Source organism: Vicia villosa, unplaced genomic scaffold (assembly GCF_029867415.1).
Source record: "Vicia villosa cultivar HV-30 ecotype Madison, WI unplaced genomic scaffold, Vvil1.0 ctg.001844F_1_1_1, whole genome shotgun sequence".
Classification (NCBI taxonomy): domain Eukaryota; kingdom Viridiplantae; phylum Streptophyta; class Magnoliopsida; order Fabales; family Fabaceae; genus Vicia; species Vicia villosa.
In genome coordinates, this window is record NW_026705746.1 from 80,572 (window position 1) to 152,660 (window position 72,089).

The 72,089-nt window shown below is 33.5% G+C and overlaps 6 protein-coding genes across 6 annotated transcripts; 4 read left to right on the plus strand and 2 right to left on the minus strand.

Annotated features, from left to right (window-relative positions):
* The first annotated feature begins 4,563 nt into the window (after positions 1–4,563).
* Positions 4,564–6,462, plus strand: LOC131636851 (uncharacterized). The gene is made up of 3 exons (XM_058907440.1): positions 4,564–5,266; positions 5,370–5,675; positions 5,741–6,462. The coding sequence occupies exons 1-3, from the start codon at positions 4,564–4,566 to the stop codon at positions 6,460–6,462; spliced, it is 1,731 nt and encodes a 576-aa protein (XP_058763423.1).
* Positions 6,463–9,113: 2,651 nt separating this feature from the next.
* LOC131636852 (uncharacterized) lies at positions 9,114–10,532 on the plus strand. The gene is made up of 2 exons (XM_058907441.1): positions 9,114–10,212; positions 10,306–10,532. Exons 1-2 carry the CDS (start codon positions 9,114–9,116, stop codon positions 10,530–10,532), a joined length of 1,326 nt encoding a protein of 441 aa, XP_058763424.1.
* Positions 10,533–12,970: 2,438 nt separating this feature from the next.
* On the plus strand, positions 12,971–13,387 carry LOC131636853 (uncharacterized mitochondrial protein AtMg01250-like). Its single transcript, XM_058907442.1, has one exon. It carries the CDS (start codon positions 12,971–12,973, stop codon positions 13,385–13,387), a length of 417 nt encoding a protein of 138 aa, XP_058763425.1.
* A 4,912-nt stretch (positions 13,388–18,299) lies between these two features.
* LOC131636854 (protein neprosin-like) lies at positions 18,300–25,468 on the minus strand. The gene is made up of 8 exons (XM_058907443.1): positions 25,265–25,468; positions 25,028–25,114; positions 24,732–24,899; positions 22,271–22,310; positions 19,149–19,315; positions 18,981–19,034; positions 18,764–18,910; positions 18,300–18,677 (listed from the first exon to the last, which is right to left on the minus strand). The coding sequence occupies exons 1-8, from the start codon at positions 25,466–25,468 to the stop codon at positions 18,300–18,302; spliced, it is 1,245 nt and encodes a 414-aa protein (XP_058763426.1).
* Positions 25,469–34,049: 8,581 nt separating this feature from the next.
* On the plus strand, positions 34,050–34,559 carry LOC131636856 (uncharacterized). Its single transcript, XM_058907444.1, has one exon. It carries the CDS (start codon positions 34,050–34,052, stop codon positions 34,557–34,559), a length of 510 nt encoding a protein of 169 aa, XP_058763427.1.
* Positions 34,560–36,312: 1,753 nt separating this feature from the next.
* Positions 36,313–39,303, minus strand: LOC131636850 (protein neprosin-like). The gene is made up of 7 exons (XM_058907439.1): positions 39,093–39,303; positions 38,070–38,156; positions 37,754–37,942; positions 37,503–37,667; positions 37,076–37,129; positions 36,860–37,006; positions 36,313–36,779 (listed from the first exon to the last, which is right to left on the minus strand). Exons 1-7 carry the CDS (start codon positions 39,294–39,296, stop codon positions 36,402–36,404), a joined length of 1,224 nt encoding a protein of 407 aa, XP_058763422.1. The 5' UTR covers positions 39,297–39,303; the 3' UTR covers positions 36,313–36,401.
* Between the last annotated feature and the right edge of the window lie 32,786 nt (positions 39,304–72,089).

The window sequence follows — 72,089 nt, forward strand, 5'->3', positions numbered from 1 at the left end:
CCACAGTGTTCCGGGCTATGTAGACAGAAGAAAGACATGATCACCGTAGCAATGGTGATGACCATAAGAAAACACGTTTCCCACCGCTTCGCCATTTTGTCGGGGAAGAAGAAAGGATGGATTATGAAGTGGAAATTTGAGAGATGAATTAGAATTTGATGTGAGATTTTATGGAAGAAAATGGGAGGTATTTATAGAATGGAAAGAAGGATAGAGACGTTGGGGAATGATGTGATTCCGTACAAAAGGAAAATTTGAGTGGAAGTAAGATTTGAAAGAAAGTGTATGATAGTGTTGGGAAAAAGAGAGATGTGGAGAATAAAGTTAGGATTTGATTTTTGAAAAAGAGATTTGAAAAGATTTTTTGAAAATAATGGAATATAGTACAAAAATTAGTGGGAAACAAAAGATAATAATAATCTACTTGTTACCAGTACAGTCTGAGTTTCCTGATTCTGCGCCTGCAAAAAGATTTAACTCTGCACCAATTGTGTCAGTACTATTTATCTGTAAATAAATAAATAGCATGTGTGAAGTAATAAACAGCATTTGGCGTTTGCGTAAGAATAAATTCAACTACAAGCCAAATTACTGTATAAGAAAAATTCTAAAAACTAAGTATTTCATATGTCAGGATATTTGTTGAAATAAAAATCCATGATTATATGAGACTCTTAATTTTCAGATTGGAGTTTTTCTTGAAAAAAGATGCGGGCAAATTTTGGGGTATAACACACGTACTAGGGAATAAAACACTGAAAGCATTCAACTGTCACACAACTCAATTGACTCGACAACTTGGCCGAACAGACCGACCTGCTCTGATACCACTAATGTAACACCCCATTTCTACCCGACAAATATATATAAATCAGAGTTTTCAAAATTTCTCAATAGGGGACAATTCTGATATAGAATGGCTTCCAATTGGCTTAGGAGAAGATTCCTTGATGATTCACTAATATTCCATTTTGTAATGATTACTTAATCATATGGCATTGAATTTTTGAATATTCTTCAATCTCTTTTAAATGATGCATTTGATCCTCTCTTATCCTTCATAATGTTTCTGAAGTTTGGAGGTATCAAATGGTGTAGCCATTTGCATAAAATTGCAAGTTTCAAACTTTGGCATGACCTATAATTTTACTCCATGAGCCCAATTTTGAATCATCATAACTCCTAGCTCAAAATGAATTTGGAGAAGGTTGGGCACAATTTGGAAAGCCCTTAACATGTACTTCAATTCAATAGATTTGAGTTTCTTCAAAATCCTTTGGGAAATTTGTGAAAAACAGGCCCAAAGTTTGAAGAAAACTAGGTTAAAAATACTTCGAATTTTTTCTAAGTTTTTATGACCTATAACTTTAAAAGTCCAAATCTCTCAAATGATTGATCTCTTGAAAAAAGTTGCATTGTGAGAAGTTGTTTTATTTTGCAAGATCTACAACTTTCATGTTAGGAGATTTTTGAGTCCTTGACGGGCTCTAAACCCTAGTTTGGTGACCTGAGCAAACCTGAGCCTTGATGACTGGTGTCTAATCAATCATGGGTAAATAGAATGAAGCTCCTATGATTGAATTACAGACTAATCCTTCTATTGATTGATCCTTTGCCTGAGCTTGTTTATCCTTGAACATCCTTGATTAAGTACCAAATGAAAAAGTGACTACTCTGAGTACTTGCCTTGAGTTTGATGGAATGTATGAAGGTGTGACATCTCAGGAGGGGTCAAAATTAGGGCATGGCAGTGGGTATAATGATCGGACTCAACATGATGATGTCGTCTGGATGTCATACATTACTCATCGAGAAAGAATACCATTCAACCATATTTCCTTATGCTCAGGATGGTTGACATGTGGGACTAATATTTGATAAGTTCCAAAATGTAGTTATTTTGTGTATGTAATTTGTGGCACTTATCGATACTTTTTGTTAATACCGTTTGAATAATTCCCTGTTTTGTATAATTTCGTATACTTTGATTTTTGTTACGTTTTCGTATAAATATGCACCATTTGATAGTTTTGTTATATTTTTGTAAGTTTGTTGCGTTTTCGGAGCCTTGAAGAATAAAGTGTCAAAGACACGGCTGCAAACGCGTTTAGAAGAAATAAAGTTGTTGTTCGAGTGTAGCCCGCTAAGCACGCTGTACCGCACTTAGCGTGGTCTGGGAGCTGAAGAGCTTGGTCTGTCAGAGAGTAGCGCGCTTAGCGCGGGTTTAAGGGCGCTTATTGTAACACCTTTCTAAACCCTACGGCAAATTAAATACATATATCAGAGTGAAAACATAAAAACAAGGGTGCCACAATTATTTAAAATAAATAAACCATTCATGGTCAAGTCATGCTTCATTAGGAAATGATTCACCAAACATAATCATGTTCATCACAACGAAATAAGAAATATCATCAATATAACTAAGTGGAAATATAATCCAACACCAATAAAATAGAGCAATCTCATAAAACTCTAAAACTATTGTTCCCCAGTGTTACAAGATCAGAGCATGACCGACACGTCCCAACATAAACGGATAAACTCTACGAGTCATCCTCATCGAACACTAATGCCGCTACTCCTCAATCTGAAAATGACAACGTATAAGGGTGAGTCTCATTCTCAATTAGTAAATATTATACAATTCATAAGCAACAAGCATCATAATATATCGTTCACCCAATTAGACACATTTAGATCCACATCTATTATTCATCAAATCACACAATAATAGATTACAACACAAAACACAGAAATCCATACAATCATGTTATGACAAAATTCATATGACACAACTGACACTATGCATGTGGTACCAAAATTTGTGAATCACATTCACAGGATTTCTCTCTATGATACTGCCCTTTAAATCGCTCACACCCCACATGGGCACACGACTACCCTCATCGCTCACACCCTCATGGGCACACGATGACTGCTTACTAATCTCCGCATAATGGGAATTAGCCACCAATGATCCACTCATCAATGAGATCCATCATCAAATGCATATGAATGAATGAAACACACATAACATACTTAAAAACATCACCGAATCACGATGAACAACTCGTCCCAACACCACATCACCGAATAAGTATGTACATGTTTTCAATATCATTCAAATAGTCATGCATTCGTCATAATCACTTTGGTGAAAGACTTGGACTGTTATACAGATTGGAACAAGTTTTGTACTGATGTGCAGGTTTTTTGAGATAGCAGGGCAAGGATGCAGAGCAGTAACAGGGCATTTGGACTGTTGTAACTTGTAATTTTATGGAACAGAGAATCCGTGAAATGCAATTGGTGGTCCTAAATTACTGTTTTCTTTTCTTTTCTACTTTAGATATAAGACAAATATAAATATTATAATAATAGTTAAAAAAGAGAACTGAAACAATGATAATAATAACCATAATTAAAAAAAAAAAAAGGAATTGGAATGGTTAGTAAAAAGTTAGTAATAAATGAAATAAATAACGTAAAAAAGGGATGATAAAGAAATAAAAAAGAAAATTATCTTTTAATTTTAATCTCAACAATAATTCAACTTTAAAAATATTTTAATTTTGAATTGAAGTTAAAATTAAGATCAAAGGATAATATAAAATCATGGTGATTATATATTTTTTGGATTTTTGACTAAAACTTATATTAAAATATAAATCTAAATGAAACTAATTAAGACTAATATTTTTTTAGAATCTTCATAAAAAAAAGAATGATGAATGCACATGAAATATGAATGAAATATGCGAGTCAAAAATTGGGGTGCGACAACAGGGACTGGCCGCAAACCTTATAAGCATTAGCCAACTGTGTGATGAAGGATTTAATGCCAGGTTCACCAAAGAGGAGTGCATCATCACTAATGAAGCAAATAAGAAAATCATGAAAGGATTCAGGTCTAAGGATAATTGTTATCTATGGAAGCCTAACACACCTGTCCACCCCTCTTACTACTCCATGATCAAAGAAGAATTAAAAGATTACCGTCAAGAATTTGATGAATCTGATGAGTCTGATGAATCTGATGAAGAATCCTATGTTGGAGATCTCACCATAAGTGAATTGTCTACTGGTTTTAATAAGACCTGTTTAATGAATGATAAAGTGTGTGCAAAATTAAGGGAGTAAAGAAGTATCAATAGATTTCTGCTAGAAGAAAGAGTAAGCCTTGTGATGGACATTACAGACCAGGATAGAAAACTAGAAAAGTCAAAGGTGAGCAATGATCCTAAAAGTCTATCTATAAGTAATGTCAAAGAGAATGTTGCAATACCATCTAAAGACATTGTGAAGGAAAAGGGTATGTTGGGTATCTACTACCAAAACATATTATAGCAATTAACCCACGTGGGGGAATATTTTTTGGGCTTTGTAAAAATCCATGGTTTGAAATTTCTCTCACTCAGTGTGCATATAAAGCTCCCTCGATCTCCTAATATTCTAAAAACGACAAACTTCCCTACTAGTTCTGCTAGCTACTCTCTGAGGTTGAACTACTCAAATTGTTATCACAGGCGTGACACGGGTTTTGGCTCTGAAAGTTTCAGAATGTCTCAGCAATCGAGTGATGGATCTCCCATATCTGACTCGGAAACACCGGAAGAGTCCTCTAACCCTAATAGGATTCTTAAGGTTTTCCCTTTAAGGACGATTAGCAGTGACGAAGTAAAGGCCACAAAGCCTAAAATGATACGTGCAAAGCGGCCCAAGGAGGGTAGTCATAGCAAGGGCACCAAACCCTCTTCATCAGCTACCATGAAGGAACTTACTAAAGAAGGATCCAAATATGCCGATAGCGCAATTACCAGGATTGTTACTCACATTCTGAAGGAAAATCATCAAGTGCCTGGAATATCTATTCCTCTTCAAACCATAATGGCTTATCCCCTCAAAAACACCAGTAAGGGTGAAGCTGTTCACACCGTTGATAGTGACCCAGCTGAAGAGGAAATCAACAAGAATGAACAAGGGATTGCTAAGAATACCAATGTTACTGAGGATGTCAATGACATCGATGATAAAGAGCTCCCTAAGGCCAATACTGAGACTGATACTAATGTGGTAGACTTAGATGAGTACTCTGACGACGAATTACTTACCTCCTTGAATCCTAGTGTAGCCAACAAGCTAATGACAAGAAGAAAAGGCAAAGTTGTTGTCCAAAGATCACCTAAAAAGAGCACTCAAGTGAACAACCCTGCCAAAGACGCTGTCAGGAAGAAGAGTACTTCTGCAGGTCAAGAGCAAAGCTGTAACTAAGAGTAAAGGGGTTGGTCCATCAAAATCTTGGAGCAAGGTCATTCAATAGAAAAGAAAGGAGCGGGAAACTGTTGAACCCGAATCTGATGTTGAAGTGAATGTCCCTGACATTCCATCAAGGAAGAAGCCTAAAACCAGCAAGCTTGCTGCTAGTATTCCTAAAGTTCCCATTGATAATGTGTCATTCCACTATGCCTCTAGTGCCAGCAGATGGAAGTATGTACTCCAAAAGAGATTGGCTGTTGAAAGGGAATTGGCTCCAAATGCTCTTGAGAACAAGGATGCCTTAGAGAAAATTCAAGAATTTAGACTTCTGAAAATTGTCTGCAATCTGCCCAAGTGTTATGAGAAGCTGGTTAAAGAGTTCGTGGTGAAAGTAGAAGTGTGGACTTTAGAAAAGTGTTTGTGAGAGGTAAGTGTGTCTCATTCTCTCCGTCTGTGATTAATAATTTCTTGGAAAGAACAGATGAAGCTCAACCTGAGCTTGAAGTAACAGACAACAAAGTTTGTCAAGTGATCACAGCCAAGCAAGTAAATAGATGGCCTCTAAAACAGAAGCTAACTGCAAGTAAGATGAGCATCAAGTATGTAATGCTTCACAACATAGGAGCAGCTAATTGGGTGCCAACAAATCACAAGTCCACTATTTCAATTGTACTTGGGAGATTTATATATGTTTTAGGGACAAAGGAAAAGTTTGATTATGGAGCATATATTTTTTACCAAACCATGAAGCTTGCTGGAAGCTTCAGTATTAAGGGTCCAATTTCTTTTCCATCCCTCTTGTGTGGTGTAATTCTAGATCAATATCCAAACATTCTCAATGATCATGATGTAGTGTGCAAGAGAGAAAGTCCATTGGCCTTCCATTACAAACTGTTTCAGGGTAAGCATGTTCCAGACATTGTCATGACATCAGCTGAAACTTCCAAATCTGGAGCATCAGCTAGCAAAACAAAAGTCATAGCAATACTAAAAGAGACTTGCAAAGAATTGGAATCTAGAAAAATATCTCTTGAAAAAATGATACGTACGCTGGAAATGGATGAGAATGAGGAATTTGCAGATACTGAAGAGATGCAAAATAAAGATGAACAAGAATTGGAAGAAGAAAGTGCCAGTCCGGCTGATGATTCTGAGAAAGAAAGTTCTTCAGACACCTCAAGTGGGTCTGAATTTGGGCAGTAATTGCAGCGGGATTCTTGTTTGTTTTGTTTTGTTTTTTTTATTTGCTCTCTTTTATTTAGTTTCGTCTGTTTTATTTACTTTAGTTCAGTTTAAATTTTTGTTGAACTTATTTAAACTTGGTGGGGGAGAAGACATTTTTGTGGGTTTTGGCAACTTTTGTGACCAAACAGGGGGAGAAGTAATACATGTCACCCCAAAACAACAAGAATGGTGGATGTGTGTGATCAACAATTCTAATTTGCTTATTTTTGTGTAGATCTGTTTGTGCTTGTGCTACTCTTGTGGCTGTTTGCCTGGTTTGTCTAAGCATTGTGTGCATACTGGTGATGTATGTTGTCTGTTGTGTATTAGATTGTTTTTATTGTGTTTTGGTTATCTTGTGTCCGTTGAAAATATTTCTCTGGTATGGTGTGACAGGTTGTTTTAACCAAAAATTTGCCAAAGGGGGAGATTGAAGGTGTTTTCATGTTGGCTACATTAATGGTAAAACATACCTGGTTGATATTGTAGTATGCAGGTTGTATATGTGTGAAGCTAATACAGGTTTTTTAGTGAATTTCATGACATCCGTGTGTGACAGTAGGAGCTGTTATTATGTATTAAATGTGTTTCCTGATTTATCTCAATTATCAGTTTAGGAAACCTTTATGGAGTGCTGAATATTTCGTTCAGAAGATCCTGCTAACAGCACATTGTGTAACGGACAGATGGCGTGTGAATTAGGTTAACTTGGTTAACCATAATTTGTTTCTTAAAAAGCCCAAGGCCCAAGTCTGCATATAAAAGGACAGAAATCCTATTTTTCAACGCAGACAGAAGATTTTATATTGTGAATAACTTTTGTTCTGTAACCCTCTCGTGTGATCCAAGCAACTGTCCTTGATGATTGCGTTGGAATAATTTGTGTTTGTATAATTTCATTCTAAGCTTTTAAGCAGGAGTGTGTGTCTCTTGATTGAAGCTTTTAAGCAGATCAAGGTGTGTTTTTGAAGAGTGTCTTCTATCTATAGTTGTTATTTGTTTATGTGTAATCACTTCTATGATTGAGGGGGGGTGGAATGGAGATATTCCATATCTAGGGAGGACCTAGGTAGAAGGGTTGTAAATGGAGGAGTTTAGCTTTGAATTGATACTACTAATAGTGGAATTCATCCCTAGCTTGGTAACCCCCAGAGTAGGTTGTTTGAACCAAACTGGGTAAACAATTATGTGTGTTCTTTATTGTTTTTAGATGTTTTGTTATTACTATCTGTGCTGCATAATTGTGGATGTCATAACATCCAGTTTAACATCGAGCGTGTGTTACTAGAATTTTCAGAGGCCTTTCTTGGTAGCATTGGATGTGATTGCCTCCCCGGTCAACCTCAAGATAAAATAGCGGAATGATAAAATCAGGCTGGTCACCATCAGCACCGACTTGCACAATGCTCACCACATCCACAAACTAATACTTAAGGGACTAGGAACCACCTCAGTCTCCATGGAGACAGTCTTACAAGACGTTAATGTTGACGACCTCAATTTCTGGGGCAATGTTGCTTCACCATACAAATTCGATTTTATCACTAGGGAAAAAACTCTAAGGTCGGTACCTTATGGAAAACTTAAAGTTTTCTAGCTCGAAGAAAATCCTTCTAGGTCAATTAAAATATGAACCAATCTCCTAGATGAAGTAAGGGAAAGAGTCATCAAGTGACTAAATGCTAACATTGAACTTTTTTTTATTTCATCATACAAAATGTCTGACATTAACCCAAGCTTTGCTTTCCATAAGTTAAACTTCCATCTAGGAGCCCGATATGTCTCCTAACATAGGAAGCGCAAGTCCCATGAAAAGGCGGGCGTATCAACCATAATGGTTCGAGGATTGGAAGATTCCAGTTTCATTTCCAAATCAAGATACACAAAAATGGATCTCTAATATGGTATTAGTTAAAAAAGCTTTAGTAAAGTGTAAAGTATGCATAAAATACACATATCTCAATTGAATCTATCCTAGAGATTCTTACCCCTAACAAAACATAGACAAGCAGGTAGACAACTCAGTTAGCTATAAACTTCTATTATTCATGGATGCATATTATGGCTATAACCAAATACCCATGTATGAACATGAAAAAGGAAAAATGTCTTCATGATAAAATGGGCATACTACCAATACAACATGATGCTCTTAAGGCTGAAGAACACAATGACAACATACCACAAGACGACGAAAAAGATCTTCGAGAGAGAAATAGGGGAAACACTATAAGTTTACATAGGTAATATGATTGTGAAGTCCTGCGATGATGGCCTATATGGCCAACACCTCGACAAAGTGTTTTAGAGAATAAAACACTATAACAGTAGTGTCAAACCAAAAGTTTCACTTTTGGCGTTCAATCAGACAAGAAAGAGGGATCGAGGCTAACGCTGAAAGTGAAAATAAATCATCAAGATAAATACGCTATCTTCCGAGAAGAAGGTTATCAAACTTAATGAGATACAGACGACTTTGAGTTGATTCACCTTGTAGTCCTCTTAAGATGCATTACTATTTTACAAATTAATAAGAAATAAGGTGCATATTATAGATTAATCCGAAAAATTTTCTCTCTCCAAAATGTACGCTCTCTCCTCTCTCTAGTTAGGAAGGGATCTAGGTTTCTATGGCCGTCGACGGTAGTAGACCGGACGGCGGTTGGGAGACGGTCAAGATAAGGGACGGTAGGAGTTCTCCACCGCGGTGGGACGTGTTTCCGTGGGGTGGAGGTAGTGTCGGTAATCAGAAAGGGGCGCTGACTTCGGTTTATTTCTCGAAATTTCCAGATTCTTACTCTGCGAAGTCTTTTTTCGAGCTCTTTGCGTGTATTGGGAAGGTGGCGGAGGTGGCCATTTCTCCAAGGAAGAATCGTTTCGGCATAAAATTTGGTTTCGCTGGGTTCGAAGGGGTGGAGGATGGAAGGTTGCTTGCGGTTCGTTGTGACAACGTGATGATTTTGGGGGTCAAAATTCACGCCAATCTCCCCAGATTTGAATGCCCTCGGTTCGATTCGGGGAAGGGTGGAGGGTTCCAGGTATCTCATGAAGGGGGGGTTCCTCAGAAGAAGACTGAAACGAAGGGTGCAGGGGTTTTTGCAAGGAGTGATAGAAGGGATGGTAGATCCTACGCTAAGGTGGTGCACGAGGGTGAGGGGAGTAACTATCAGGTTTGCGCAGAGTCCCGACCAAAGCTTCGTTATTCCTCTAAAGCTGAAGACAGAAACAGATTGGAGAAAGCATATGTGGGTGTTGTGTCTATTCCCGGTTCGACCTACAACATTCAGTCTCATTTTGAAATGGAGGGGTTTTTTCAGGTTAAGGTGACCCCTATGGGGGGAAATTTGTGTCTATTGGAAGAGTCGGAGGAGGGTATTATTAAGGATCTCATTGGCGACGGTGAAACATGGTGGAAGCAGTGGTTTCAAGTAATAAGGAGGTGGAATGAGTTAGACATTGATGATGGTAGAGTCAGTTGGATTAGCGTGTACGGTGTGCCTATTCACGCGTGGAACGCAGAGTTTTTCACGGCTGTAGCTAACTCTTTGGGGACGTTCATTTGTCTTGACGAATCTACGGCAGAAGGATCTAATTTTGATACGGCAAGGATGATGGTGAGAGTTAAACTGAATCATGAGTTAGCATCAAGGATGGAGGTTCGTATCGACGAGAAGATTTTTGTACCGACAAAGAAGGAGGATGCTGTGGGATCGATGCACAACGTAACAGGTACGTAAAAAGTTTGTATTTCGGTTAGTTCTGAATACGATTCTTTGGCTTCTGAGGATAATCTGCCTGTAAACATGTTTGAGAATGAGTTAGGAAGCGATTGCAACGATGATATTTTGTTATCTAATCCTGTTAGTCTGGCCGGTCTGAATTCTGTTACTGTTTTAGATCCTTATTCTGTTCTGCCCAAGAATGCTGCGGGTGCGATTTCGAATCATAGGTCCGTTTCAGGGGAGATTCCAGGGGTACGAAGGAAGGAGGGAGTCATAGTTTTGGAGGGTGGGACAGTTTCCATTGGCTGCAACGTTGGTGAATTGTAGTTCTACCAAATTTTCTTTTGATGAATCACTGCAAGGAATTAGGAATCCATTGCTGTCTCTTTCGGTGCCGGTGAATACTAACAGGGAGGGTGTTTTTGATGAGGCAGTCTTGTCTAGCCAAGGTCGGGGGGTGGTTCAATGGGGGAAAGGCGGTTGGTTGTTGATGATGGTTCTTCTTCTGGTTTTGGGACTCAATTTGCTGCTGTTAGCGGGGCTGGTACCAAAATAATTAGGTACAAACAGCTTAGCAAATTGGGTAAACAGAAGGGAGTGGCTGTTATGAATAATGTGAGGAATAGGCGGACTGGTGGTAGGATAGGCATGAAGAAGAAGGGGAAATTTGCCAAGGTTGCATCTCTGTATGTTTCTAATTCCGATTCTATTTGCTCTTTTGGTAGGGAGGAACCGGATAGGTATGGTATACATGAAGAGGAATCGGACATCCAACGTAGCAACAATAGACAATGGAGTTTCTTGGATGGGGAAGGTGGGAAAAAGCTCGGTTCGGGTATAGCCGCCTTAGGGGTGGTAGTCTAGGGGGGAAACAAAATATTTTAGACAAAGTTGAAGATTTGAGGAAATGTGGGGAGGATGGTAAGAGGAGAAGGAATGAGTCATTAGCTTGTTTAAAATGATTATCGGAACCATGAATATTAGAGGAGGGAGCTCTTTGAAAAGAAAAAGAGTGAGATCCATCATCATGAAGGGTAAAGAGGACATCATTTTGATTCAAGAAACTAAATTTAAAGAATTCAAGGACCAATATGTCTCAAATTTGTGGAGTGGGTCGGACATTGGTTTTTCTTTTTCGAATTCTATTGGAGCTTCGGGAGGTTTACTTACGATGTGGAAGGGGGATAAAATGGAAGTGGTGAATAGTTTCAATGGGGAAGGTTATCTTGGCATTAAAGTGAAATGGGAGAATATGTGGTATTATGTAGTTAATGTGTATTCTTCTTGTGCGTTGGATAAGAAGAAAATGTTGTGGGCAAATTTGTTGAGATTGATTGAGAATTTTAAAGATGGAGAGTGGATTATTGGAGGGGATTTCAATGCGGTTAAAAATGTGAATGAAAGAAGAGGGAGGGGGATAGGGGATAATGTGTATAATAACGAATCAAGACTCTTTGCGGAATTCATTCATAATTCTTCTTTGGTGGACTTGCCGTGCAAAGGAAAAAAACTCACTTGGTATAGTGGAGATGGGAAATCTATGAGTAGAATTGATCGATTTCTTATCTCGGAGGAGTTAATGGATAGATGGGGTGCGGTAGGTCAATTTGTTGGTGATAGAGATATTTCGGATCATTGCCTGATTTGGTTGATGGCGGATAAGGTTAATTGGGGTCCTAAACCGTTCAAATTCAACAACGAATGATTTTCTCATAATTCTTTTTGTGCTTTTGTGGAAAAGGAATGGGAGAATTTGGTGGTGGAAGGGAGGGGGGATTATGTATTGAAAGAGAAGTTAAAATTACTAAAAGTTAAATTAAAAGGGTGGAATGAAGAGGATTTTGGTAGGTTTGATTTAAACGTGGAGGAAGGTAAGAGGTGTATTAACTTATGTGATGAGGTGTTGGAAACGGGCAATGTGGAATCCTTTAAAGAGGTGGTTAATAAGAGGAGGGAAGCTTCATGTAGATTTTGGAGGGATTTACAAATTAAGAAGAATATGCTTCTTCAAAAATCGAGGTTGCATTGGTTGAAGGAGGGGGATTCGAATAGTGGTTTTTTCCACAAGGTGATTAAGGAGAGAAGGAGGATTAACCATATTGGTCCTATTCTTTCGTCTAGGGGTATTCTTGAATCGATGGGGGATATCAAGGAGGAAGTGTTTAGGCATTTCAAGGATAAATTTAAGGAGGGTGTGTTGGAAAGACTGTTGTTGGACGGGATTCATTTCAATAATTTTGGTGGGGCGGAATCGTCCTTGCTTGAAGTTTGTTTACGGAAGAGGAGATTAAGGAGGCTATTTGAAGTTGTGGGGGTGCGAAGAGTCCGGGACCGGATGAGTATTTTCTCCTTTTCTTCAAAAGGTGTTGGTCTTTCTTGAAGGAAGATATAGTTCGCTTTTTTAAAAGTTTCTATGATGGTGGCTCTCTCTCTAAATCGGTAACATTTTCTTTTATCTCGTTGATTCCTAAATCTCATAATCCTTTATCCTTAGATGATTACCGGCCTATTTTCTTGGTGGGGAGCATGTACAAAGTGGTATCGAAGTTGTTGGCGGGTAGATTAAAGAGAGTTCTCGGTCTCATTGTTTCTCCTTGTCCAAGTGCCTTTGTTCCGGGTAGGCAAATGTTGGAAGGGGTGGTTGTGGCTAATGAGGTGGTGGATTATGCTAGGAAGAGGGAGAGGATTGTCTCCTTTTCAAGGTGGATTTTGAAAAGGCTTACGACAAAGTGAATTGGAACTTCTTGAGGTATATGTTCGGTAGGATGGGGTTCGGAGATAAGTGGAGAGGTTGGATGGAAAAGTTGGTGTTCAATAGTCATATGTTGATTCTAGTGAATGGGAGTCCGACGGATGATTTTGAAGTGGGTAAGGGGTTGAGGCAAGGTGATCCCCTATCTTCTTTTCTCTTTGTTTTGGTTTCGGAGGGTTTAACGGAATTGGTTAGGAAGTCTATTGAGATTGGTGATTTTGATTGTTTCTCCATCAATCGGAATTGTCCAATTGATATCCTCCAATTTGAGGACGACACTTTGTTGGTAAGGAAAGGGAATTGGAATCATGTTTGGGCAATAAAGGCGGTTCTTAAGGCTTTTGAGTTGGTGTCGGGCTTAGGCATAAATCATCACAAAAGCAAACTAATCGGGATAAATCTTAATGTGAGTTTTTTGGAAGCGGCTTAGAATGTTCTCTCTTAGAAGATTGAAGATAGTAGTTTCTTTTTTCTAGGGATTCCGGTGGGGTTTAATCCTAGAAAAAATGATACATGGGAACCTCTTTTATCCAAGATGAGAAACCGGTTGGCGGGGTGGAAGAATAGATTTTTAAATCTTGGAGGGAGGATTACTTTGTTGAAGTCTGTTTTGAGTTCTCTAACCGTTTTTGCCATGTCCTTATTCAAGATGTCGGCCAAGGTGGTGAGGGAGTTCACGCATCTTCAATCCCGTTTTCTATGGGGGGGAGGTGAGGAGAAGAGATGTATTCATTGGATTAGTTGGAAGGAGGTGACTAAACCTTTTGAGAAGGGGGGTTTAGGCATAAAAAATATAGAGGATTTTAACTTGTCTCTTTTGTGTAAATGGAGATGGAAGATTATTCAAGGGGCGGATTCGCTTTGGTACAAGATTCTAAAGGAGAGATATGGTGATTTTGTGATGAAGGTTATGGGAGGGGTCGTGGATCCTAAAGAGAGGAGGAAGGCGTCGTTTTGGTGGAAGGATTTATTGAAATTGGAGAGTAACTCTTTTTTTGACCCGTTTGTTTCTTCTTGTAGGTTTGTTATTCGGAATGGCTTTAATACCCCGTTTTGGGATGTTATGTGGTTGAAAGGGATGATTTTGAAGGAGGAGTTTCCGAGTCTTTATGAGGCATCTAGTTTGAAAATGGTGTCGGTAGCGGCAGTGGGAGGTTGGGTGGACAATAGGTGGTCTTGGGGGAATTGTGGTATTTCGGGGAATCGGTTACTTGATCATGACGTGGCGGTCGAGTGGGGTGTTGTTCGTAGCTTTTTGGAGGAGTATGGGGTGTTGGGATCGAAAAAAGATGGGGCGGAATGGTCCACTTCGAGGGGTGAAGATTTCTCGGTGGCTTCTTGATATGAGGAGTATGCTAGGTACCGCATCCCTTTTGGTCCAAATGATAGACATAGTGAGGCAAAGAAATTGGTTTGGAATTCGGATGTTCCTTTCAAGATAAAGGCGTTTGGATGGAGGCTCCTTGCTAATAGGCTCCCTACAAAAGATCTCTTTGCGAATAGAGGTATTCCGTTATCTTTTGATGCTTCCTTGTGCTCTTTTTGTAAGATTGATCTGGAGAATTGGGATCACTCTTTCTTTTCTTGTTCTTGTGTAAAGAATACTTGGAGGGACATAGCGGTGTGGATAGGTAAAGAGGGGATAGTTGAGGAAGATTGTCTTTCAAATCTTATGGAATGGCATTCCTTTTGTATATCTAAGAAAGTTTTGGATAGGAAGGTCGATATTATATGGTTGGCAACTTCTTGGGCTTTATGGTTAAGTAGGAATGGGGTTTGTTTTAGGGAGGAGACTTGGAATTTTGACGATGTGGTTTGGAACATCAAAGCTTTAGTTTGGAGATGGTCTTTTTGCGGAGAAAATACTCATTCCAATTTTTCTTATTATGATTTTGTCAAAGATCCAATCCGGTTCTTATCATAATGTCAATTGGTTTGTATTTTCTCGTTCTGGCTAGTGCCCCCCTTTTGTAAACAGGTTGGTGAACCCTTAGTTCACTGGTTTATATTATCTTGTTTACTAAAAAAAAAGAAATAAGGTGCAGTTCTATGGACCCTATAGTGTAAACATGATTTCTCATCCTTGAAAACTGCTTTATCCATTCCATTGGTCCTTACATGACCGACAATGTAGAAATCTTATACCTCTACCTCCTTATGTCCAAGGAAACAGTTAATGTCATATTGATCAAGGATTCAGATTCTCATCAAAGCCTGATACACTAAATCTCCAAAGCCTTGGTCAGATCTGATATGTGTTACCAAAATATTTTAAAGGAAACTCTAGCTATGTAAGGTAATTATGCATGGAAGCTTATAACCATTTAAGATGAAAAAATGAAATATTTTTTGAGAATCCAAGTTTATAGATAATATGAATTGCAATCGAATACCTTTGCATCGTGATCAATTCCTTTTAAATCACAATCCAACGAAGTTAGCATTCTTGATATTTGAATGAGCTTAAACTTCAACCTTTTTATACTTTGATATACTCTTTGTAATTATTAAAACTAAACCAAAATAGATAATAAACATATTCTATATAGTTTGGACTTAAGGAGAACTATGTTAATAGCAGTATCTCTAGGGTGAATTTAGTGGGCCCTTTTTTAATTTTGCAGAGAGCTTTCTAAAATGTAAAGTTGGAAATCTCCCTTTTGAGTTTTTAGGCTCCCAATAGGTGCTAGTTTGACAAGGGAGATATGTTGGGAGCCTCAATATGTAAACAAGTTACAAATGGATTGAAAACTGAACTCTTCCATTATGTGTGGTTAGAGACAAATTGGCTTTGTGTGACCTATGAGAAGTTGTGTTAAGTGTCAAGAGTAGTTTAATTTTCATGTAAAAATGTGACACTTTTAAGTCCTTTCCTTTGCTTTGGAGTAAAATAGCTTATGTAAATTAGTGATTTTAACAAATGTAAATATTTAGTATTTTTAATGTGTTTGCTAGTGTTTCACTGTTTGGTGATCACAAAAGTGCAGCAAAAGTCGAGAAAAAAGCTGAATAATTAAAGAATATTTTGGTTGGCTTGAGGCCAAGTTTCTGGCAAGGCTCGCTCGGTGAAGGCTTGTGGGTGCTTGCTCGCACATCAAAGTGAAGGAGTTTCTTGGTGAAGCAAGGCAGTGGCAATTGGATTTTTTTCATCTGAAGGTTCGCCCGGTGAGGCGTAGGCGAGGCGTAGGTGAGTCGAAGAAAGCTTGAACCAACTTTCTGGATAAATTATCTTGGCGAAGCAAGTGGCTCTCTGGGCAAGAGAAGATATTTTTTTATGTTTTTCTTCTGCATTGTTAGCATGACATGGCTGACTTAGTAGGCTTCGCCCTGTGAGGGAATAGTTCCGCCCAGCGAATCTGGGCGTGCAGACCATGATTTTTGGTACTTTGTTAGATATTTTGGGGATTCATTCCATCTTTGTTTTCTCTCTCTTGACCTAAAAACACCATTGATAGGGAAAAAAACCCTTCTTCATTTTCTACTTAAAATCATAGCTTTCAACCATCAATATTTGAGACTTCAAGTTTGATGTTCATAAAACTTGATTGTTTACTTGTTGCTCAAGTCACCATGAAAATGGGTGGTTAAATCTCTCTTTGTGTCAAGATTAGAGGTAGATAATATTGTTCTTGTTATGTATTTCTCTTAATACTTTGTATGTGAAAAAATTATGATTAATATATGGTGAAAAACCTTGTGTTTATGTTTATTTGTGATTAGAATCATTATTGAGAATTATGTTTCAAGTTTAGACCTAGGTTTTAGTCTATCAACAAATAAAGTTTAGAAATAGCTTTGTGAGTTGATATTCACTAATATCAAACTTTGAATGTTATCATTTTGATTGTTAAGTTGAGAGATCATCTAAGGATTAAAATGATAAAACTCACAATATGGTTTAGAGATGAAACATATTAAGAGTATATGTGATTATATTGATCATTTATGAGTTTACATGCTTTGTTAAGAAAATACGTACGGAGTAGACTATCAAATCCTAATCTTGACATGCTTTCACCAATCGTTTTAAAATCAAAACTCTCTTTTACTGATGTTTGATACTTTTTATGAGATTGAAACTTTATGTTACCAAAATCGAAACCAAAACCTTTTATGAATCTTAGGCTTAAAACAATTATAACTGTAGAACGACCGTAATGTCACACCAATCTCTATGGTGAAGGATAATACAAATACTTTACCATATCAAAATTGTTTCAACAAGTTGCTCCTTACCTTTTAGCATAACAATAAAGAGGTGGGTAGAATGGGATAAAGGGAGGGAGGTAGTTGAATATGGGATATTACATGGAGCCAAAGCTCGTGTATTTGGGAGGAGGGTGTGTTGGATAATCAGATCAGTTGGAAGGAAGGAATGACTAAGTAGGTTAAAAATGGTGTTTTGGTTTCGTCTCATGTTTCTTAAGGTGGGACTATATTTTGTTCTCCAGGGAGGTGGGATAAAAGCATAGGCCCAGTGGTATCATTCGGCGGCATGCCAAATGTTGGTATACCGTCTTATTGATTTGTGCCTTGTTGCGTCTTCAGTTTGATATGGTTTTTTCTTGTGAGTGGGAAGGCCATTTCCTATTTCACGTTGACCTTAAGGGTATTTGAGGTGTTTCATGGGTTAGGTAAAGGTAAGAGGGAACGTTAAGATCTAGACGAGATTTGGCATGCTGTAGTCTGGACTACTTAGAATATGCGTAAGAAAATTATTTTCTATAGGGATATATTTCCTCCATTATTAACTAGGTGATGTCTATTCTCTCTCTTTCTCTCTCCCTCCCTCCCTCCATCCCTCTCTCTCTGAAGTGGGTTCACTCTTGATCGCCTTTGAGTAACCTATCTCTTCTGGACTAGGAGCACGACTTGCTCTTGAGCTTTGGCTTATAGTGGTGTGCAATTCAGTTGGGGCCTCACTAGTTTCTCAGTATTAAACCTTTCTTCTCTCAACTCATTGCTCCTAGGAGTTCTCTCAACTTTTTCTTGCGGTTTGGATTCTTATATTGGTACTAACTAGACTAGTGGATTTGTTATTGAGGCTTTGTGTTTATTTTATTGTGGTTTGTCTCTTGTTTGGATTTAGTGTTCCTTGAGTTTTCTTATTCTACTCGGCTCGTCTTCTTTTTGTATTTTTATGATCTCTTGTACTTTTTCTCTCTTCTTTTATATATATATTAACAAAACTATTGTAAGGAAAGTAATGTAATAATTATTAATAAGACAAATGATTCACAAAACTAGATAATATAGTGTTAATAAAGGAATTGTATTTTATTTTCTACTCTTGTCACATATTATTTGACCTTTATAGTTCTTATTTTGTCATACACAATACTTTAGGGACATTTATCACTCTTACCAGGTCCACCAAAGTACATGTGATCCCCCCACTTTGGACTATACTTTCCTTGTATATTATAACAATTTGGATTTGATGCTACATATGTGGGATTTTCCAATGGAATCAACTTGTTATCAGAATTTATAACTTGCATATTTCTAATATATGCAGCTTTTCCAAAACCCTCTTCAGCAAAGTGACCACTACCCATTGCGGTGGAAGTATGAACCCCTCTAGAATTTTCATTCACTATTTCTCCACCAAAATGAATTTCTTCTGCATCATTTTTCAAGTGTGAGAACAAGGAAGTTGGCCAGTACCCAATTATATTTCCAGCTCCAATTACAAGCAACCAATTTCCAGTGTTTTTATCCTTCACACGAAAAAATTATAATAATAATAATCATAGTTAGTATACATTATTTGAGTTTACTTAGACAAAAACAATGTAGATATTACCTTCATTATCTTTAAGGTAATAGCAAACTGCTGTCCTTTATATGTAGAGAATTTTGGAAGTGCAACTCCAATTGGAAAATTTTGGTTAGTATGAACAAAGCCTGGACATGCTAAATTGTAGCATCCAGTGCTTTTATATGCATCAGCCTGCAAATATTTGTTTGATATTCAAAACTTTTTTCACAAATTTATAACTTATTTGTATTATTTTTCTTACCGTCCAAAAAATAAAAAGTCTCGGGCGATTGTCACCGTAGAGATGCGGATAGACCTGCATAAAAATATTTTAAATTAGATAGAATTGGTTAATATTTGAAAGCGAAATAAATTCGGTTTTTAATGCATTATTAATGTAAAAATTCAAAGATATTGTTTTTGAACTAACATGCCAACCAGCTTCAATGGAGTTGAGATCTTCTCCATCTGTACCAGACGAAACCCACATTTGAGACAAGCTAAATTCAGTTTGAACTTCCACATAGGGACTCCATACATTAAATGTAGCTTGTGCTCCAAAATATTCATCCTGGGACACTATTGCAACTGCATGCTGTTTTACAATAAATTATAGGGTTAAATACGTTTTTAGTCCCTATAAATATGCGACCCTGAATTTTAAGTCCCTATAAAATTTTCCTTCAATGAATAGTCCTTGAAAAATTATTATGCACCTAGTTTCAGTCCCTACTGTCAAACCAAAGTGTATTTTACAATGATTATTTTGCAGACATGTTCATAATGTTTTAAAAAGTTTCTGGAAAAAAAAGAAACTCAAAATTTAATTTCTAAATTGAGATTTTCATTAATTTTATCATTATTTTTTGAAATTTGAAAATTTTCATATTTAATTCTTCTCGTTTTAAAAAATTCTAAAACTTGGTAAATAAATATTTTACAGTATTCTAAACATATATAAAAAAAATTATTCAAAAATTTAAAAATTAAAGGGTAATTAAACAATTTTTAAAATTTCAGAAAATAGCAGGGACTGAAATTGCATGCATTAAAATTTTAGAAGGATCATTCATTGAAGGAAAATTTTATAGGGACTAAAAATGCAAGGTCGCATATTTATAGGGACTAAAAATGTATTTAACCCTAAATTATATATCATATAAAAAAACAACGAAGACAAAAGAATAAAACAGTCCGATTACACCTACACTGTAGTTACTATTTACAAATACGGTAAACAATAACTTTTTTATTTTGAATTTTTTATAATTTTTACACTACAATAACTAAGATTAATAGTATATAAAAATTTGGTTAATATAATTTATACTTTGGTTAATTTATATTCTGACATTAAAAAGCAATATTATAGCTTGTAAAATAAAATTGGTCAACTGAGCGTGAAAAATTTGTTAAATATATGTTAGAACTTGATTATTGACTGTACTTACATGAGGACATAAAATATCTTAAACAATAAAATAATCAACTTCATATTGTTACTAACCAATATTTTAATTTTCATTAACTAACTTTAATTTATTATTATAAATTATTTTTATTATCTGAGCATTTATTAACCAACTTCATTATTCATTAACCAGTATTTTATATTTCATTAACTAATTTTATTTTACTAATAACTATTATTGTATTTGTACTATTCACGGACACCGTTCACAACACTATATAGTGTGGAAATAGGATGGAGTCGACTATGAGTTTCACTTTGTGTTGTGTGGTTTTTATATAAACTAGTAACAAACCCGTGCATACGCACGGGTTCTAGTCTGTTACGCGCATTTATTTACATAATATATTTATTTTAAATAGAAGTTTAAAAAAACAAAAATATTTAGATCAATAAAAGATTTTTTGTCGTATACCATTTTTTGATCAAAAATATTTGATCATAAATACTATTTCTCTTATATAAAAATATTTAAATCAATAATAATTTTTTCCCGTAAATATTATTTTTGTTTAGGTATCATTTAAAAAATTATTTGGATCAATAGTAAATTTTCGTATATAAAAATATTTAGATCAATAATAGATTTTTTTCTTGTATATTATTTTTAAATCAAAAATATTTGAATCATAAATAACATTTTTTCATATATAAAAATATATGGATCAATAATAAATTTTTTCCATTTATACAAATATTATTTTTGTCTAGATATCATTTACAAAAATATTTGGATCAATAGTAAATTTGTGCATATAAAAATATTTAGATCATTAATAAATTTTTTCCATAAATCATTCTTGAATAAAAAATATTTAGATGATAAATACCATTTTTCGTATTAAAAATATTTAGTCTTGGCGTTGTACGTGGAATTGTCATCAATTATTTATAATATTAAATAAAAAAATTGAATTAAATTTTTTGGAAAAAGTGTTATACATAGATTAAAGGAATGATATTATTTACAAAAATAGTGAGTTAGTAAACTTGTTCCGTTATTATTCAATATTATTTTTTTTATAAAAATATTTTAATCAATAATATATATCTTTTTCCAGTATATAAATATTATTTTTGGTTTAGAATTATTTATAATAATATTTGAATCAATAATAAACGTGTTTCCGTATATAAATTTTAATTTAAAAATCTCTTTTTAGATATTTAGTCAAATGTATTTTAAACATTAATCAAACACATTAAAATAAACTATACACCTTTAAAATTACTTTTATTTATTTTTAAATATAAATTAAATATACACTTATCAATTATCACATAATTTTTTATATGATGTGTCATATATTAAGTTTGAGTTTGAACTATTGGAAATTTAAAATTCAATCATCTCAATTATGAAAATCCACAATCAAATTCTAACAAATAAATATATCATTAATTTAAATTAGAAGCCAATAAAACTACCGACGGGTAAAAAACCAAACTATTCAAGATGAGGAATAAAATGATGGATATGTAAATAAGGCAGCAAAAGAAAATGGTGCTAAGATCCAATAATACTGGATCAGTTATTAAAATTTTCTGATGTCGCATTTAAAACATTCTACACGCGCAGAAATGCCAAATGCACCACACAGGACAATATTGTCGTTCCATGGTTCCGCTAAAGTTCAATTGACAATATAGAGCTCATCACCAATATAACAGAAAAACATATCTCATTTTCAATTGGAAAACAATTGCACTAAATGATGTAGTTAAAGAAAATGGTGCTAAAAATATATGTCTCATTCCAAATGGAAACAGGAAGTGCAAACTTTAAACTATAATTATCCAATTCAGATAAGAAACTACATATATCTAACATATAAGCTGCTACTCGGTTTTCAACTTAGAGATAGATATCTAAATGATAGAAAACTTAATGCTTACAATTCAATGGCAACAAAACTCATTCCATGTATGGGTGAAATCTAGAACATTCATGTTACCTTAACAACATGAAATATAATACAATTTGATCTATTACAATAGGTTCACTTCATAATAAAAAGAAAGGGAAAGACAACATGTGTAATTTATAATATTCCAAGAATCTTCCTTCCTCTTTTTGGATGCATGCTCATCACTCACATTTTTCCGCTTGACTTCTCGGCGCTTCTCTTCACTCCTTTTTACTTATTGGGCAAAGTTATTTATCCAATCTAAACAATTATAGATAGCTATAATTAACCCGTTCTATACACTTAGTCAAATGAATGAACTCATCTGATGAAAAATGAACAAAAATAGTCATTGTTACCTTCTGAAATGGAATATAAACATTTCTAAGATTTCCTTATAGGGGATCCTTTTTAACATTCTTCTCCTATCTTGCTCTGTAAAAAAAGTTATCAACATAGAAAATTAAGGTGAAATCCACAAATCAAATAAAGTATGGTATCCAAATTTAATTTATTAAAGATCCAAAAAAAACTAATTTGAAAATCCTAAATATTTCACTTTGTCAATAACTTAAACTATTTTATGATTGATAATCCTGCTGGAACAATAGCAATTAATAATTATTAAAAAATTATAAATTAAGCAATGAATGCTCATAAAAGATTTGTTGAATAAATAGTTCCACCATCTTGAAATCCAGTTCCAAAACTCCTTATATCAATCAACTTGTCTCTAGAACTTGTCTTTGTTGCTTTGGCTTTCTGATTTTTGGGTTTTGTTATTCTGCAGAACCTTATAACATTACAATACATCAGTATATTGAAATCTCTACTAATTTCATCCTATTTAACCAAGTTGTTCCTATATTACTGTTAAATTAAAATACGTAAAAGCCTTGTTTTTTACCTGCTGCAAAAGCCTAGTTTTTTTATCACTATGAATATATCTTTTTCATAACAGTTAGCAAAGTAAATGACATCCAAAAGGAAAAACAAAGATGGAAATAGGTTAAGTCCATCCTAGAGCTTCACTGAATTGATTATCAGTAAATTCTTGGATTCTGTAGCAACATATTCTACAGCTGCTCGTAGTCCTTCAGATTGAGCACAAAATAAAAATCAACCATTTAACAATCTTCCAAATAGTATTTACTCAATGGCATAAAATGCTTTAAGAAAAACCTATTTAAGCGGAGAAATACTCTTCAAGCTAACTGCAAATCCATACCTATTTAGACTTCAAATCATTTCACACACTATCAATCACCAAAGTAACAGAAAATAAATGCAAACCTGCAAATTACAACCGGAAGCAATGAAACCAAAACTCAATCAGTTATATTTTAGATGAAATATATTTTAGATAAGAGGTTTCAGAAAAACCTAACATTAAAAAACTGAAACAGAATCAAGAAACATAAATATGTTGAAGAACACAAAAAATGTAAATGTGCATAAAAATAAATTTTTCAAATCATCCACTAAAAAGAAATACAGTGAAACCGACATACCGTTTCACCCCATTTCAAAGCCTCTTAAAGAACGCTTCACCACGCTCTTCCTCATCAAGAGATTCAAGAGAAAAAGTTCTAAAACCTTGAAGATTTAGAACCATAACTTAGAGAAGGTACACAGCAGCATATTTAAGATAGAGTTCGATCGCTTTTTCGGCTAGGGCTTCATTGGTGAGCTTGCTGGTAGCAGATCTGAATTTTTTTAGAAGATCTAGCTGGTGTGAAAGATCCTTACAAGTATCATTACGATTTGAAAATCAATTTTGCAAATCGATTTCGCAAATCACCGATTGTTTCTCTTTGGTATCAATTTTTTTATCTCTGGTGAAAGAAATTTGCTTGAAGAAAAAAGAAAAAGAGGAAGAAGGATATGAAGAGAGTGGTCTCTTTTGAGATGAGAGAGAAGAAAGGTTGCGTGTGAGCATGGATTGCAGGCTTTGGAAGACATAAAAGAGTTATCTTGGGGAAAGGGTGGGACTGTTTGCCCAAAAAGGTGTTTTGAAATAAAAAAATTTGATTCTGTTCCACATTAACTATGAAAACAACAAAATTTTCAAATTTGTGAACAAATGAAAGTAATTATCATTGACTTGAAACTAAGAGTACAAATTGGTTAGAAAAAGTAAATTTTGGACAAAAAATGCCCCTCAAATGATGAGGTGGAGGGCAAAGACAAAAGGTTAAATTTGTATTAACCAGAGCATCTAATTTTCTTATATTATAGATGTAGAATTCCTATATAGTGTGGTTATGAGAGGGTGGCGAAACCCATTTTTTTTAGGTATAAATAGGTGGAATGTTAAATTTATAAAAGACAATATCCATATATCTAATAATGTAAAGAAATTTTAGGTTTTCCGTCCATCACAACTATAATAATAAGATATTTTAAAGAGTTAAATGCTGTGATTAAGTAATCCTGTAAAAACTTTTCACACTCTCATGATATACTAATTAAATTAAAAATTAAATTGTCAAATTTCATAAGTATTTTCATTTTTGGGTTTTGATTAGTTGTTTTTTGAATCCTTATGTACCATAAGAAAAAAATACACAAAATTGAGATTAAGATAAAAAATTGAGATTAAGTGATTGCATACATCATGAGGAACTTGGTCGGCAAGTTTCTTTCCAAAGCTATTAATAGAGTAAGCTCTTAACATGTCTTGTTCTGTGACTCTTCTAACTGGAATTGTTCCTTCAGGACACGATTCACCAAATAAGTTCCACAATTGAAAGTCACTCATATTGCCACTTTGATTCTTCTCTCTTAAACTTTTTGGAAGATCCTACGTACATATAAAAATAGTAAAAAAAAATCATCTTTTATAAAGGTTAAAATATATTAGCTTTTTAAAATTGAAAATTAATAATTTCAAAATTTTTATTATTTAAATCACTAAAACAAAAAAAATACCATTGGTTTTTGTCCTTTCAATAAAGGATGATCAAAAGCTAGTTGTTTATGAGTTAAAACGCAGTCTATGATATCACCATTAGGAACCTGCAAATGCGAGCACAAACATAAAGACCATTATACATAATTATTTATTCATTTAAATATAATTTTTAATGATTTGGATGAATATTATTTTAAGAAAAAAAATCTAAAAGCACCAAATTTTTTTTTATAACTAATGGTGCTAAAAAATACCTGAATTGTCTTAACTGCAGGCTTGTTAATTTTTTGAAGACGTGTAGCTATTGTCTTTTTCAATTTTTGAAGATCTTCCTCTGATCGAAAAGTTTGATTGACTGATTTGTGGTTTTCTGTTTTTAAAGAATTAGTAGAAGAAATAGAAGAAACAACTATAAAAATGTATAGGAGGAGGCAACAAATTGAAGAATTAAAGACCATTTTTGGTTTGTGTTGTTTTCTTAGCATTGTAAGGAGAAATTTAATTTGTTGTGCTACCAACATAAAAATATATATAAAGACACATGCTTCATAATTCTATTATTATATTATTAAAGAGTATATTTATTCATTGAATAAAAACTATCTAAACACTAATTAAGAAAAAATAATTTCAATAAGTTATCTAATATATTACTAAACTATAACTACTCAATACTTTTTAAAGTAATCGAATTAGGTCAAACCAATTTATTAAAATATGTTCAATATATATATATATATATATATATATATATATATATATATATATATATATATATATATATATATATATATATATATATATATATATATATATATCATACATAATAATAAAGCAAAATGAGAACTTTGGCAAGTTTGCCACATGTCTCATTCTCATGCATTCTTATATTTTAGTGGGTTTCTATTAATAGTAATAAAATATTATTCTTTATTATTAAATTATTAATTATATTATTTTTTATATGATTATTATTTGATTTTTAAAGCCAATTAAATAGATGTCGCCTTTTCCCATTTCCAAAACCAGTTTTCACGCCCAAAAACCCTTCAGATTTCCTCTTCAACTTCCAAGGCAAAATCAATTGTTTCTCCCCCACTCCTTCCCCACGTTTATGAAATTTTTGCAATTTCCAATCAAGAAATTGATGGAATCCGCCGCCTAATGCTGTAATGGCATCAATTCGTTATTTTTTCAATAGCCTTCAATGATTTCCCTCTGCTTATATATACCACGGTTTCAAACTTCTGATTTACAACAGGTTGGTATATTGGTTTGCAAATCAACTGATGTTGTCACTCCGTCAATCTCAACGATTTCGTACCACCTTCCTCTCCATCGCACGACACTTGCGATGACGTCTTTATCCGCCTCCATCTGACAAACTGTCCACCTCTTTATCCGCCTCTGAAATCCACCTTCCTCCCGTCGAAGCAAGCAGTCTGGTCACTCTTCTCTTTACCACGCTGATTTTGAGAGAGTCATAAGACACCGTGGAAATCATATTTATGAAGAAAAAATTGAAGAGAGAATATGAAGGATTCGAGATATGGGTTTGATTTTGTTGGCTCGATGACTTAAATGAGGGAAAAGAGACCCTCAATTTTGTTTTTCCTTTTAGATGCTGAGAGAAAGTTGGATCGGATGAAATGCTTATTGAATCAGCTTCATCACCAACGAGTATGTTTGATTTTCTTTTTTCCCTTTGATTCCTACCATGAATTGATTGTGATTTTGATTTTGGTTGAATTGAAATTGTGTAGGGCCTTTGATCTCATCATCAATTCTTCAATTTTGCAGATAATTTATTTTAATTTATGTTGATTGATGTTGATTTTATGACAGAAACGACTGAGGTTCAATTTCAAGGCACTCAAGTTGTTCAAGTTTGTTAACTGGATGCATAAGTAATCTGTCTAAATGCCTGCATAAGAAAGTTCTTCCTGTAAGCCAACATTTTTATGAAAATGTGAAGTGTTAGTAGAGTTGGGTTTGGCTGTTATGAAAGTATTCTAGAGTTAGATCAAAAGTGTATCTTAGTTTGGGATAGGGATTTTGATGTTACTACCATTGGGACTGGGAAATTCAAATCACTTTGTCTGAGAATATAATTCTTAGTTGCTAAACTTCCTATTGGAACTTTCAGAATTTCTCTCATATTGCTATAACAAGGCCATCTTTTGGTGATTGACACTTGATTACTATAACATTGTTTTGTATTGATGGTTGGATTAACCGTTTTGAACTTTGATGCTCAAATGTTTGTTGACAGGTTATAGATTCCTTCTAAATTGTACACAGAACTACTAAGAAACCGATGCGTCTTCGTCGTTAGAATTAATTGACTTATGTTTTGTGTTTGGTGATAATTTTATGTTTTTTGTTTTTCTAAATGATGTTCTCATTACATGGTGTGGTGTTTTGTTTCAAAGATTTCATGGTGTATGGTGTGTCCTATTAGCTGCTAAAAAACAACATAATATTTAGGCAACCATATATTATTAATGTACACACCATATATTATTAATTATTTAGGCAATATCAACATATTATTGGATGGTGTGTAAATCAACATAATATTTAGGCAATATCAACGTATTAGCTGCTAAAAACAACATATTATTAACTATTACACACCATAAAATAGTTTGATTGGATGGTGTGTAATATTTCTTTATGCTGCCAATAAATATTATATGCTCTAATTAATAATATAAAATTATACATTTTTTCCTTCTATTTTCACATAGTGTTTCAAACTATTAAAATTATAGATTTCTTTTTATTAGCTAAATATTCTAATTTTGTTATTTGATGATTTGCAATTTAAAAATGATATTTTTTGTTATTAGCTAAATATTCTAATTTTGTTATTTGATGATTTACAATTTAAATGATTATTTTTTCCATTCCACTTGAAGGAGAAATTAAACACATGTATATAATATTTTTTGTTTTAGATTCTTGATTGGTAAATCAAATTAAATCTATAATTAAAGTTAAATAATGAGATTTAAATAGTTTCGATTGTATTACAAAATTTCATTTATAGTAAATTGATCTCAATATATATTTTTAACATATAAAAATGAGAAGTTTAGGGCTAAAAATAATAATTTATTTTCTTAATTTTTATTTTTAAATCAAGTGCCACTTTCAAAAAATTAGTAAAATTGTGACTATTCAACACTAGGTTTTTTTTTCAATGTCATTGATTTGTGTTTCCATAATAAAGATTTAATTATAATAACTAGATTAATAGTTATTTTTAATAAAATTTTATTTTTTTATATTTGTATTTTCTAAAGTATAACATCTATATAGATTTTTAATATCAAAATCACGTATCAGGATGATTTGCTCGCTGCTGCAATAGGTTAAAAATTGTATCAAAATCTGCAAGATCAAGCTCTTAAATATACTCTATAAATAAAGATCAATCTCTTAAATATACTCTATAAATAAAGATCAAGCTCTTAAATAAAGATGAATATTTTTAAAATAATATTCTCTTAACTAGGGCTGGAAATGAGTCGAGTCGAACTCGCCTCAGCTCAGTTTGACTCGTTAAGAATTGGCCGAATTCGAGTTCGAGTTCGAGTTCATGACGAACTTTTTTTTCAGCTCAAACTCGACTCATTAAGAATTAGCCGAGTTTGAGTTCGAGTTCGAGTTTATCTCGAACTTTTTTTTCAGGTCAAACTTAACTTGTTAGAAGTTCACGAACATCGCGATTTAACTCGTTAGATTTATCTTGTTAGGTTCAACTCACTTATTTCACGAACTTAAAAGTAATTTTTTAAAATCTATTATATATATATATATATATATATATATATATATATATATTTGACATTTTAAATTAATATTTTTTAAATAAAAAATATAGAAATAAAATTAAAGTTATAAGATTGGAATTCATACGATGTTAATTTTATTTGTATAATTATTTGTAGAAATATTTTGCTCACTAAATAATATAAATTATCAATTAAACCGTTAGATTAAAATAAAATATGATACTAAGATTTAGAGCAAATATTTAAACCGACTCTTAAAGACAATATAATCTATCTCATATATAATCGAGTTGACTCATGAACCTAACGAGTCGAACTATGTATAGCTCAAGTTCAGCTCATTTAGTTAACGAACTTAATTTTTAGCTCATACTCAGCTCATTTGGTTCATGAACCTAGTTCAACGATTTAATTTTCGAATCGAGTTTCGAACTATTTTCGAGTTAGTTTGGTTCATTGCCAGCCCTACTCTTAACTATGTATGATGATAAATATTTTGTTATGTACTTCAAGAATTCATTAAATTATTATAATAAATTCGCACCATTAAGATGATAAAAAAATAATATGATAATTTTTTAATATTAATTATGGATTAAATTAATAAAATAAATATATTAAAAGATTATTAATTAATTTCATGTTATTTAAAAACTTAATTGAAGAAAATAATAATTTATGAATTTTGTTGATGTTTTTTTAATTTTAAATAAAAAATTAATACAAATTTTATTAATATATATTTTTAATCTTAAAAATTTTATTTTAGATTTTGTCTCAGACCTCTAAATTTGTTGGGTCGGCCTGATTATATAGAATTGCATGAACAAGTGTATTACCAGCACAATTGCAGGGGAAAAAAAGTAGGATATCTGGTAAAAAAGAGTTGATTATATCTATCATCGACTTCATCATCTTTGTTATTAGGGTCTTGCTAATCAGTGCAACATTCTTGATAATATTTTTAAATAACTTAAAGAAATTTTTACAAATTCTAATTCTTTTAAATTAATATTATAATTTACAAATTAAAGATTGTTTTATAGTTACATATATTAAATCTTTCATTAAAAAATTATATATAAAATATTTAAGTAATACAAATAATTTTTAAATTAAAATAATTAATTTAATTAACCAATTTTAACCCGTGCCTTGCACGGGTATAGATACTAGTATACACTATTACTGCTACTATAAAGAACACATTTAACATCGAATGCGGATGAGATTTTACGTCGATGCTATAAGTGAGGTAACGAAGGACATCGTGAAAATTTACTATTTTATCATTTTTTTATTGAATAAAAGAAATATAAATATTGATTAATAAAATAAATCATTTCAAAAAATATATTTTGTAATTAGTCAATATTATAATTTTTAAGTAAACAAATCACTTTTGGTCAAATTAATTTTTTTAAAATATTTAGAAAACATTTCTACAACGAATAAGTAATTTTATCTTGATTAAAAAAGTTATTTTACTTCAATTTACTGAGTGAGATAACACTATAAGAAAAAGTAATTTTATCTCGATTAACAAAGTTATTTTACTTCAATTTACTAAGTAAGATAAACACTATAAGAAAAATTGTGTACAGGCAGGAGAATTTACCAGGGTAAAATCCATCACAAAATAAAAAATTTTGCTTGGGCTAAGCCCCCTGTAATGTGTGAAATGAAAGAAAAATTATATAACTACGTCGCATGAGGTAAGCCCTTGCATACATGACTACAAAAAATTTTAAATTTTAAAATTGAACATTGTGAAGGTTCATCCATCACAGAAATAAATGGTGCCAAAATATTATTTTCTTGGGCAGACAAAAGTCAGCATTTGCGAGGGATAGCCCAAAGCAAAAATTAACTATTTAGATTGCGAGTAGACCTAGAAAAATTAAATTGTTAGGTCAAATCAGTGTTCAACATACATGCCAGGGTGATTAATAAGTGGTATGTTGTTATCACAAATTTGCTAGGGGCTACTCTCATAAGTGTCTATAATAATTAGACGTATTTCACTTGTTCTTCTCCACTTATCCAGTAACCCTTATACCTCCCACTCATTTTCCCTCTTCTCTTTGACTCTTTTAAATCATTCCTTCAAATCTACCTCAATATTTTCGGATTTAACTTCAAAATCTTCAATATTTTATTCATTTTAAAATAAATATTTATGTTTAACTTTAATTTTTCATTTCTTTTTATTTTTCACTAATTTAATTCAATTTTTGGTCAAATTGTGTAAAAAAATAAAAAAAATTAAAAATTATATATTTTTATTTTATAATATTTAAATTTTTTAAGTGTTACTCTTGGTGTGATGTTAATTTTATTATATTGTTAAAAATTATATATTTCTTAAAAATATCATAATGTTAAAAAGTTTATGTTTTTTTATGTGGTATTGTTGTTGATTGTCAGTGTGTTGTATATGTTTTTTTTTAAAATATGTTAATTTTTAAATGTTATTATAATATTGTTAAAAACCTTGAATGAAAAACATATTTTAGTAATACATTTGTACATTTTATTTTTATTATGGATATATATAATTTGGGTGATGTGAAAACCACTACTCCAAAACACACATCTAACGTCGGATGCGAAAAATGCGTTTGACTCAGATACGGAAACGAGGTAGTGAAGAGTGCAACACCCCTTTTTTAACCCCAAATTATAATAAACAATATTCAGAGTAAGCATGCATAAAGGAAAAAAGGGCGCCACATGTTGATTACCACAAAATGAAAAATCCCAAAATAACATACATACAACATTCATAACATACAAAGATCATATTGTAACACCACAATATAAATCTCATGCTTTCATACATTATGAATAAACGTTTGCGGAAAAAATTGAATTTCTATTAAGAGTTTCAATGAATATATCTCATACTATATTCATCTACCAAATTCAAATTAACATTTACAAACATGCTATTTTGAAATCCACAATCTAGGCCATAAAGCCTTAAAACAACATATCCAATATATCAAACAATACATCCAAATATCCAACAAAACATAAAAAATAGCAATATCCAAACATAAGCATAAGTCTAAAGGAATCCCCCCAAGTGTTACATGATCAGAGCATATGACTCGCTACCTAATCCAATAACAAACTCAGGAGCTCTTCGGCTAAATCCTCGGACAAACTACTACTCGTCTGAACCTGCACGTTACCAACAAAGAGCAACATTCAAACAGAAGGGTGAGAATTCAAATTATTATAGAAAACAAAATAATGAGAAATATAAACATAAACAAGCATACATTTCACAATTCACCATTCTTCATAAAAACATGCTTTTATAACCATACATCAAAGTTAACATGTGTTATCATTAAACAACCAAGTTCCATCACTCAAGTAATTATATCTAATTACCAGTTCAACAATTGTAATCCACTAATGAAATGTCATCAAGTATACAATTATCACACAAAATTCTACATTATGCATCACTTATCACATAATTAATCCACACCAATCATATTGCAAAATCACATAAACAATTCACACTGACACGTGCGACTCAAGTGTGACTCTATGCAATATGCATGTGGATCCCATCTGTTATCATTTCCGGTCATGTCAATTGCCTTTCTCTATAGACTAGATAACCACCTCAAAGCTCCATACGGTGTTAAGCTTTCAAATCTCATTCGGCTTAGATTTGGCACAAGTATATAACCTTCACGAGATTACCCAACATTGCCACTTTTAAAGGCTCATGCTGGTGTACGTATGCAACAAAACAAGACTCATGCATTTAAGACGATCTCTTTATGTCCTAAACTACACAATCACATCTTTACAACTTTGCAAAATATTACACAACATGACATTAAATCCAAATCTCAAACACCAATTAGCATTTAGCAATCAATCATATAATTCATGGTTATCATTATCACATAATACATTCATGAACATTGATTATAAACAATTCATTCATAACATACATTCATAATTACATGTTATTCACAATTAACATCATAATTAATTACATAAGTGCCAACCAATCTTATTCTATCATGTAGATAATCATATTAGCTTCAATATGCTTCAAACGACCCGTAAAAAGAAGTTACGGACAAAAGATACAACATTTCAAAGTTTGGAAAAGTTCTATACAGCATTGTCCGCTTAGCGGCCATCAAGCGCGCTTAAGGAAATCAAAATCCAATAACCTTGATTGAAGCGGCTAAAAACAGTAGCTAACATTTTCGCAGTTCCGCTTAGCGGGCTAGGTCCGCTTAGCGAGCTCACTTAATTTTTCAAAAATAAACAGCATCCGCTTAGTGAGCCAGGGGCCGCTTAGCGGGACATGCGATTTTGCAGAAAAAAAACCAAAAAACTCAGAGCTGCGAAAATCACACTCCACTATACCAAATCACTTCCAGTCACAAATAAACAGCAAATACAACTAATATTCATCATCATTCAACAACATTCATCATCAAAATCATGTTTAACCACACAAATTCATGGAAATTAACATAAACCCTAACTTTTCTATGTTTTCATGAAATTGAAAGATTGAAGAGAATATACAAACACATACATTACCCAATAATATAATCTATAGCAATTTGGATTCTAACCCTTACCTCTAGTTCAAATCCACCCTCTCGATGAAAATCTACAAATTCCCTCTTTTTCTCTTCTCCAGCCACTTTCTCTTTTTTCTATCTTTTCTATTTTCTAAATCTAGGTTATCTCACAAATTTCTCTATTAGCTCTTAATTGTTATTGGGCTTAATCCATCCAACTATCCGTTCTAACTCAATTAAGCTTATTAGCTAATTTACTATATTTCTATTATTTACTAAATTAGCTAAATTAACACCTTAGCACATAATTAAATAATTATCACCCAAATAATAATTAAATAAAACACATACTTATCAAAACACCAAATACTAATTAAATAAATATCTAATAAAAATAAGATGTTACAAAGGGTGTCATGAAAATCTATCCCTTACCACCTCGTATATTAAAATATACACGGGTAAATAACATGGGATCGATTCCTAGCATCAACATTTTTATTATTTTCAGAACTGGATGACACGCTCAATATTAACAATCGGTGTTTTGAAAAACCAAGGTAATAGATCAATGTTATTAAATCAATGACATAATTTCATTATAAACCAAACAACCTAAATGTTCACATCTTTACATCATATTATGCATAATTTCACAGTGGAAATCCATGGAGAATAATGGCAGGTTTCATATGAAAAAATTGTATTTGGGTTATTTGCAACATGTACCAAAAGTAGAGTGGAAGGGTTTGTTATGCGGCGACAGAAGGATTACACTGAAAGATAGGCTGGCTAAGTTTGGTCGAATTGATGACATTGATTGTATCTTCTACAATGGTGTTGAATCTTTAGAACATATATTATTTGATTGTAGGTACACAAAACGGATTTGGGAGGACGTTCTTAGTTGGATTAAGGTGCGGCATGATCCTCTTGGCTGGAATGAGGAGATTACTTGGATGATAAAGATATGTAATAGCAGAAACTCACGTGGTCAAATAGTAAAAATGGCAATTGAGGAAATAATACACGAGACATGGTGGGATAGAAACCTAGTTGTTCATAGCATAGATAATAGTAACAAGAATACTTCAAAGAGAGATATAGATAATATTGTAAATAGTATGTGGGGTTACCCCAAACTTAGAGGGACATTAGCTCAAATATTGATGCTCTAGGTTGTAGTTAGTTGGACTTTGTGATGTTATCCGCTGGATCCTCTGGGTCGCGGCTCGTTCTTGAACTATTTTTGGTTTTAATATAATCATTATTTCCACACAAAAAATTATGCGTAAGAAGAAGTGGAAAATATCAAACATGAGATAAAGAAATTTAAAAAGACAAAGAGATGTAATCATTCAATAGCTCGAGGTATCTAGTCAACCAGAAGATATTTCCAACTTCCAAGAGAAGAAAATGTGGAGAATTAAAGAAGAAATTATTAGAAGGAAACTTGACATGCGGGAAATATTTTGACTTATAGACATTCAAAAATCATAAAAGAGGAAGAATCATAAGAATCAATATAAAATAAAAAAAACCTCTTTGAAACAAAAGAGAAAAAGAGCTTCATCCAAAGAAATCAGAGAAGAGGAATAATCAAAATGAGTACTTATGTTGAAACTTCATCCAAAAAAATCACAGAAGAGGAAGAACCAAATACAAAATGAGTACTTCATCTAATGCTGAGAGAACAGAAGTTGTTGTGGTTGTAGAGGTCCAAGTTGTTGTAAAAGACCCTTCTACCGAACGTTTGAAACCCAGGAGGCTCTCAGAAGAGGAGATCAAGAAGAAAAAGGGTGAAAAGGACACTCATCATTGATTCTGATGATGATGGAGTAGATTATACTTGATCAAATTTTCCCTCAAGCAACAGAATTTAGATATGATTAATAAAAAATGACATTTTTGTAAGTTTACAACTAATTTAAGGCTTTTATTTTATGGTTTCAAGGAATTCAAGAACTCATTTTTTATACACACTAATAATATATCAGCTTTCATCTTATGGTTATATGCTACTACATTTGAATAAAACCAAAACACATTTGCAGCAAAACAAAAAAAAATAAGGAAATGTGAATGACACACTAATGCTTCAAACACAAAATTTAAAACATAGAAATTATAACTTACAATAAATTATCTTGTTGTCTTTCCCATATTCTTGATGCATAGTCTTCAAGGTAGTTTGTACATTAACTAAGATTTCTTCTTACAAAAACATGTGTTTACATAACTATCCAAAAATTCAAAACACCAAAACCAAAACCAAAACAACTCAAAGTTATTGTGACAAAGTTTAAATAAGTAATGAACATTGAATTAAGTAGTGTTCTTTCGTTAGGACTCCTTGGAGAATAATGTTCTTTCGTTAGGGCTCGAAAATTGAATTAAGTTGACATTTAAGAAATAAAAAATATAAAGAGTATTTATCGCGGTTAATCTATAAAACACGTAAAATCTATAACAAGCAAATGTGTATTTTTTGTTGCAAAAAGAATAAAAAATTAGTTAGTTTTTATGTCGATTTTACAAAAAACCAAGGTAACATATCCGTCGTAAAAATCTAAAAAATAAAGGTGTCTTTTTGGTTCCATATAAAATATTAAATAACAGGAGTTGAGAATCGAACCTCAAACCTTGAACATATATATTTGTATCGGTTCTATTTAAATCCGAGGTAACAAATTTATTATTATTATTATTTAAATAAAATAAGGCGTCCCTGTAACATGTATCCATAATTTTTTACTATACAAGGTGAAAACTTCGTCATAAAAAACGTTATTTATTGTACTGAACTATCATAAAATATAACATTTAAAGTATACCAATTTTCCATTAAAACAAATGTATATTGAAAAACTATTGTAAGGTAAAATAATGTAATAATTATTATGACAAAAGATTCACAAAAATTAGAGAATATGGTGCCAATAAAGTATTTTTTATTTTTAGTCTTATTACATTTTATTTAAGCTTTAAAAAGTTCTTATTATATCATATTCGGTATTTCCTTAGGGGCATTTATCACTCCTGCCAGGTCCACCAAAGTAAATGTGATCCCCCCACTTTGGACTGGTATTTCCTTGTATGTTATAACAATTTGGATTTGATGCTAAATATATAGGATTTGCCAATGGAATCAAGTTGTTATCAGAATCTATAACTTGCATATTTCTAATATATGCAGCTTTTCCATAACCCTCTTCAGCAAAGTGTCCACTACCCATTGCAGTGGAAGTATGAGACCCTGTTGCTTTTGCATTCACTATTTCTCCTCCAAAATGAACTTCATCTGCAACATACTTCAAGTGTGTGAACAAGGTAGCTGGCCAGTACCCAACTATATTCCCATCTCCAATTGTAAGCAACCAATTTCCAGTGTTTTTATCCTTCACACGAAAAAATAATAATAATCATAGTTAGTATACATTATTTGAGTTCACTAAAATAGAAACAATGTAAATATTACCTTCATTATCTTTAAGGGAAGACCAAACTGCTGTCCATTATATGTAGAGAGTTTTGGAATTGAACCTCCAACTGGAAAATTTTTGTTAGTTTGAACAAAGCCTGGACACATTAAATTGTGGCACCCGGTGCTTTGATATGCATCAGCCTGCAAATATTTGTTTGATATTCATAATTTTCTCACAAATTTGTAACTTATTTTAATTATTTTTCTTACCGTCCAATAAACAAAAAATCTCGGGTTGTTGTCACCATAGAGTCGCGGGTATATCTGCATATAAATTAGATTAGACAGTTAATATATAGTTTAAAATGATAGATAGGGGGTTGAGTTGCTAATTTTATTTTGAAATTATAATTCATGGAATTTTGTTTTTTTATTTTTTTTCTGGTAGAAACCAGACATTCTCTGCACGCACCTGCAAAACTAATCTGTCGAGATAACTACAATAGACGACAATTTTTTTTAAAGAATTTAACACAGTTGTGTGTCTAGAATTGTGTTAGAACCTAAGATATCTGGTTAATTTAGAAGAGATCTTATATCAGATAATTTTGTTCTATTAATTTAAATGAATTATTAGTATTGAGTTAGCAGTATAAGGAAAGAATAAATGGAGAAAATAATGAGAATAAGAACTAACATGCCAACCAGCTTCAATGGAATTGAGATCTTTTCCATATGAACCAGAGACGAGCCACATTTGAGATAAACTGAATTCACTTTGACTTTCCAGATAAGGGCTCCATACATTGAAGGTAGCTTGAGCTCCAAAGAACTCATCCTTGTCCACTAATGCAACTGCATGCTATTCAACAATAACAAGAACAAATTTTATTACTTCCTTTAAACAAAAAAGCGCAATTAAATAATCGAGTTTTTGTGATTGCATACTTCATGAGGAAAGGGATTGGCGGCTTTTGTTCCAAAGCTATTAATAGAGTGAGCTCTTAACATGTCTTGTTCTGTTACTCTTCTAATTGGAATTGTTCCTTCAGGACATGATTCACCAGATAAACTCCAAAATTGGAAGTCACTCATATTGTCAAATTGTTTATGCTCTCTTAGACTTTTTGGAAAATCCTGTTTATATAAATATACGGAAAAAAAAACACTTTTATAAAGACTGACACATAATAGCTCTCTTAACTTAAAAATCAATTAATTTCAATTTGTTTGTTATTTATATCTAAAAAAATAAAAATCATACCATTGGTTTTTGTCCTTTCAATAAAGGATGATCAAAAGCTAATTGTTTATGAGTCAAAACGCAATCTATGATATCACCATTAGGAACCTGCAAATTGTACATAATTATGAGTCAAAAGACAATTGTACATAATTTAGACTTTAAAATAAATGTGTTCAGATGAGTAATATTTTTACATAATTAGTTGTCCATTTAAATATAATTGTTATTTCATATTTTTTCTTTATAGTTTGCATGAAAAACAGTGGAGAGAAGATATTTAAAGGAACATCATTTGACGAAAAAATTTAAATCACAAAAACATGATTTATAGCGATCAAATTATTATGTAGCCCTTGAAAAAATTAGGTAATTATTTAAAATTTGAAAAATATGAGAAAATTCCATAATTTAAAGCCCTAGTTTGCAACATTTGATAAACAAATGTGATTTACATTAAATTTTTAAAATATATACCAAAAAGATTAATCTATAACAATATATAAAGGGAAAACTATATTTTGGTGTAGCCTATTTCCTTTCCTAATTTACCCTCTATTTATTGTAAATATTGAAAAAAATAATTAAAGATGATAGATGGAAATTATCTTATTTTTAAATAAAAAATAACTTCAATCTCACACTTTCACAATTAATAATTTTTAAATTTTCAATATTTTTCATTTTTAAAACCGTTAACAAATAATATCTTATTATTTTACACGTCTGTACTGATTAAAAAGAGCGGACAGACGGGTACGTGAGTGCCCGTCTGAATGCTAGTATTTTATAAAGTAATAAGTTTAAAAAGTGTTAGGCTTATGTGACATTTTTGTATACATATTTAACAAAACACCTTTGTTTTTTTTTTTTTTAAAAACATTCATTAAATTACTACATTTTAAAAATTCCTTAAATTTTATCATTCAAATAAGGTGATTTACAGTAAACAATTTGACTTATACTCTTGAATTATATTAAATCACGAAAATTAATCCATCCAAAACTATAATTAATTATGTTAAACAATTTATTTTAACATACCTGAATAGTCTTAACTGCAGGTTTGTTGATTTGTCGAAGACGAGTAGCTATGGTCTTCTTCAACTCTTGAAGTTCTTGCTCTGATCGAAACGTTTGATTAATTGATTGATGATTTTGTGTTTGTGAAGAATTAATGGGAGAAACAAAAGAAACAACAATAAAAATGTGTAGGAGGAGACAATTCATTGAAGAACTAAAGACCATTTTTGGTTTGTGTTGTTAGAAGAAATTTAATTTATTGTGCTAGCACCCAAGCAAAATATATATAGAGACAGATACACCATGCTTCATAATTCTAATATTATTATGTTAAAGCAAATATTTATTCATTGAATAAAAAGAATCCTAAACACAAATTTAGAAAACAATCAAAAATTATTTAATATTTCTCTAATATATCATTATTTTATATGATACTTTTTAAAGTAATAGAATAGTTTTTCTTTTTAGTATAAATTGATATACCATATATGCACAACTGTAGAGATGAATCTCTCGAGCCGTGTAAGATCATATAGACGACCAAACTCTCACTCATGAGATTTAACACTGCTGCATGGTTAGGACATATATCAAACCAACGACTTCTGATTAAGTTGGAACAGACACCCACCATCTCACCCAAGTGCTCTTGGTGAATAATCGATTAATTTGACATCAAACTAATTTATTAAATTATTGGGTTAATAGGCATTTACCCCCTGCCATATAGGCGAGATTCGGTTTACCCCCAATTAATATTTTTTTTTGGATTGCCCCCTTGAAATACGAAAAGCTCTATGATTTACCCCCCTAGGACCCCCCTGTAAACTTGTTTTTTTGATTTACCCCCTGGTTTTTCACTATTTTTTACACGCTTAGGAGGTACCCTAAAAATACAGGGGGTAATCCAAAAAAAAAAATTAATAGGGGATAAACCGAATCTCGCCTATATGGCATGGGGGCAAATGTCTATTAACCCTAAATTATTTAAGAAATATTTTCAATACATTTTTAATTATATATATATATATATATATATATATATATATATATATATATATATATATATACATTTTTAAATAATTTTATTTGTATTTAAATTATATTCAATTAAAATTATATCATCTAATGTTTTTAAAAAAATATTAGTTCTTACAAAATTAATATAATTTATAAAAAAACTTAACGTTTAATTCTTACATTTAACATTTTTAAAACAATATAACAAGTCTTTCTTTTTAAAACAAAACATGCTACCAAATATTTTAAAAACAATTTAATCATTGTAATGGAAATTAATAAGTAAAAATTTAACAATAATTATATAGAACAATGGAAATTAAATTGACCCCTTTAGAACAATTTATTTACCTAAATAAATTATGAAAAAATATAATTCTATAAACTATGAGATACAATTTTAGATAAGTTTTGTTTAAATTTAATTACAATCGGTATATATAATTAAAAAAGTTACACTTTTAAATCATATACTTTAATTAAATTGTGATTAAAATATTTGGTAGCATGTTTTGTTTTAAAAAGAAAGACTTGTTATATTGTTTTAAAAATGTTAAATGTAAGAATTAACCGTTAAATTATTTTTATAAATTATATTAATTTTGTAAGAACTAATATATTTTTTAAAAACATTACATGATATAATTTTATTTGAATATAATTTAAATACAAATAAAATGATTAAAAAATTTATACTTCTTATTATTTTAAAGTTTATATATTTTTTAAGTATTTTTTTAGTCTTGAAAAATATATATAGCTTAGAGAAATTTAATTTAAAATAAAAATACTAAATACATTTTGATTATAATAAATATATTTCATAATATTTTTATAATAATTTAATTAAATAAAAATATTTTTGGTAAGAATATCTATAAATGATTTTCTTTAAAATATTAACCATTCTAGAAAAAAAATCAAGTAAAGTGTTCTTTATATGGAATATTTAAATCATAGTCGTTAATTAAATCAAATGATCGGTATTGATAGTTCTCGTTTCTCACATAAATATCAGTTCTCACTGGATACGCTATATATATGGGAGCGTATCCAGTGAGAACTGATATTTATGTGAGAAACGAGAACTATTAATACCGATCGTTCGATTTAATTAACGGTTATGATTTTAAAATTCCATATAAAGAACACTTTACTTGATTTTTTTCTAGAATGGTTAATATTTTAAAGAAAATCATTTAAAGATATTATTACCAAAAATATTTTCATTTTATTAAATTGTTATAAAAATAATGTGAAATATATTTATTATAATGAAAAAGTATTTTGTATTTTTATTTTAAATTAAAATTAAAATTCTCTAAGCTATATATACATTTTCAAGACTAAAAAAATACTAAAGAATAATGTAAACTTTAAAATAATAAGAAGTATAAATTTTTTTAATAATTTTATTTGTATTTAAATTATATTCAATTAAAATTATATCATCTAATGTTTTTAAAAAAATATTAGTTCTTACAAAATTAATATAATTTATAAAAAAACTTAACGTTTAATTCTTACATTTAACATTTTTAAAACAATATAACAAGTCTTTCTTTTTAAAACAAAACATGCTACCAAATATTTTAAAAACAATTTAATCATTGTAATGGAAATTAATAAGTAAAAATTTAACAATAATTATATAGAACAATGGAAATTAAATTGACCCCTTTAGAACAATTTATTTACCTAAATAAATTATGAAAAAATATAATTCTATAAACTATGAGATACAATTTTAGATAAGTTTTGTTTAAATTTAATTACAATCGGTATATATAATTAAAAAAGTTACACTTTTAAATCATATACTTTAATTAAATTGTGATTAAAATATTTGGTAGCATGTTTTGTTTTAAAAAGAAAGACTTGTTATATTGTTTTAAAAATGTTAAATGTAAGAATTAACCGTTAAATTATTTTTATAAATTATATTAATTTTGTAAGAACTAATATATTTTTTAAAAACATTACATGATATAATTTTATTTGAATATAATTTAAATACAAATAAAATGATTAAAAAATTTATACTTCTTATTATTTTAAAGTTTATATATTTTTTAAGTATTTTTTTAGTCTTGAAAAATATATATAGCTTAGAGAAATTTAATTTAAAATAAAAATACTAAATACATTTTGATTATAATAAATATATTTCATAATATTTTTATAATAATTTAATTAAATAAAAATATTTTTGGTAAGAATATCTATAAATGATTTTCTTTAAAATATTAACCATTCTAGAAAAAAAATCAAGTAAAGTGTTCTTTATATGGAATATTTAAATCATAGTCGTTAATTAAATCAAATGATCGGTATTGATAGTTCTCGTTTCTCACATAAATATCAGTTCTCACTGGATACGCTCCCTATATATATATATATATATATATATATATATATATATATATATATATATATATATATATATATATATATATATATATATATATATATATATATATATATATATATATATATATATATATCACTTCTGAGAACACTTCAGCCCATGTCCGTATAATAAAATCCATTGTTGTATTGAAATTTATTATTTTATAGATTACACCTATATATTAAATTTCACATATAATAAAAAATTACTTGATATGTAAAAGAAAATGGAACATATTAACTATCAGCATTTTTAAAATGAGAGATGAGAGCAGCAAATATCTACTAATAAATAAATAAGTATTATTTATTAAAATATTAATGTGGATATTAATTTCTCTCTCTTGATTAATCTAAAAATATATTTTTATTCTTCTCATCTCTATTTTAAAAATGCTTATATTTTTCTTACACATAGAACATTGATTTTTCATTGAATAAAATAAATCTAAACATTGACTAAGAAAATAAATAATTTCAAAAAACATCTTATACTTTACATATATAATTGTAAAATATTATATCTTTTAGGTAGTCAAATTACATTTGGTCAAGCTAATTTATTAACAAATTTAGAAAACATTACTATTGCGAATAATACGAATAAGTGATTTTACATTGCTGAAAATAGTTTTTAATTATCTCAATTTAATTTATTCTGTGAAGTAAAGAAGAGTGTCATAAAAATGTGTCATTTGTCTCATTGATTGAACTACTATCCAAGAGGAAAAGTTGTATTGATCATAAACCTCGAAGGTGTTTGGGAAATATTATGATGATGAAGGTATAGTGCATTAGATTGTGCCACCGTATAATCCACAACAAAATGTTATTGTCGAGAGGAAAAATCGTTCGATTATTAATATGGTTCGAAGCATGTTAAGCGATAAAAGTATATCGAAAGAAATATGGGGAGAAAAGGTTTCTACAACCACATATTTTTTTAATAGATGCCCTACCAAGAAGCTTGAGAAGCTTACACCGGAAAAGGTATGGTCCAATTTGAAACCGAATCTAAACCATTAGAGAGTTTTCGAATCGGTAGCATATCAATATGTACCGGGTCAACTTAGAAAGAAATTGGACGACAAGGAAGAGGAAATGATTTTTGTTGGATATCATTCCACAAGTGGTTACAAACTGTTTGATGCGAGAAATCGGAAGATTGTGATGATTCAGGATGTGATTTTTGAAGAAAAAGCCATTGTTAGTCCTAGTGTAAATGGCTACGGCCAACTAGTGCAATCTAGCGTAACTAGTTACCAACAGCAAAAACACGTTCCTGTAGAACATGAGTGTTTACCAGTTACGACTAGTCAGCGCAATCTGGTGTAACCGGTTACATGCATAACACAGTTCCAACATCACTATTTTTTTATTATCTTGTTAGTTCTGAAACCGTCGTACAACCCCTGGACGAGGTTCGAAATAAGGAAAATCATAGAAGAACAACAAGATAAAGAATGTTACCTTTGAGACTCCAAGAATTCAAGAGATTCCAAGATAATAAAGTCAATAATGAAGGTGATTTCGTTCATTTTGCGCTTATGGTCGAATTCGAACTGGTGAACACGGAGGAGGCTCTAAGCAATCCAAAATGGATTTATGCAATGAAAGAGGAACTGGAACCCATTGAAAATAATGGAACTTGGGAGTTAGTTGATCTACCTCTTGGAAAGAAGTCAATTGGTGTGCGTTGGGTCTATAAGGTGAAGGCAAATCCCAAAGGCGAGATACTCAAATGTAAGGCTCGATTGGTAGCGAAGGGATTTTCGCAAGGTGAAGGTATAGACTTTGAGGAAGTGTTTGCACTTGTGTCTAGGCTTGAGACCATCCGACTAGTTTATGGTATTGCTAACAACAACGATTGGGGCATTTATCAAATGGACGTCAAATTTGCGTTTTTGAATGGTCCGGTTGATGAAGAGGTTTATGTAGAGCAGCCCCCTGGATTTGTAGTGAAGAATCAAGAGATGAGATACTACAAGTTTCATAAAGCATTGTATGGTTTGAGACAAGCCCTAAGAGCTTCGAACAAACACATTGATGGCTTTCTTCTTTATATTAGTTTCAAGCAGTGTGTGTCCGAACATGGTGTTTATCACTACAACATATTTGGCCTACGGTCACGCTAAATTTTTCCACAAATCAAAAATTGTGGCCACATGCAAGCTTAAGCGAGAGTTTTCAAATTGTAGACATATGCTTTGAAATATCGAATTCGGAGTATGAAAGTGTGGACTTTGCTCCATTTGTTACGGTTAACAATCTATAGATATTTTAAGCCGCAAATAAAAACCGCATTATATAATTTTCACTTCAAATTGGGTGAGAGAGGTTATTTGTTATTCTTGTAAACTTGTAATCTTGTTTTAAGAGAAAGTAAAAGAATAGCAGTTATAACCAATTCTTGTGTTCTTCTTATCTTCCCTAATTCCTATTATATTTTGTTCTTCACAATATTTTTCACAACAAATTGGTGCGGTGAGCATGGAGAAGATGCCTTCAACAAAGTATGAGATTGAAAAGTTCACCGGAGTGAATGATTTCGGTATGTGGCGCTTGAAGATGAAAGCTCTACTGGTTCATCGGGGTTGCTTGGAAGCGCTGAATGGAGAGGCAGCCATGAATGCATAATTGACGGCAGCAGAGAAGACGAATATGATCGAGAAAGCATACAGGGCAATTTTGTTGAGCCTTGATGATAAGTTTCTTCGGAAGGTATCAAAGGAGACGACGATATCAGGGTTATGGGTGAAACTTGAAAGTTTATACATGACCAAATCGCTGGTAAATCGACTCTACCTGAAGAAAGCTTTGTATTCATTCAAGATGATTGAAGACAAAGTGTTGACTGAGCAGTTGGATATGTTCAACAAGATGATTCTTGATCTTGAAAATATTGATGTGAAGATCGATGATGAAGATCAAGTGCTGTTACTATTATGTTCTTTGCCTCGATCACATGCTCACTTCAAATAAACTCTCTTGTGTGGAAGGGACTCCCTGACGTTTAAAGAAGTTCAACCAGCCTTGAATTCCAAGGACTTGAATGAACGAAAGGAGCATAAACCTTTGACTATTCGTGAAGGTTTGACCGTTAAAGGAAAATTTTTGCGAAAGGATGGTAAGTTCGACAAGAAGAAGGTCAAAAGCCAGTCGAAGTCTTATAGTGGCGAAGCATCTGGCATTCGATGCTATCATTGTAAGAACGAGGGTCACACAAGAAAGGTCAATAGAATATCAGACTAGCAGGAAGGTCACGAGGTTGAGAACCGATAATGGCCTTGAATTTTTCAATGAGGCGTTCGACAGTTTTTGTGCGGCCTCTGGTATTGCAAGGCACATAACTACTGCATGTACTCCACAGCAAAATGATTTGGCTGAAAGGTTTAATCGAACTATTTTGGAGAGAGTTAGATGCATGTTGATTAGTGCGGGGTTAAAGAAGGTGTTCTGGGCTGAGGCTGTTTCGACAACAACATATCTGATAAACATATATCCTTCAGCAGCATTAGATATGAAGACACCTGAAGAAGTTTGGTCGGGACATCCACCAGATCTCGACAAACTGAGAGTATTTGGCTGCGTAGCCTATGCTCACATTAGGCAAGACATGGTCGAACCTAGAGCTCTGAAATGCATGTTCATGGGATACCCTGAAGGAGTCAAAGCTTATAGGCTATGGTGCTTAGATCCAGGTCACAGGAGGTGTATCACTAGTCGAGACATAGTTTTCAATGAAGCTGAAATGGCTTTTAAGAAAACTGATGATGTTGGTCGAAGTACAGAAACACCTGACGAAGAGCTGGAATAGGTAGAGATTCCTGTTAAGGTGGAGCATGTTGATGCTGAATTGCATATCTCTGATGAAGTCGAAGAAGAAGTAGAAGATGCTAAGGATGAGGAAACTTTCGATGACTACCTATTGTCAATAGATAGGCCGAGAAGAGTCATCAAGGCACCTCAGAGACTTGGGTATGCAGATCTTATAGCTTATGCCTTAATCTCTGCAAATGAGGTTCTAGACAAAGAACCTAGAGACTATAAGGAAGTTATGAGGAGTCGAAATAAGACTGAATGGCTGAAGCCCATGGATGATGAGATGAAATCTATTCATGATAATCACACTTGGGAATTGATCAAGAAACCTGTTGGGGCAAGGTTAGTCATATGTAAATGGATTTTCAAAGTTAAGGAAGGAATCAAAGGAGTAACGTCGAAAAGATACAAGGCAAGGTTAGTTGCAAGGGGTTTCACTCAGAAAGAAGCTGTCGACTTCAATGATGTGTTTTCTTCTGTTGTAAAGCATAGGTCCATTCGAATGTTTCTTGCCATGGTGGCACAGTTCGACCTTGAATTGGAACAGATGGATGTGAAGATTGCGTTCTTGTATGGTGATCTAGATGAAACAATCCTGATGAGGAAACCTGAAGGGTATGTCGAAAAGGGGAAGGAAGATTATGTGTGCAAGCTAAAGAGATCTTTATATGGACTGAAACAATCTCCTCCACCGTGGAATAGGAGATTCGACAAGTTCATGGCACGCATAAGTTTCATTAGAAGTCAATTCGACCATCATGTTTACTTCAGATTTCGACCTATTCATTCATTTGTTATTTTGTTGCTCTATGTGGATGATATTCTCATAGCAAGCAATAATGTTGAAGATGTGATGAGGGTGAAGGCTAAACTCCATAAGGAGTTCAATATGAAGGATCTGGGAGCTGCTTCCAGAATTCTTTGAATTGACATTCGAAGAGATAGAAAGAAGTCGAAGTTATGCTTATCTCAAGAGGCATATCTACGAAAGATTCTCGAAAAGTCTGGTATGTCGAATTCGAAGCCAATTGTGACTCCAACAAACCCTCATTTCAAGCTGAGTATTGATCAGTGTCCCAGTAATGATGTCAAAAGAGCCTATATGAATAGCATCCCATATGCTAATGTAGTTGGTTCTTTGATGTATGTTATGGTCTTTACTAGACCCGACATAGCATATGTAGTAAGTCTTGTAAGCAGGTACATGGTGAATCCTAGAAAGGCTCACTGGTAAGCATTGAAGTGGACTTTAAGGTTCATAAATGGGTCTTTGAACGGAGTCCTAATTTATTGTGGAGCCTTGGGTGAAGATAGTAAAGCAGCAATTGAAGGATATGTCGACTCTAATTATGCAGGTTGTATGGATTCCAGAAAATCTATTTCTAGATATGTTTTCACTATGTTTGGCACTGCAATTAGTTGGAAAGCAACACTTTAGAAGGTTGTTTCTCTATCAACCACTGAAGCGGAGTATATTGCCCTAACTAAAGCTGTGAAAGAAGCATTGTGGCTTGAAGGTTTTGCGAAGGAGCTGCAACTTAAAAATCGAGGTATCATTGTTAAATGTGATAGTCAGAGTGCAATACACCTGTCGAAGAATTCATCCTATCATGAGCGAACTAAGCACATTGATGTAAGACTGCATTTTGTCAAAGGAGTAATCGAGCGTGAAGAAGTCCAAGTGCTAAAGGTTTTGACTGAGGACAATGCTGCTGATATGATCACAAAGACATTTCCAAGTTGCAAGTTTTTCCACTGGAAGCAGTTGATAGAGCTGAAGGATAGAAAAACACTTAGAAGGGGGGGTTTGAATAAGTGTAATCTAAAAACTTGTAAGATAAAAACAATTTGCACAGTTATTTTTATCTTGGTTCGTTGTTAACAAAACTACTCCAGTCCACCCCTGACAAGGTGATTTACCTCAACCGAGGATTTAATCCACTAATCTCAACAGATTACAATGGTTTTCCACTTAGCCCACGACTAAGTCTTCTAGAGTCTTCTGATCACAACCTGATCACTCTAGGAACAACCGCTTAGACAAAAGCTAAGACTTTCTAGAGTATCCTGATCACCACATGATCACTCTAGTTACAACCGCTTAGACATAAGCTAAGACTTCCTAGAGTATCCTGATCAAACCTGATCACTCTAATTACTTACAACTTAATGTAATCAAATTCTAAGAGTATTACAATGCTTCTGAAAAGCTATAATCACAACAGTGATATTTCTCTTAAAGTTTAAGCTTAGTCTCACTAATATATTACAACAGCAATGTAGTGAGCTTTGATGAAGATGAAGTTTGAGAGCTTTGATTTGAACAGAGTTTCAGCAAGTTTGTATTAGAGTTCCTCAGAATTCGTAACCTTGCTTCTCATCAGAACTTCATATTTATAGACACTTGAGAAGATGACCGTTGGGAGCATTTAATGCTTTGCGTAATCCGTACAGCATTGCATTTAATGTTTCACTCTTTTGTCAACTACCTCGAGCCTTGTTTACGCTGTGTCTACTGACGTTGCCTTTAATAGCTTCTAATGTTCCTTTTGTCAGTCAGCGTAGCTTGCCATCTTGTACTTGCTTCTGATCTAATGTTTGTGTATACAATGTTTGAATATCATCAGAGTCAAACAGCTTGGTGCAGAGCAACTTCTTGTCTTCTGACCTTGAAGTGCTTCTAAGCGTGATACCATGAGAACTTCAGTGCTTCTGCTTCTGATCTCAAGTTCTTCTGATGCTTACATAGACCCATGTTCTGATTATGCTTGACCATCTTCTGATGTCTTGCCAGACCATGTTCTGATGTTGCATGCTGAACCTTCTGAGTCAAAGCTTCTAAGCGCTGATTTGTGCATACTCTTTATATATTTCCTGAAAGGGAAATTGCATTGTATTAGAGTACCACATTATCTTATACAAAATTCATATCCTTGTTATCATTAAAACTAAGAATATTGATCAGAACAAATCTTGTTCTAACAAGAGCTGCAAGAGGAAAGCTAGTGTATTCCCTTGACATTGTAGAGTTAGGTCCAAGGTTGAGATTTGTGAGATATTGGATCGAACTCTAGTATGGTCGAAGGGTAGCTTCTTGGTTTGACAAGATTAAGCATGAAGTCGAAGGTTGTTCACATGCTTGTGTTGAAGATGCTAGGGCTGTTAGCATGTTAAATTAAGTTTTAGTGTTTAAACCCTAATTTGTTAATTTAGCTTTTTATTAAGTTGGCTTGTGTAATGGGCCTTTTGAAAAATCCCATTAGTTAGTATGTTAGGTTTTATTATAAATAACATACGAGTCTCTCATCATGATTAAGCTGCAAATCCTAATTTAGGGTGAGAGAGGTTATTTGTTATTCTTGTAAACTTGTAATCTTGTTTTAAGAGAAAGTAAAAGAATAGCAGTTATAACCAATTCTTGTGTTCTGCTTATCTTCCTTAATTCCTATTATATTTTGTTCTTGACATATTTTTTCACAACAGTTAAACATATAAGAAACTTCACCTTTATTAGAAGTTGTAATGAGTTCATCCTTTTTTTTTATCCAAGGGACGATTAATGAAAAAACTAGGGCCTTTGGAAAACCAAGAACTTTGCATTTCATAACAGTTGAGACCACACCTCTAGCTTTTTATGAATGGTTGTCTTCCCTTCATTAGTGTATGGTATGCCAAAAAAATGTGCATGAAATTATCGCACTAAGGCATTAGATGAAAGGTCACATGAATAAAAGTTATAAGAAGAAGAAAACGGTGTTACGATTGCTACAATTTTAGGAATTGTTGGAATATTTGAAAGATAATATATTCATAATATTCAAATGTACTGTAGAGAAATAAAAACCTTATTCTTTCATAAGATGAAATGTCAGTGAAATGACTTTCTTTAGAGGTAAAATTGTCATTTATATATAATAAAAAGACAACAAGTGGCAAAAACCCAACAATACGACAACGAGAATCTAATGGTACAAGAAATGTCAAGCATAAAGCTAAAACTACAAAAGGTGAAAATGGGGAGAAAAGTACACCCTAAAAAGAAGAAAATATCCTACAAGAAATGTAAACAAAGAAGAATCGATCAACAAACCACCAACTAGAGCTCTGACCTCCAGACCCACCATTACCAAACCAAAAAACCACTAGCAACACCAAAAACCACATATCCTTCAGGAAAAGATTAGAACTCTTCATCCACTACTGGGTAAGATATATGATAGGGTTCTTAATCCAGCTAGAGAAGGAGGGGGATATCAATGATAATCTATTAAGAAACCAAGTCCAAGACACAAAAATACTCTTATCAACCACCCTTTACGTGTTTGTTGACGATCTGGTAAACACCTTAATTGTCATTACGTGCCAAACAAATAGTCCACACCACTGCATGCCGAACCATGGTAAAAAATCCACTAGACTTATCCCTACCACCTAACAAAATGAAAAAACTCAAAAAGAAGTCCAAACTCTTTAGGCAGAGCCAACTGAATCCCTAAAGACCCAAAAATCCTATATCGAACACTAGAAACTTTCTTGTAACCCTTTCTCCATGCCGAGTTACACATTTTCTGTCATATGTAACATTTCATACAACCATTTCAATACATTAAACCATATTTTAAAGAATTTAATTGAAATACAGTGACAATGTAAAGAAGTTTTACACTTTCAATGAAACATAACCATTAAATTTTTGTAGATGTTTGACGTTTTCCTTAATCATATAGAAAATAATTCTTGGGAATGATTGTGATACAATGATCGTGTAAAATATTTTACTCTGACAATACATAGCAAATAATCTCTGTTTTCAAACTTTTTGATCTTGCCTTTCTTCAATTAATGTTTTTTCGTTGTTTTATGATTTTTAAATGTTTCTAAATACATTTTCTTAAGAGCACGTGCAATTTTTTTTAATATATATATATATACACACACACACACACACACTAGATGGTTATTCTTATTTCTGAAGTAAATTTAAAACACTTACTCTAAATATTAACTCTCGATTTGTAATGATTTAACGGCATTAATTGATCATTTAATCTAATTATTTAATTGATCAATTAAAGTTGTTAGATTAATAAAAATTAAGGGTTTAGATTTGCAATAATTGTTTTAAACGTAGTCCTAGAGTAAGAATATCTCTCCTTATATATATATATAATTCTTGGGAGTTGATATATGCATAAATTCAGAAAAATTAATTAAAAATTTTGCAAACAATTAATTGTGTACCTTTATTGAAGAGTTGATATGTGTCATACCCTAAAAATTTCCCATCCCATTTTATTTGCAAACCTCAAACCAAGGTTCAAGACTCAAAGGTCTGACCTAAGGCACACCCTCCTAAGCACAAACTTCCTGAATTAGGGTTTTGCATTCTCTGAAGGAAATTGATGAATCAAGGCCTCCAAAGGGTTTCATATGACTTATGATGTTTCAAACTATCCCTATGACAAAGTTCAAGCTTCAATTCCAAAGATTTCTCAGTCAATTGTTGAGATAATCAACAGTCGACTAGTTTGACCTAAAAGTCAACTATGGTCAAAGTACAGTCAAAATTCCTAATTTTTTCGGTTAGAATCCTAGTTTTGAAATATAATTCATCATTTGATCAAGTATTGATCATGATTCATCAAGGAAAGTTCAGAAATCAACAAGACTCAAAGTTTCTAAATTAGGGTTTTTGACCTAAAATTCAACTGAACTTTGACCATCATAATTTTCACATGGAACATCAGAATTTTTCATCCACAGCTCATTTTGAAGAAAATTGAATTCTCTACAACTTTGTATCTCACATACCAAAGCTAAAAATTCTTTATCTGAGAGATATGGATCAAAAGATTATAGGTCATTTTTAAAAGTCAACCAAAAACAGTTTTTTGTCAAAGACCATATCATCAAGATAAAATCTCCAAATGGGAAAAAGATTTCAAAGTGGATTGTAGGAGACATCTTGATACTTCCAAAAAGTCCTAGAACTCCTCCATATCTTAAAAATTGAGGGAGATATGCCTTGTTAAAGTTGGACCATTTTGAGAAGAAAAAAGTGAAATAAAAGGCTCCAAAATGAATCTTTTTGCAAATAAGCCCAATATTTCCTGGCTAAATATTCATCCTCATGATATCTAGAATTCAAAAATCAATTTCCACAAAGTTATGTGATTTATTTGATTTTATTTGAATTTTTATTCATTTTAAAAGGTGATTAAAATCAAATAATCAAAGATTTATGGAAGAGATTTGATTTGGTTCTAATTTCCAATAATATCTAATCAATTAATCTTCATATTTTTCATCTAATTTTGTGCATAACAACCTTGATGAGATTGGATTGAAATTGGCCAAATATAGAAAGAAATATTGTATTTTTCAATCAAGTTTCCATGTGATTCTAACAATGATTCAAGCCCATGAAAACAACCCTAATTCACACTATTATATATTCATAATACTAGAAGAAGACCCGTGCGTCCGCACGGGTAATTCAAATCTTAAGATGGATAATGTATTAGGAACGTATAAAAAAATTTAAAAACTTGAATGAAAAATGTTAAATTAATATTAATAATATATATATATATATATATATATATATATATATATATATATATATATATATATATATATATATATATATATATATATATATACCTTGAATGAATATGTTGACTTTTTCATTTTTACTTTACTTTTGATACTTGAAGCCACAATTCAAATCTGAATCTCTACACACCTTGCACCTCTTGATCCAATTTGAATCTCTACGCACCTTGCACCTCTGCACCTCTTGATCTCAAAAGTAATAAAATGATGGGACCATAATGAGAGATATAATATATAATATTATACAGATGTTTTTTTTCTGGTGTAATATTTTTTGAACGATATGAATAATATGAATAAAATGAATTATGAGCAATTTGCATAATCAAACTCTAAATTAACCATATTGAAGAAAAAATTGGAATAATAGAATTTAGTAATATACTCATGTTCTTGTACAGGTAAATTTATTTCATATTGTATGAAATATATTTAGATATATGTAAATTTGAAATGAATGATTTAATTATACGTAAATAATAATGATAGAAAGTCAACTATATTCACTACAAAAAAGATGCTCTGCAGCGACGTGGGTAGCACGTCGCAACATGCAACATCACGTGGCAACAAAAAAATAGCGACGTGGGCCAACATGTCACAGGAGCTAAAGTGGCAACTATGTAGCGACGTGGAGATCACGTCAGAAAGTAGCGACGTGACTCCAACGTCGCAATAGGATTACATAGGAAACAACTCCCTGCACACACAGCAGGTGTGACAGGTGTTGAAAAGTGTGTTTGTTGACCAATGTAGCGACGTGGTTTCCACTTTGCTACATTAAATGCTTTTTTTTAAATTTAATACACAGGATATATTTGGTTTTATATAATTAATTAATTAATTTATATAATAAAATTTATATATAATAAAATTTATATAATAAAATTTATATAATAACATCTATAAAATAAAATTTATATAATAAAATCTATAAAATATGATTTATATAATAAAATTTATATAATAAAATTTTATAAAATAAATTCATATAATAAACTTTATATAATAAATTCAGTTAAATAAAACTAATATTTTAATGAATTAAAATGTAGAATAACTTACATAAATAAAAATTAAAAACAAATAAAATACAAAATGTTTTTAAGAGGCATCATCATCCGGAAAATAATTATCCGGATTAAAATCATCACCCACTCTGTTATCCTCCGGCTCTTGAGGAGGAACATTACTGTAATTTCCACCTCCTTGCATAAACCGTCTCATCTGCTCCTCCATCTCAGCTTGCTTCTTCAGAATGCCCTCTATCTGACACGGATGTTGCTCCTCCATATCAGATTGCTTCTTCCGCATCATCTCCATCTGGACCTCATTTTCGCGTCTCGCCAATTGCCTTATTAATTCAGTTTGTTCCTGTGTCAGATTTGGTTGACGCGATCCACTCTCTCCATCCTAAACTCTTTGAAGCAGATTGCGGTCACCACATCTATAGCTGGACGCCAAATTTCCTGCCCCAAAAAAGCCACCATTAGGCCTTTTTTCTTTTATAACCTCACACCAAATGTAGTGATCAACATCCGCGTTAAGCGGCTCTCCCTCTGCTGGCATGAATTGAGGATTATTTTCTAGAAAAATGGCAAGTCGTCTATCATATTCTTCCTGCACACATATTCAATAAAAAAGTTTAAGTTAAATACTTACATGCATATTTAATTATACTAAATAAATATGTACATACTATAAATTAAAATATATTAAAAAGTTGCCACGTGATTTTCACGCCACAACTTATGATTTGCCACGTGATTTTCACGTGGCAATTTATCAATTGGCACAAGAAATTCACGTCACAATTTTTTTTATTAATTTTAAAAAAATAAACAACGTAAATTTCACTTACAAGATACATCCTCGTGCGCTCGTGACAAAACCTCCCGATCTCCTTGTTCGGGTCCTCGAAATCACCTCAGGCATCAATGGTCTTCTCCCCAACTCCTTAGCCTGAATAATATAATAAAAATAATTAGTAAAATATATTATGAATAAAGATGTAACTTAAAAATTTTAAAATTTTTACCAATCGTCGGGCATGCTCGGCGGTGCTAATACTTCCAACTGTGTTGACACAACCGCCCTTTTCAGATGCCCTCATCTTCTTAAAAGTTTATGATTTAGCCCGGAATTCTGGAGTCCTCCAATATGTAACAAGCTCCTGAAAAACCTCCTTGCCTATGCAGCTAGGATGGATGCCATGAAGCTCATAATTCTCCCTTACTCGCCGCAGCATATCAGGCATTCTTTTAGAGCATCTGGTATTGAAAACTTTCGTGGTAGGAATCTGCGGTGACAGTTAAACACGAGCTTTTCCCACCTTTATCCAACGTGAAACCTTTGTTGTTTCCCATGCAATGCGGACAATCCATTTTGCCATGCGTACCCCAACCAGACAACATGCCATATGCTGGAAAGTCGTTGATGGTCCACATCAAGGAAACTCGACTTGTAAAGTTTTCTTTACGTGACACATCATAAGTCCATTCTCCAATCCACAATCTCTTCAAATCATCAATTAAAGGTTGTAAATACACATTAATGTTAGAACAAGATTTGTTCTAATCAATATTCTTAGTTTTGATGATAACAAGCATGTGAATTTTGTATGAGATAATGTGGTACTCTAATACTATGCAATTTCCATTTCAGGAATTATATAAAGAGTATGCACAAAATCAGCACAAGAAGCACTGACTCGGAAGGTTCAACATGCAACATCAGAACATGGTCTGACAAGACATCAGAAGATGGTCAAGCAGAATCAGAACATGGGTCTATGGAAGCATCAGAAGAACTTGAGATCAGAAGGAGAAGCACTGAAGTTTTCATGGTATCATGCTCAGAATCACTTCAATGTCAGAAGACAAGAAAATGCTCTGCACCAAGCTGTTTGACTCAGATGATATTAAAACGTTGTTTACACAAACATCAGATCAGAAGCAAGTACAAGATGGCAGGCTACGCTGACTGACAAAAGGAACGTTAGAAGATATTAAAGGCAACGTCAGTAGACACAGCGAAAGCAAGGCTCGAGGTAGTTGACAAAAGAGTGAAACATTAAATGCAATTCTTTACGGATTACGCAAAGCATTAAATGCTCCCAACGGTCATCTTCTCAAGCGCCTATAAATATGAAGTTCTGATGAGAAGCTATGTGACGATCTTTGAACCAACTTGCATATACGCTGTCAAATTAAAAAGCTCTCAAACTTCATCATCAAACTCACTACATTGCTGTTGTAATATATTAGTGAGATTAAGCTTAAACTTAAGAGAGAAAAATCACAGTTGTTATAATAGCTTTATAAGAAGCATTGTAATTCTTAAAAGAATATGTTTACATTAAGTTGTAAGGATTAGAGTGATCAGGTTATTGATCAGTAAACTCTAGAAAGTCTTAGAGGGTATCTAAGCAGATTGTTCCTAGAGTGATCAGGTTGTGATCAGTATACTCTAGAAGACTTAACAGTTGTATAAGTGGAAAACCATTGTAATCACGTGTGATTAGTGGATTAAATCCTCAGGTGAGGTAAATCACTCCAAGGGGGTGGACTGGAGTAGTTTATTTAACAACGAACCAGGATAAAAATCATTGTGCAAATAGTTTTTATCTTACAAGTTTTAAAGCTACACTTATTCAAACCCCCCATTTCTAAGTGTTTTTCTATCCTTCAATTGGCATCCGAGCGCCGGTTCTAAGGTGCAAGCACTTAACCGTGTTTAGAAAAGATTCAGGAAGAGAAAAACACTTCAGTAAAAGATGGTTGGTGAAGTTCCAACAAATACATCTACATCTGGCTCAGCTGAGCAACATAATGGAAATGGTAACAATGGTTATACTAGACCACCAGTATTTGATGATGAAAACTTTGAATATTGGAAAGATAAACTTGAAAGTTACTTTCTTGGTCTAGATGGTGACTTATGGGATCTTCTGATGGATGGTTACAAACATCCAGTGAAAGCTATTGGCGTAAGGCTTATAAGACAAGAGATGAATGATGATCAAAAGAAGTTATTTTAAAATCATCATAAATGTAGGACTGTTTTGCTAAATGCTATCTCTCATGCTGAGTATGAGAAGATATCTAACAGGGAAACTGCCTGTGATATATATGAGTCATTGAAGATGACCCATGAAGGAAATGCTCAAGTCAAGGAGACCAAAGCTCTTGCTCTAATCCATAAATATGAAGCCTTCAAGATGGAGGATGATGAAAACATTGAGAAAATTTTCTCAAGATTTCAAACGCTAACTGCTGGATTAAGAGTTATGGACAAAGGCTACACCAAGGCTGATCATATAAATAAGATCATCAGAAGCTTGCCCAGAAGATGGGGTCCAATGGTGACTGCATTCAAGATTGCAAAGAATCTGAATGAGGTTTCTTTGGAAGAGCTAATCAGTGCCTTGAGAAGCCATGAGATAGAGGTGGATGCAAATGAACCTCAGAAGAAAGGTAAGTCTATTGCATTAAAACCTAATTTTAAAAAATGCACTAACGCTTTTCAGGTTGAAGAAGAAGATTCTGAAGAATCAGAATCAGAAGAAGAAGAAGATGAACTGTCCATGATCTCCAGAAGGGTTAATCAACTCTAGAAAAGCAAGCAAAGGAGGTTCAAGAACTTCAGAAGTTCAAAGAAGCCTGAAAGAGGAGAATCTTCTGGTGGCAGAAGATCAGATACGAAGAAGGTCATCTGCTATGAGTGCAATGAGCCTGGACACTTCAAGAATAAATGTCTAAAACTTCAGAAGGAAAACCCAAAGAAGAAGTTTCATAAGAAGAAGGGTCTTATGGCAACATGGGATGATTCTGAATCAGAATCAGAATCAGATTCTGAAGGCGAGCAAACTAACTTTGCACTGATGGCCACAATGGATGATGGATCAGAATCTACATCAAAATCAGATTCTGAAGAGGTATTTTCTGAACTATCTAGAGAAGAGTTAGTTTCCAGTTTAACTGAACTTCTGGAACTCAATGCTCATCTTAGTATCAAATACAAAAAGCTGAAAAAGCAATTTGAATATGAAACTGAGAAGCTGGAGTTGGAAAATTCTGAACTGAAGAAAAAGGTTTCAAAATTATCCAAAGATAGTGGATCTTCCTCTGAATCAGAAAAATCCATTCCTAGTCTCAATCATATTCTTAAAAGAATATGACTCGAGCTTCAGAAAGTTTCTATCTAGAAGTATTGGCAGAAGTCACCTTGCTTCTATGATATATGGAGTTTCTGGAAACAAGAGGATTGGCATTGGCTGTGAGGGTGATATCCCGCATAAATTTGAAACTGTTGATGAGTTGAAAATCACATACAAGCCATTGTATGAGCAGTTCAAATATGGCCACTCACATGATATTAGGCTCACCTCACATGCACAGAGTTTTCATACTACACACACCAAGAAGCATGTGACACAACCTAAAAAATATCATGCTGCCAAATCTAAAGGTTATCATACTGTCCCTCCTGTAAATTATTATTCTAAACCCAAGTTCAATCAGAACTTGAGAAAAACTAACAAAAAAGGACCCAAGAAATTGTGGGTACCTAAGGAGAAGATAATTTCTATTGCAGATATCCTTGGAAGCAAAGAAGACAAAGCACAAAATGTCATGGTACCTGGACTCTAGGTGCTCGCGACACATGACGGGAATAAGGTCTATGTTCCAAGACCTGGTGCTTAAATCTGGTGGAGAAGTCAAGTTTGGAGGAGATTAGAAGGGCAAGATTATTGGCTCTGGAACCATAAGTATGGGTAACTCTCCTTCCATAACTAATGTACTTCTTGTAGAAGGATTAACGCATAACTTATTGTCCATAAGTCAATTAAGTGATAATGGTTATGATATAATCTTCAATCAAAAGTCTTGCAAGGCTGTAAGTCAGAAGGATGGCTCAATCCTATTTACAGGCAAGAGAAAGAACAACATTTATAAGATTGATCTTTTAAATCTTGAGAAGCAGAAGGTGACTTGCCTTATGTCTGTTTCTGAAGAGCAATGGGTCTGGCACAGAAGATTAGGACATGCTAGTTTGAGAAAGATTTCTCAGATTAACAAACTAAATCTGGTCAGAGGACTCCCAAATTTGAAATATAAATTAGATGCTCTTTGTGAAGCATGTCAGAAGGGCAAGTTCTCCAAACCTGCATTCAAATCTAAGAATGTTGTCTCTTCCTCAAGGCCGTTAGAACTTCTGCATATTGATCTGTTTGGACCAGTCAAAATAATATCTATCAGAGAGAAGAAATATGGATTAGTCATCGTAGATGATTATAGCCGCTGGACATGGGTAAAGTTCTTAAAACACAAGGATGAGTCTCATTCAGTGTTCTTTGGATTCTACACTCAGATCCATTCTGAGAAGGAGTGCAAAATCATAAAGGTCAGAAGTGATCATGGTGGCGAATTTGAGAACAGATTCTTTGAGGAGTTCTTCAAAGAAAATGGTATTGCCCATGATTTCTCTTGCCCCAAAACTCCACAGCAAAATGGAGTTGTAGAGCGAAAGAATAGGACTCTACAAGAAATGGCCAGAACCATGATCAATGAGACCAATATGGCTAAGCCCTTCTGGGCAGAAGCAATAAACACTGCATGTTATATTCAGAATAGAATCTCTATAAGACCTATTCTAAATAAGACTCCTTATGAATTGTGGAAGAACAGAAAGCCCAACATTTCATATTTTCATCCTTTTGGATGTGTGTGTTTTATTCTGAATACTAAAGATCATCTTGGTAAGTTTGATTCTAAGGCACAAAAATGTTTTCTTCTTGGATATTCTGAACACTCTAAAGGCTACAGAGTATACAATACTGAAACATTGGTTGTAGAAGAATCAATCAATATCATATTTGATGATAAGTTTGGTCTTGAAAAACCAAAGAAGTTTGAGAATTTTGCAGATACAGATATTGACATATCAGAAGCTGTAGAACCAAGAAGCAAAGTTCCAGAAGCTGAAAGTCTCAGAAGCAATGGATCAGAAGATCAAGTTGCTGCATCTTTATAGAATCTCAGAATTTCTGAAGAGCCAGCAGTCAGAAGATCTTCTAGACTCACCTCAGCTCACTCAGAAGATGTGATCCTTGGAAAGAAAGATGATCCCATTAGAACAAGAGCACTCCTTAAGAACAATGCAAAATGTCAATTAGGTCTTGTTTCTTTGATCGAGCCAACTTCTGTTGATCAAGCTCTAGAATATCCAGACTGGATAATTTCCATGCAAGAAGAACTCAATCAGTTTACAAGGAATGATGTATGTGATTTGGTTCCTAGACCAAAAGGATTCAACATCATTGGCACTAAGTGGGTGTTCAGAAACAAGCTTAGTGAGAAAGGAGAAGTGGTAAGAAACAAAGCCAGACTGGTGGCTCGGGGATATAGTCAGCAAGAAGGGATTGACTATACAGAAACCTTTGCACCAGTGGCCAGGTTTGAATCTATTCGCTTATTAATTTCTTTTGCCACTCAGCATAACATCACTCTGTATCAGATGGATGTTATGAGTGCCTTTTTAAATGGTTATATAGATGAGGAAGTCTATGTCCACCAACCTCCTGGTTTTGAAGACTCTAAGTCTCCTGAACATGTTTTCAAACTTAAGAAATCATTGTATGGATTGAAGCAAGCTCTTAGAGCTTGGTATGAAAGATTAAGTTCTTTCCTTATGAATAATGGTTTCACTAGAGGACAAGTGGATACAACCCTTTTCTGTAAAACATCTAAGAAGGACATTTTAATCTGTCAAATTTATGTTGATGATATTATCTTTGGAACATCTAATGCTTCACTTGGAAAGGAGTTTGCTAAGTCTATGCAGGCTGAAGTTGAAATGAGTATGATGGGTGAACTCAAGTATTTTCTTGGGATTCAAATCAACCAAACTTCTGATGGAACTTATGTTCATCAAACGAAGTATGTGAAAGAACTTTTGAAGAAGTTTAATCTTTCTGAAAGCAAAGAAGCCAAAACTCCTATGCATTCAACATGTGTTATAGGTAAGGATGAGGTAAATAAGAAGGTAGATCAGAAGTTGTACAGAGGTATGATTGAATCTCTTCTATATTTAACTGCTTCTAGACCTGACATTCTTTTCAGTTTTTGCTTGTGTGCTAGATTCCAATCAAATCCTAGAGAATCTCACTTAACTGTTGTTAAGAGAATTCTGAGGTATTTGAAAGGTACTACTAATGTTGGTTTAGTCTACAGAAGATCTAAAGAATACAACTTAGTAGGATTCTGTGATGCTGACTATGCTGGAGGTAGAATTGAAAGGAAGAGTGCTTCTGGAAGTTGCCAATTTCTTGGAAGTCATTTAATCTCCTGGTACAGCAAGAAGCAAGCTACCATAGCCCTTTCAACCATAGAAGCAGAATATGTTGCTGCTGCTGGGTGTAGCACACAAATGCTCTAGATGAAGAGTCAGCTAGAAGATTATCAGATATATGAGAGTAACATTCCTATTTTCTATGATAATACTTCTGCGATTTGTTTATCTAAGAACCCTATCTTGCATTCCAAGGCTAAACATATTGAGATTAAACATCATTTTATTAGGGACTATGTTCAGAAGGGCATTATCTCTTTGAACTTTGTGGATACAGACCATCAATGGGCTGATATCTTTACAAAACCCCTTGCTGAAGATAGGTTTAAGTTCATTTTGGAAAATATCAGTATGGATTTATGCCTAGAATGAGAAGATGAGAAGATCTTATGTATGGTTAACTTCTGAAATGTGTTAGGAACTGGGTGCTCATAAAAAGTTCTGATATTGTTCAATTAGAAGTTCTGATTCTGTTATCACTAACGTTTCATAATCTAAGTTGACCCAGAAGCTCTTTTAAAGCAAAACAGTTGTCACCAGTCTTTCAAGAAAATGAACACGTGTTCACTATTTTTGGACAAGCATGCGTGCAGTTGAGGAGACGCCACCCTAGGTAACTGTGCAAATCATTTCATTTTCTCATTTTATCTTTCCTAATGTCATTTCTCATTAAATGCATATTGATGTCATGTTTTTTCTATAATCATTTCATTTAAACTTTATTTCATTTATTATTTTTTCTTTTATTCAAACTGTTTAAGTAACCCCCTTCATCTTCATTTCATCTTTTTCGTTCTCTCTATTCTTGTGTCTCTCTCTCTCTTTGCATTTTTTTCCGCTCAAACCATAGCTTTGATCTGTAACCAAGCAAATATCATGTATTCTTCATCGAGTTCCTCTAGCCCAGCAGAAAGACTCTCCTCCACTGAAATACTTCTAAGAAAGCATGGGTATGCTCCATTGAAGACATGCACTATACCTACTGAAGATTTGGAGGTTCTCTGTGAGTCTGCTGTGGACTTTGAAAACCTAAAAGCAAATGGTTTCCACCTTGATGCAAGAATCCTGGTACAAGGATGGTCAAACTATCTTGGTAGATTGGTTGGACCAATTTATCCTGATCTGGTGAAGGACTTCTGGGTTCATGCAACGGTCAATCCAACTGCAATCATCTCCTTCGTGTTAGGGCATGAAGTTGTTGTTACTGAAAAGATGATAAGGAAGTTATACAACCTGGATGATGAAGAAGGTTGCACTGGTCCTCTTCCTGGAAGAGTTAACTGGTTTCAAGTTGAACAACAAATCTCTCTTGCTACCGGTATTGAATCTCATAAAACTGGTACATTGAGAGCTTTTTATCAAGTGTGGGCTGAAATTATTCTTGGTTCTTTTCACCACAGAAAGCAGTTATTCTCCTCCTCCTTCTACATCAGTCCTGATCACAAATACACTCTCTTCTGCATTGGAAGAAGAATGGAACTCAACATCTCTCACATTCTTTTTCAGAATCTGAGGACTTCTATTGTTGAGTCTAGAGATGAAGAACGTGCAAAGTGTCCTCATCTTCCAAGAAATACCATTCCTTTTGCCAGAATGATCTCAGACATTATGATTGAAAGTGATGTGCTGGATTCTATAAGGATCACTGGAGCGTCCCAATTTCTTGGAGTTGTTCAAGGTCCTATCTTCAATGGTGTTGATCTGTTCAGACTTGATCTCATCAAGGAGGTAAATTCTATTGGTACAAGCTTTTCAGATATTCTGTCTAGGAGAGTTCCTGTTGCAGGATTTGCTACTTTGTTCCAAGCAGAACTTTGCAAGGCTGTCAAGCACTACTTGGAAGCTTCTATTAGGATCCAATCTTCTGTTGATCCTGCTTGGATTAGTGGAAGAGTGATTCCTTCTCTTGCTGATCTTCAGAAGAAGGATCAGAAGAAGTAAGAAGCAAGGCTAAAAAGAAAGGCTCAAGAAGATGAGATCAAGAAAGCCAAGAGGCAGAGGGTAACCTATGATCCTGACAAGGTTAACACTCTAGATTATCAACAGCAGCGCATAAGAGAAGCTCTCCGTTCTTCAAGATCTGTTAGCACCTCAAGGCAAGTATATCAACCACCTCCTTCTGAACCATAAAATACCTTCATCATACCAAATCCTCCTCCACCAACTCTTCCTACACCTGTTCTAAACCCCACTCCACTAAATATCCATCCCTATATATTTTCTGATACTCCATCCACATCACATCAGATATTTTCTGATAGTCCATCCACATCAACACCCCCACAAATATTCCATCTTCTTCAAACACTGCACCTCCACCTTCTCTATCCCATCCCCTAACTACCAAAGAATCCAACCCATACTGTCTTCTCTACCCTGACTACAAATTCACCTTCAACCCTCCTGAACCTGAACCCACATGCTACCTTGAGCTGTTCAGATATGAAATCCTGAGTATGCTGGACATTCTGAAGGACGTTTTCTTCAAAAATCTTGATGATGTCTCTACTCGACATCTTTGGAGAGGCTTTCGACAGAAGTTTCAGCTCAGTGCTATGAATGTTCAACGAAGATTCATGGCTGCTGCACCTCCCCTCTATGGGTATCGACTGGAAGTTGATGATGGCAGATACTTTCATCCCATCAGAAACAGGACGTCCCTTGTGGAGAGGATGTTCTTTGATGAGTTGCTGGAAGATAATCCTTGCAGGGATATTGTGGTCTGGAGACCTCAATATCCAGTTCTGACTGGGGACTTCAGGTCTTTGTTTGACTATCTGAGGGAGAATCCTTCTGAGGAAGATCCTGCTATGGTCATTCCAGAAGTTGCTGATCTTCCAGAAGTTGAAGGACCTTCTGCTCCTCGAAATCTGGCTGCCATTCTTCAGGCTCTTGAGAATGGAGATTCTGAGCTACCTGCTGCAGAGTATGGAGATGTTTCTATGGAAGAAGCAGATGCGGAATATCATCCTGCTGAAACTATTCCTGTTGAGGAAAATCAAGGTGATGATCTAACTATGGAAGTTGCGATTCAGAATGCTATCCCTCTGGACAGAAGTTGTGAAGCTTCTTCTGATGAACCTTCTCGTCTCGCAAGGACTCTGGAAGTTATTCAGAAGAACCAAGCTGAGCTATCTTCTTGCATGGATGAGCAGCGAACGATCAATGCTGAGTTTCGCACCTTCATGGAGAGGTAGACTGAAAGCAACAATGAAATTCATGACATGCTGGCCAAGATCATGTCCAAGCTAGGGTCATCTTAGTTTTTGAGTCTTTGTTGTTTTCTTTGCTTGCTGCATCTGTTTTCTATGCATCTTCCATGTACTCTTGTACTTCTGACAAGTTTCTCCTTGCTATCAATGAAATTATCTTTTCTTCTCTCATACTGTTTGTCTTATTTTTTCATCTGAATCTTTTATGTTTTTGATGTTATGACAAAAAGGGGAGAAAAATGTGATAAATGATCTGATTTACTTAATCAGTTGCTAGGAAAAAGGCTCCACATCTCTAACAGAACTTGCAAAGTTCTATGTCTTTGAGTGTTTTGCAGTAATTAAAGATTCTCCTTAAAGCTCAACATGAGAAGCAAAGACATGAGGAAAAGCAATTCTACATAGAGACAAGCTCATGGAAATTGAAGCAAGCTGAGTGCTGTAAAGCTTCAAGATCAGAAGCAAGAAGTAAGAATGTTCTGATATTCTGATGATAGAATATGCTATAACTCATTCTTATTCCTTATATGTTCTGATGCATGTTTTTAGTTATAAAATATGCTCTGTAACATTACTTTTGTTTGCTCTGATACATATTATATGTTCTAATACATATTCTATGTTCTGATTCATTCATGCTGACTTTTGTCGTTTAGTTTGTTCTGTAACATTTCAGGATGTAGAGATGCTCTGATGATGCTCTGGTACATTCAACAATGCTCTGATACAATCAAGCATGCAATGATTCTAGAAGAAATTCAAGTTCTGAAGCTGTCCGATGGAAGCAAGAATCAGAAGCTGTGAATGTTCTGAAAAATCTAAGCATATGTGAAAGTCTCAACTGAAATACTCAGGGAAGTCTTTTATTTATAAAATTCTTCTAGTATTTATTTCAGGGGGAGATTATTTATCTCAGGGGGATATTGTTAATCTCAGGGGGAGACAAATTCACAGACAATGTCTATATGCTTATGCTATAGCTGTGTAATTGTTTTTAGCCGTCTGTTATTCTTATTGCAAATTCATCTCATTTATGCATATTTTTGTCATCATCAAAAAGGGGGAGATTGTTAGAAAAAGATTTGTTCTGATCAATATTCTTATTTTTGATGATAACAAGCATATGAATTTTGTATGAGATAATGTGGTACTCTAATACTATGCAATTTCCATTTCAGGAATTATATAAAGAGTATGCACAAAATCAGCGCAAGAAGCACTGACTCGGAAGGTTCAACATGCAACATCAGAACATGGTCTGGCAAGACATCAGAAGATGGTCAAGCAGAATCAGAACATGGGTCTATGAAAGCATCAGAAGAACTGGAGATCAGAAGTAGAAGCACTGAAGGTCTCATGGTATCACGCTCAGAAGCACTTCAATGTCAGAAGACAAGAAGATGCTCTGCACCAAGCTGTTTGACACTGATGATATTCAAACGTTGTTTACACAAACATCAGATCAGAAGCAAGTACAAGATGGCAGGCTACGCTGACTGATAAAAGGAACGTTAGAAGATATTAAAGGAAACGTCAGTAGACACAGCGAAAGCAAGGCTCGAGGTAGTTGACAAAAGAGTGAAACATTAAATGCAGTGTTGTTCGGATTACGCAAAGCATTAAATGCTCCCAACGGTCATCTTCTCAACGCCTATAAATATGAAGTTCTGATGAGAAGCTATGTGACGATCTTTGAACCAACTTGCATATACGCTGTCAAATTCAAAAGCTCTCAAACTTCATCATCAAACTCACAACATTGTTGTTGTAATATATTAGTGAGATTAAGCTTAAACTTAAGAGAAAAATCACAGTTGTGATAATAGCTTTATAAGAAGCATTGTAAATCTTAAAACAATTTGTTTACATTAAGTTGTAAGGATTAGAGTGATCAGGTTGTTGATCAGTAAACTCTATAAAGTATTAGAGGGTATCTAAGCAGATTGTTCCTAGAGTGATCAGGTTGTGATCAGTATACTCTAGAAGACTTAACAGTTGTCTAAGTGGAAAACCATTGTAATCTCGTGTGATTAGTGGATTAAATCCTCAGGTGAGGTAAATCACTCCAAGGGGTGGACTGGATTAGTAAATTAAATCCTCAAGTAATTGTTGTTTTATTTATTTCATATGGTAGAGCATTAAATTTAAGGAACAACGTCCAAAACGGCGTCCAAAACTGACTTACGGTTTGAAAGTTACACATCTTTACATTTTTCAAAGAAAACAATTATCGCTACAGCACACGGCGCCACACAGAGTCCGCGGCGCGTAACGAATAGAAATCACGCCTTCGCGGCGCAAACAAAGGCTCGCGGCGCGGAACGAGAAAATAACTACGCCTTCGCGGCGCGCATCTACCTTCGCGGCGCGCATCTACCTTCGCGGCGCGAACTGGCAAAAGTCAGAGTTCTCATCGCAACTGACAGCATGACGAGATTTATCCCAAAATCCTCAAAACCCAAATCAAGTTACGTCATGAACCTTAAACACCACCATGTCAGCCACATACATGTTATAACACAAATATAACACACAAAGAGGATCATTTAATCATCATAACAATCATACAATCATACAATTCATCAAATCATACAATTCCCTTCAAAATCATCCCAAAACCCCAACCCATCATATAACCAATTGACACAAACAATGCATCTAAATCAGTCTTATTATCTATAATACGATAAAAGATGTTAACCGGAAGAGTCCCCCCTTACCTTAGCCAAGGATCTTGATTAGCCCTCTTCCTCTTCTGTTCCTCTTTCACGTATCATCACTTCTACTCTTCTGCTCCTCCTTCACATCTATTTTCCTTTTTTCCTCAATTCCTTATTTTTATGAAAATAGATTTTAATTTAGAAAAAGGCCTACTAACATAGCACCCCCTCTTTACTAAAACCACATCAAGCCCAATAACCTCTTTTTCCATAATTCTTCAATTAAATCCAATCAAATGCCAAATAATTATAAATAATAATTTAATTTCCGATTAAATTAAAATTATAAAATAAGGGGTGTTACAACTCTCCCCCACTAAAAGAGTTTTCGTCCTCGAAAACATACCTTAAGTGAAAAGTTCTGGATAGGAGTCTTTCATCTAGCTTTCTTACTTCCAGGTAACATTTCCATCAGTCAATCCTCAAAATCCACCTGACATAACCAATAGAAACATGTCCCATGCATTCAATTTCAGCTCTTACGTCGCATTTTACCACCTAAAGGCGTACCGCTTGCTATATCTCCAAAAGGTTAACGACAATGAAACGTCAAGGTCCGACCCATACAATACGCCCAATAACCGAGTAATATAATTACTTAATCCACGGTATGACCACACCTGATCAACACTGCATTAATCAATTCCGTATACGAACGTACCAACCTGAAATACACTTTCCCATTTGCGTGACAAAGTAATACTTACACTTTTCACCAAATGCTTCCTTCAAGAAACTCAATACTCATATTCCTATACCATTGAATTCCAATTATTTGACTCCTGTTAAGTCACACCATCAATTATCCAACACGTTACATTATGCTTTTGCTGCACTATTCTGATTACTCATTACAATCATCTACACCAATTAGATTTCTGAGTTTTACCCGATTCTGACTCTCTTTACTCATTCGTTCAAGAATCATTCTTTACCATCCATGGTACTAATCTACCACTTAGCAATACTTACTCGCACTCAAAAACAAATCCCCGAGTTACTACATCTATTAAAAAAATTCCAACCATAGGAACAAGTACATCAAAGTAATTATACTCACACTCATTAGCATCAATATACTATTGCTTACAAAATAGCTCAAACTGAGTCTCTTCATTCTCTAAGAATTAAATCAACTTCATCCTTCATAGAGTATAATTCCCCATTATATCTGGAAATCCACAATAACCCCTTAACAACAACACAAAATTATTACAGCATCATATAGCATCAACTCTTCCTTTTAATTTCGCCGAATACATACTCGTTAACTACGTACAACCATAATAACATATTCATCATCTCGACAATTATTCAAAAGAGTTATAATTCTTCGATACGACATCCTTATATCCACTGGGTTCTAAATCCAACATATAGATCAATACATCTTCTCTATGTAGGCTCCGACATATTAATTCCTCACTGCCCACAAGTAGTACTCATAACACTACTCCACATCACACTTTTCTGCGCGACTCTGATTACCCATCTTAAGTCATTTGTCCACCATGTTGCACTCTTTCATATTCACTTCTTCATAAGTTCACACAACATAGTGAGTGATTATCCTCACGGCTTAATATCCATCACAACTTATACCATTAAGGTAACAAAACAAGTTCATCCCATCTATATGATTTCCGTCTACTACCAACAAGAGATTAAGGGTGATCAAGTCCTCAATTTGTCAATAGTTAGCCGACAACCATATTTAAGCATAAACTGTCGTTACTACATAATAGTGTCCTTCCTGAGTTTGCATTCAAACTCATTAATATCATCATAATCCAATAATTCACTTTGAGTCTTTACAACTCACACACTTCCTTCTCATTGGATCTTGTCGGTGAGACACCAACGTCCAACACTTTACGCAATCCGCTTCATAGTCACTTGGCATCACATACTTGTTAAGTACTTCCAAACTTCATAATCACTAATATACTCGTATATTACTATTCATCCCGTCCCAAATCAAAATCCTCCTCTTAGCAAAAGACCGCGACAACATTCATAACTCATGGTTTTACTCCCAATTCCGTGACGTCTTTCACATCCCAATATCATTCCACTCGGAATCTCAACAAGTCTTCCTCACATCAATAGGTGTTAGAAAATCTCTACAATTCTTCTTTTATACTTATCGTTACTTTGCCATCACAAATACGATTCCAAGAGTTCTAAAGTTTATCCCATCTTTACTACTAATTCACTTCTCCCTAAACTCCATCGGCCCTCAAACCATCTTTATTACCGAACAGCTCATCAACTTATTCATCAACATCACGTTCCACTCAATTTTTGTTTCAAACAATCACGGTAGTAGGCATTCCTATTCAACCAGTTTCACGCTTCCTTAACCGACTCCACAATATCTCCTTATAGGATCAATCTACTGTATTTATAACTCTCCCACAAGGTAGAACATAATCTCTCCTCTTCGTAGGTTCAAACGGCACATTAATCCGACGCTCGAACTCAAGATATGAATTTTCCAATCATCGCCTGAAAAATGCAACACTGACGTCATGCAACGACACTCTATACGATATATCCAAAACTCCTCAATTGGTAAATTCAATCCTCAAAATTACTTCTCAACAAACCTTCTAATTATTCCTTCAATCCATTCAACACTGACACTGACATCCCGTGCAGTACCAATAAATAAGCCTAGTTATAAGAACAAGAGTCACCGCGACTTCACCTCTTTCAAACGTCATCCTGTCACAATTAATTATGTTACAGCTGCTGCAACCATTTTTATAACAAAGTTCATCTAGTTAGCTTTCTGACGCTTCAAACGGAACTCAAATCGGATGTCCAGAACTCCAGTTATGAATTTTCGAAGTTCTGCAGCTATTCAGCAATTTTCCTGCGTTTTGCTTACGAAAATCTCACTCCAAAACTCATTCTCTTCAACTCGATCACATTCCAAACAGCTCCTTATCATATCTCTTCACTTCCAAACATTCTTACAACTTGAGCAACACATCCCATCGCCGAAGTGCGATTTCTAGAACATTACGACAGCAATCCTCTTTGCAAACTTGCAGCTGAATCTCTTCCGAGACGTAAGACTACTCAACTGACATCTTCGCAGCACACCAGCAGAGCTGACACATCCCAACTTTCCAATTTCTTTCTCTTACAATAACTGTCAATTACCTCTAATCATCTTCCATCAAGATGTTCCAACTCAATTACCAGTTAAGTCTTGATCCCAAGTCATCTTCAATTCGGGAAACAGCAAACTCTAACAACGCTTGCACTGTTGTCAACAACAGCCTACTGAATCAATCATCTTACAACTGAAACATAACCGAGAAGCCAAGCTTCTCCCCCACTTGTTTCAAACCAACTCCCGCAATAAACAACCAAGTACGGACAGTGATTCACTCACATGTCGTGTACCAAGGGATAAAACGTCGACAGTATACAACTGTCGCGCAACTCAACTGACTCAACAATTGGCCGGACGGACCGACCTGCTCTGATACCACTATTGTAACACCCTTCTAAACCCAGCGGAAATTAATAAAATAATTCAGAGTAAAACATGAAAACAAGGGTGCCACAATTCAATTTAAAACGAATTATCATAAATCAATTGTCATGCTTCACTTAGGGGAAAATCATCCATTTAACAAAATCATGTTTCTACACAGCGGAACATTAATCAACGGATAAGCATAACATCATTTATGCAATGTCTCACAAAATTACTCCAATAACAACAAAATAGAGTATAATCATCAACTCTAAACTAGCGTTCCCCCAGTGTTACAATATCAGAGCATGACACCGACGCTATACTAAACAAACTGACTCATGAGTTAATCCTCACCGAGCCAAAAGCTGCTATCCTCAATCTGAAAATATCAACAGTAAGGGGGAGTCTCATTCACAATTAACAAATGTTATCGAATCATAAACAATAACACATCATAGTCGCATTATCCATCCAATTTCATTATATTCAGATTGTTAGGAAGTACTCATCAACACACAACAACAATTAGAATACATTACCAAGAGACAACACCATAATTCATCCAAACAAATCATAACCATTACACAATCATCATATATTATAACATTGGACAATCTTCCATTCATGTTATAATAACACAATTAGCCTAATGCAAATGCAACTATATGCATGTGGTACCAAAATCTGGGATAACCTATCTCACCGATCCACCATCGTCAAGGATACGGCAACACCCACTCACTAATTCCACACAATGGGAATTAGCTACCACTGATCCACCATCGTCAAGGATCAGCCACATGATGATTATGAAATGCATGTATCAACCATAACATGCTCATCATCAACATTAAACAACCAAATGTCATAATCATCAACCACCACAAAATAAATAGCCACACACAGTTAATGCTATTTCTCAACCATAATAAAATACATATTTTATACCAACAATATATGTATAACAAAAACCAATTACAACCACAACATCATGACAGGTAAATCATTCATTAATGTGCCTGTATGCATAAACCACCACACAGTGCAACAACAATAGCACCTCTCACAACCGTGTACCAAGTCCAATAAGTCAACCCAACAACAACAATACATTTACATCATCATTCATCAAAACACATGATAACCATATTTTACCATGAAAAATATCCATTTGCATAACAAGCAGAAGCAACCACATTATCACAACACACATCATTGCACATATTCAACTATGCAAACAACAATCATTGCACCTCATCAACCATGCAAAACAAGAATAAACCACATTTGGAGAAAATGATACTTTTCAAAATAAAATCAAGTAATTGTTGTTTTATTTATTTCATATGGTAGAGCATTAAATTTAAGG

Excerpts from the sequence above, each read along its gene's own strand:
- LOC131636851 (XM_058907440.1), top strand. The coding sequence starts at position 4,564 with ATGTCTCAGCAATCGAGTGATGGATCTCCCATATCTGACTCGGAAACA. Across the intron at positions 5,267-5,369 it reads TGCAGGTCAAGAGCAAAGCT|TGAATGTCCCTGACATTCCA; the intron begins GTAACTAAGAGT and ends CTGATGTTGAAG. Across the intron at positions 5,676-5,740 it reads AGTGTGGACTTTAGAAAAGT|ATGAAGCTCAACCTGAGCTT; the intron begins GTTTGTGAGAGG and ends TGGAAAGAACAG.
- LOC131636852 (XM_058907441.1), top strand. The coding sequence starts at position 9,114 with ATGGCCGTCGACGGTAGTAGACCGGACGGCGGTTGGGAGACGGTCAAG. Across the intron at positions 10,213-10,305 it reads ATCGATGCACAACGTAACAG|GAAGCGATTGCAACGATGAT; the intron begins GTACGTAAAAAG and ends AGAATGAGTTAG.
- LOC131636853 (XM_058907442.1), top strand. The coding sequence starts at position 12,971 with ATGGGGTTCGGAGATAAGTGGAGAGGTTGGATGGAAAAGTTGGTGTTC.
- LOC131636854 (XM_058907443.1), bottom strand. The coding sequence starts at position 25,468 with ATGGTCTTTAATTCTTCAATTTGTTGCCTCCTCCTATACATTTTTATA. Across the intron at positions 25,115-25,264 it reads CTGCAGTTAAGACAATTCAG|GTTCCTAATGGTGATATCAT; the intron begins GTATTTTTTAGC and ends TCGCATTTGCAG. Across the intron at positions 19,316-22,270 it reads AAATGTGAGTGATGAGCATG|AGCATGCAGTTGCAATAGTG; the intron begins CATCCAAAAAGA and ends TTATTGTAAAAC.
- LOC131636856 (XM_058907444.1), top strand. The coding sequence starts at position 34,050 with ATGGAGAATAATGGCAGGTTTCATATGAAAAAATTGTATTTGGGTTAT.
- LOC131636850 (XM_058907439.1), bottom strand. The coding sequence starts at position 39,296 with ATGGTCTTTAGTTCTTCAATGAATTGTCTCCTCCTACACATTTTTATT. Across the intron at positions 37,668-37,753 it reads CCAATCCCTTTCCTCATGAA|CATGCAGTTGCATTAGTGGA; the intron begins GTATGCAATCAC and ends ATTGTTGAATAG. Across the intron at positions 36,780-36,859 it reads TTCCCTTAAAGATAATGAAG|GATAAAAACACTGGAAATTG; the intron begins GTAATATTTACA and ends TTTCGTGTGAAG.